At 33.6% G+C, this 72089-nt stretch overlaps 2 protein-coding genes across 4 annotated transcripts; one reads left to right on the top strand and one right to left on the bottom strand.

The window, feature by feature from the left end:
* Positions 1-19341: 19341 nt before the first annotated feature.
* LOC107931662 (UDP-glucose:glycoprotein glucosyltransferase) lies at positions 19342-49508 on the top strand. 3 transcript variants are annotated; one of them, XM_016863597.2, is made up of 37 exons: positions 19375-19767; positions 19979-20425; positions 20532-20682; positions 21204-21375; positions 21975-22048; positions 22277-22373; positions 22453-22565; positions 22687-22802; positions 23380-23437; positions 24174-24326; positions 24421-24519; positions 24627-24791; positions 24978-25046; positions 25811-25899; positions 26018-26180; positions 26598-26732; positions 26826-26931; positions 27017-27111; positions 27226-27338; positions 27450-27660; positions 27852-27920; positions 28099-28241; positions 34803-34904; positions 35655-35802; positions 36565-36621; positions 36691-36821; positions 36959-37047; positions 37168-37520; positions 37634-37729; positions 47183-47247; positions 47412-47514; positions 47649-47807; positions 47893-48033; positions 48120-48163; positions 48241-48355; positions 48592-48744; positions 48843-49508. In XM_016863597.2, the coding sequence occupies exons 1-37, from the start codon at positions 19607-19609 to the stop codon at positions 49008-49010; spliced, it is 4923 nt and encodes a 1640-aa protein (XP_016719086.2). In that variant the 5' UTR covers positions 19375-19606; the 3' UTR covers positions 49011-49508. The 3 variants fall into 3 exon arrangements, 2 of the variants coding, with proteins under 2 accessions (XP_016719086.2, XP_040938444.1); XM_041082510.1 differs by having other exon boundaries at positions 19376-19767; positions 37637-37729; XR_005906038.1 differs by lacking the exons at positions 48592-48744; positions 48843-49508 and having other exon boundaries at positions 19342-19767; positions 47649-47833; positions 47930-48033; positions 48241-48343.
* A 5264-nt stretch (positions 49509-54772) lies between these two features.
* Positions 54773-58446, bottom strand: LOC107931671 (serine/threonine-protein kinase SRK2B). The gene is made up of 9 exons (XM_016863609.2): positions 57819-58446; positions 57516-57590; positions 57336-57437; positions 56976-57029; positions 56793-56885; positions 56607-56699; positions 56077-56181; positions 55886-55984; positions 54773-55517 (listed from the first exon to the last, which is right to left on the bottom strand). Exons 1-9 carry the CDS (start codon positions 57936-57938, stop codon positions 55188-55190), a joined length of 1071 nt encoding a protein of 356 aa, XP_016719098.1. The 5' UTR covers positions 57939-58446; the 3' UTR covers positions 54773-55187.
* Between the last annotated feature and the right edge of the window lie 13643 nt (positions 58447-72089).

The raw sequence follows: 72089 nt of genomic DNA, 5'->3' as shown, positions 1-72089 counted from the left end.
TTGAGCGTTTTCTTTCATGGCATCCCTGATTTTTTCAACGTGCACGTGTCTTGCCTTTAATTATTTTGCTTGTTTCAACCCTATTTTTGGCATTAAAGTTGCTAGTATGTAAAATATAGCTGAAAAAACCACTGAAATTGGCAAGTGACGCATATGCCTCAAGACGGAGTTAATGGCCTCAACAAGGTTAGTTGTCATATGACCATAGCGGTACCCCTCGTCAAAACATTGATCCCATTGTTACGGCTCTATGTTACCCAACCATTTTTTGAGAGAAGGTTTGGACCCTGCCATATCAGCTCTAACCTCGCAAACTTATGTTTGAATCGATGTGCTTCCAGCTCGTATCCTACGTATGTATTCCAATAAAATGCGTTACCATCCCAATTAGGAAATGGACTTGAAATATTTACAAATATGAATTTAAATAAGATATTTTTACCCATGTTCACAATTCTTTTGTGCCAGTCTTTGTTCTTGTACTCATTGTGAAAGTTGATAGTGTAATACCCCAAAATTTTAATTTCAGTTTTTGATGAATTTGACATAAAATATGTATCTGCTTCAATGGTTAAGTGTTCTGAGTGTGTATGGGAGGTCCCAAGTTCAAGCCATGCCTTTGGTAAATTTTGAAATTTTTCTGAATAAAGCCCTAACCCTGTTCAGTAGGCTTAAGTTTAATTGCTGGCAAAAATATATCAAAATGGGCTTGCTGGACTGGTGGTTAAGTAGAGTGTTAGTATGTTGGTAGTCTTGAGTTTGAATCCCAGTGCATGCAATGGAGTTATTTTTGCTATTGGTGCCGTGTAAGAGTTTGAACTGAACTAAAATGCCGAGTAGTGGATGTGTAGTGGAAAGTGTAGGGAGCGGATTAAGAGATTTTAGTGGGTTATCAAATTATCTTGATATTATTTGTTTTTCTTCCAAATTTTGGTTTCTCCTTCTTACAAAAAAATTAGCGTTTGCTTTTCTTTTCCCCTATTGCCGAATTTTTGCTCTTTCTTCACCTTCTCTTCTCGTTTCCTTTCATTTTTTTTGTTTACTAATTGTTCTTTTTTTCAAACGTCTATTTTGTGTAACATTAGGTACATGTTCGGTAAGTTTTCGTCTCTGTTAAATCTTAACATTTCTAGCTAAGTGGTTAAAGAGGGGTTTTACGCTTAGTGTTTATGAGTTAATTAAGGGGTTTCTGGTTGTCCATTGACGTCTTAAGCATGCAGAGCTCTTGTTCTTGATCGAGGGTAAGATTTCTTACTACTAAAGGTTATATAACTCGTGGTAATTTCATTTTAGTTTCGTTAGTATCACTAAATCGGGCTTTGGTATGGCGACATTTAGGTCTTGGAACACTAGGAGGTGTTTTTACAGTAAATCAATAATAAGTGTGTACCCGAAAAGCAGAAAACGAGATTTGACGAAAAACCAAAATTTTTTGCTATCAATAAATAAGAGAAATAAGAGAAAATGATGTGAAAAATTGTAGAGAAAGGAAATATGGGTGTTATAAACTTGGAAATCAACATTTTGCATTAAAATAGTTTTAGACAGCAGCAGTAGTCTAACTTTTAAAAATCATCAAAAATAATGGAAATTGAGTTAGAGGTTGAATAAAATATGAAATTAAATTTTATTGAGTCTATTTTTTCATAGAAGAAACAGTGTAAGCAATGGAATTATAAATTATGAGATATAATAAATTTTGTGAGACAAGGTCAAAATGATTTTGGGTTCCCCTGTTCTGACTTTGGAAAATCATTAAAAATAAAAAAATAATTAGGGGCTTAAATTTATATTTTTAAATACTTAATGAGTCTATTTTAAGAGAAACAAACAGAAACATCATTCAAATTCCGTGATATGAGATAAATAATTTTTAGTAAGGAAAGGTTGAAGCTGTCAAACAGCAGAATAGGGATAAATTTGAAGATTTTACTGTACTTATTTGATAAACTATAAATTCTAATAATTTTATGGTAGAAATTTATTTGAGTCTAGTTTCAAAAATATGAAGCATATCTTAATTTAGAATTCTGTAGCTCAAGATATAAATAATTGAGTGATAATGACTCAAGTAGACAGCTTTAAATGAACATATAAGTAAATAGTGAAAATATATTTTTATTAAGAATGTGGAATGGAGAGGAGGAGGAGGAAAAACATATATGAATATTTAGCTAGCATTGGTTACATTAAAAATGGATCACACGGCCAAGGCCAAATTGGGCCATGTGAGCCATACGGGTATGTAGGCCCACACGGGCAGGCCACATGGGCGTGTGAGCCCATTTTACTGAAATGTGTTTTAAGGTTGAAAGGATCGCCCAAGACAACTGTGAACCTACTATAAGCACTACTTAGAACCCTAAATGTGTGAACTGAATGTATAATTTATACTTGTTTACTAATATATTTATGTATGATTATTGTTAGTTACATATAAGCATGTTATTTACTGTATGTTGCATTGCGTCGAGTTGGGATATGGATATTTGGAGGAAGTGTACTGAAAGGCTTGTAAGCCTAATATCTGGCAGCTCAGCTGCAAACTACTACTTATGTGCTGCATTTGGTGCTATTTGGAGTGTAGGGATGGGTGGGTGTTTTGAACCCCACATTGAGTGTAGGGATGGACAGAGATGGTGTGTAGAGGCTGGTTGGGTAGGACTTTGATTTTGTATACTATATATTTGTTACTGATACTGTGATGGGCTAAGGCCCTTGTACATTACTGATACTAATACTGAATTGGGCTAAGGCCAAATTGCTACTAATACTGAAAGGGGCTTAGGCCCAGACTGCTTTTAACTGTGCACTGTGTTTACTATTGTTTGTTTTATATGGGATTACACACTGAATTTACGTAAACTCACCCCCTCTGCCTAATGTGCACAGATAATCCCCGGATCTAGACTGATCAAAGCGGCGGAAGACTCGACAGTGACCACGGTTTTAGACTTCTATGGTTTTAATCTATGAGTATTGGTTTTATTTTTTTATTTTATTTGGTTAAGTTTTTTGTTGTAATTTGGACTTACGAACTTTTGGATTTGTTTTGGTTTTTATTTTCTTTACTTCATGGATTAGTAACTGCTAGTGGTAGGAAATCTCGGTTTTTAAAAGAACAAATAGTTTCTCTAAAACGCACGATTACTTAAATTGTTTTTCTTTAAAAGTTTCTAAAACGAGTTATGTTCTGAATCAACTGATTAAATAAGTAAAAGTTTTTGGAACTAATAAGAGGTAAAGAATAGTAAACAAATGGAAATGGTTTTATCGCAACAACATAATTTTTCAAACACCCTATCATGTGGCATCGCCAGATTCGGCCATAATATCTAGGCAGGGTTTGGGGTATTACAGATAGCGATGTGACGAATACAATAGACAGACGTCTATAGAACCTTGGATTGCCAAATTGCAGCAACAAGACCCTTCGACCTGTCAGAGATAATGCAAATGTTGTCTTGCCTGACAACATGTCTACGTAATTTCTTGAATGAAATATGCCAGCGATTCGGAGTTCTCCGACCCCACGATGACAAAAGCGATCGGTAGTACATTTTCATTACCGTCTTGTGCAACCACAATCAGAATTATCTGCATGTATTTTCCATAAAGTCATGTTCCATCAACTTGCACTAACGGTTTGCAGTAGGAGAAGGCCTTAACACATGGATCGAAAGTCTAGAATAGTCGACGGAAAACTATTCTCCCCAGTTTCAATTATCCATTAGGGTCTCTATAAGGCAACGTTTGCAAGTCCACAACAGTTCCTGGGATGTACTCCACCATTGTTGAAATTCAACTCTGAAGTTCATTGTATGACTTATCCCAGTCACTGTACAATTGTTGCATGGCCATTTGTTTCGCCCACCATGCTTTCCTGTACAACACTCTGTACTGAAATCGAGCTTGCATGTCTGCAATCAAAGTTGACACAGAAATGATTGGGCTATCTTTCACTAGTGGCATGATGCAGTTGCAAATACTTTTAGCATCCAATTTCCAGTGGTCTTGAGACATACGTGCGACAGTATATGTATGACGCCTTTCTAGTTTTCGTATTTGCCACTGTTGAGTCTTCTGTATAAATGCAGCTCAAACTCACCAACCACACCCATCACCGGCTCTCCAACATTCCCCAACATATAATGTCGGTGTAGATTTGGAAACCTTGTAATCAATCGACAACTTCATGCTGTATTGTTTGATGGCAAACACACAGTCCGCCTTGTTCTTAAACTGTTGCCCAATGAACAACTCCTTGAACTGTGAATTTGACGCTAGTCTATGAGCAAGTACTATATTGGCATACTTAGGGAACTCGAATACATGCGTTGCATCTGGATCGATATTCAACATGTCGCCCCAGGTTCATTTCGTAAAATAATACCACGAGTCAGGTTACTAAATAAAGAGTTGTGAACATCTTCAACCTATTCCGGGCCTTCATCATCAATATCATCCGGAACCTCATCAACATTGGGGTCACTAAAATCTTCAACGTCTTGATCAAAATTTTCGCCATTATTGGTCATTTCTCTGAAATTTGCCTCTGTGCTTATTATCACCTCCGGATGTATTTGTAGACAGGGACCGGGGGTAGCGTTGTTATACAAACTCCCACCATAATTAGGATTTTTGGGTATCTGTGATGTCCCTTCGCATTCTAATTGATCTATCCATCCAACATTAAGATCAAAGTCAAATTCGCGATGTTGACTTATATGACTAACATTTTCAACAGGTCTAAGTCTGCTAACTCAGCAAATAACTCAACTAGTTGGGGGTTCTCACTCCAGTCAACCATCATATTTCCATCATAGTTCTGAAGTAATCATCATCTAACAGCTACATCTCACAAAATTTGAACGGATCTATAGAGATTGGAAACCTGTAAAATGATTTGGATTTCACAACGGATAGTTATTTTAACATTGATCTTCCTTTTCATTTCTGCTAGCTTCACAATCTTTTTGAATCGCAAACCTACTATTTGCCGACCTTGAAATATAGAACCATCATCACATTCTACAATTTCACCATAAAAAAGAGCATACACCAAAAACACCTCATTATTCATCTTCAATAGATTTTTTGAACTCTCCTACTAAACACAACAATTTCACCATTCTATATATGCAAGAGAACTAAGAGGTGGAGCCATAAAGAATGACTTTACCAAAATAAAATATGAAATATTAAAATTTTATATTAATAAAACATAAAAAAGTAAACTATAAAGTGATAAAGCCATTCTATATATTAATTTTTAAAACTTTAAATTTAATTTTAAAAAATATTTGAATATCTTTAAAATTAATTTAAAAATTAATAATTTATAAAAATTATTTTTAAAAATTTTAAAATATTTAAAATATTTAAAATATACATTTAAAATATTATAAAACAAATAATAAATTTGAAAGGTCATATCTTTAAAAATAATACATTTTAAAAAAAATTAAAAAAATTATAAAACAAATTAAAAATATTTAAAATTTAAAATATACACTTAAAATATTATAAAAATAATAATAAATTTGAAAGGTTATATCTTTAAAATATTTAAATATTTTATATTATTAAAAAATATATTTAAATTTTTAAAAAATAATTTCAAAAATATATATTTAAAATTTTTAAAAAATATTATAAAATATTTCAAATATATATTTCAAGTTTTTTTAAAATAAATAATAAACAAATAAATAAAATAAATAAGGAGAAATAAAAAACTTTAAAAAAATTAAATAAATATAAACTTAAAAAGAAAGAAAAAAGTAATAAGACAATTCAAAGAATCTGATGTGAAAGGGAAAAAAATAAAAAAAAATTGGCCTTAAACTGTTTGAATAGGGAAATAGGGTGTCAGGAGCTAATTTTTTGAAGTCTGGTGGCGCCAATTTATTTGGCTACACCAGAAAAAGGTAAAATTACTAAAGTCCCCCTTATACTTTTAAAAACCACAATATTTCCCTAGTATTTATGCAAGTGTCGCCATTCTACATAGCTCCATAAAAAAATAATTTTTTTAATATAGATTGCTGACGTGACATGTTGATGGCGCCAAGCACTTTGGCTCCACCAACTTTTACTGTAGATTTTGGATTAGTTTCGTATTTTATCCGAAAATAGGTTATTTAAGTAATTAATTAATTTTTTAAGGTTAATTTTATAAAAAACCGACTTAACCTAATTATTTTTAAGCGCCTTTGATGGAGCCATGATCCAACTCTTTAAAACTCGGCATATGGATGCTTTACTCCGACCTTTTTTGGGTCGCCTATTTCCTCCTATCCCAACCTTTTTAAAAGGTCAGACTTAATTAGGTCTTTGTCATCCCTTCAAAAAAAATCGTTAAGAATAAACGTGAAAAAGTGGTAGAAATTAAATAATACATTAAAAAATTGTCAAATTGTACTTCTTTATCTCATTATCGAAAATTCTAATTTTTTTCAATCTTAAAATTTTAAATTTCAAAACATCAAAATTAACTTGTTGAAAATTTTTTATCCTTTCATAGTGTCAGCCGATTTGTTACTATAATATTGAAATTAATTAATTTAATCTCCTAAAATTTAAACTTTTATTTTATGTTTCCAGATTGTCTTTAATAAAATCAACTTGAATAACTTATATTTAATAATGGCCTACAAAGCTTAAATTTCTTTTGGTTATATAGTCTTGAATCTTTCATGCTAAGTTAAAAGTAAAGAAAAAAATGTTGGAACCATTTTGGTTCTTGAGTCATTCCCACTTTTGTCGCCCTCAACCCCTACATTTTGCTGCTCAATACTTTGTTGTGTAGTAGTGGATGTATGTGGATAGTGGGATGGTAGTTTTTGATGGGGAACCACCACAATAAATACTCCAAGCTTAAGGTCCCTAAGCATCGAAATATATTTTCTAAAAACAATTCTATTAGTGAGGTTTTCGAGTGCTTAGAAGATTTTGGCATTTTTGTGTTTTCCAATTTTCGTGTTTTCATATAGCTAAATACTACGTCCTCATTGGCTCTTTGACGTGCTTGACAAGTGTTGTTACAACATCTGAATTTTGACATTTAGTTCGGACTATGGCTAAAGGTATTTCTGTTTGATTTTTCCACTCTTTAAATTTTGTTTAAACTGTGATTTGTGCTTACATTTGGTATCTGAGCCAATTTAATCTCTGTCTTGTCCAGTTTTAAAAGTTTGTTAATTTCTCAAAATAACGATTCCATGTTTCTTGAATTATTTTCAAACATTTTTTTGAGAATTTTTATTACAAACTTTTGTGCAAAATCGTTGTATTTTATTAAAGTGAAATTTCTAAAATTAATTTTGTTATAAATATTTTAGTGAAAAATTTTAGAGATTTGTTATTTGAATATTTTTTATGTGCCTTAAGTAAATAATTGTATGTGAATTATCTGATTATTAGTTACATACATTTTAGGTGCATAAAATTTTTATACTTATTGCATAAGGTATTTAGCAATAAAACTACAAAATATATGTTTAGGGATCCAAATAATTTTATTTAATTAGAGAATCGGGCACAACAACTTTAATTAAATGAAATTATTTATTGTAGTAAGGATCTTATAAGGTTTATAGACATTAGATGTTGCATAATGACTTAGCAACAATTTTAAATAAAATTGAAGGATTAATATCTAGCTTAGTGATTTTCATAATTTTATTTAGTTAAAGACTATTCACAACATCTTTAGTTAAGTAAAATTATTAAAGTTAAAAATCACATACGGAAAACATAGTATTAAATCTCATTACATAATTTATTAAGATAAAATTATTAAATTATTTTTCATAGTTACCCACAAGAATTATGAAAATGAATTTAATAATTTTTACCAAAAGGATGGTAAATAATTCTATCATAAAATGAATCTAATTAAATTAAAATTTTAGCCCATAGGCAATTTTTATGTTTAAATAAATCAAATAATTCTATCATTATTTACATAATTTGCATTGGTAGATTATGATTTATGTTTGCCTCAAGTTTCTGTTAATGATGAATGTTCATTTATTTTGCAATTTTACAACTTGTGATTATGTTTGATAATAAAGTAGATATCCCTAAATTAACTAGCGAGAACTTTAAGTTTTGGAAGAAGAGTATTCTTCTCCAATTAGGGTTCTTGGATTTTGACTATGCCATAAGGAAATTTGAGCCACATATTATTGAAACCAACACTCAGGTTGATCCTGCTCTGTATGAAAAATGGGAGCCATCTAATCGTTTAAGTACTATGTTCATAAAGAGTAAGGTTCTTGTTGATGTTTGTGACTCAATTGAGCATTATGAGAATGTCCAAGAATTATTAACGGCTATTGAGAAACAGTTCAAAACTTCTCAAAAGTCATTAGCCAACATCTTAATCATGAAGTTCACATCAATGAATCTCACTATCATGAAAGGTGTACCTGATCACATTAACAAGATAAGAAATTTAGCAGTTCGATTAAGAGCACTTGAGGTTGAAATGTCTGAAGCTTTCTTGGTGCACTTTATATTGAACACTCTTTCACTTCAATATGGGCCATTTAAGATCTCCTATAACACACATAAGGATAAGTGGTTTATCGATGAGATTTTGACCATGTGTGATCAAGAGGAGGCTAGATTCATATTGGAGATGGGAGAGAGTGCACTGACGATTACTCAAGGAAAGAAGGCGATCCAAGCCAAGCAAAATGAGAAGGTTAAAATATAACCCCAAGTTGACATAAAGAAAGAGTCCAAATGTTTCTTTTGTAAAAAGAAAGGACAATTAAAGAAGGAATGTGTCAAGTTTAAAAGTTGGCTTGAAAAGAAAGGTAAATCAATCTCACTTGTTTGCTTTGAGTCCAATATGGTTGATGTTAGTTATAACACATGGTGGATTGATTTTGGTTCTACAATCCATATCTCAAATCCCTTATAAGGATTAAGAAACTTGAGGGAACCGGTGGGAGGTAAGGGACACATCTATTCAGGAAATAAGATGAAGTCGCATGTGGAAGCAATTGGAACATATGAATAAGTGCTTAGGAGTGACTTTGATTTAATTTTAGAAAAGACTTTTTATATTCCTAGTTTTTCTAGAAATTTAGTTTCGATTTCAAGACTTGCACCTCTTGGGTATTGTTTTAGTTTTTCAAACACTAGTTTCAGTTTATTTTATAAATCAGAACTTGTTGGAAATGGTGTTTTACCTGATGGTCTTTATTCTCTTAATTTGCAAAATAATGTCACTCAGAATGTTATGCACGTTCAAAATGGTATCAAATGTTGTGTTATAAATGAAGATTCCTCTCTTTTATGGCACTGGAGATTAGGATACATCTTCATTGAAAGGACTAAGAGATTAGTAAATGATAGCGTACTTAGTACTTTAGATTTTACTGATTTCAATACTTGTATAGACTGCATTAAATGCAAGCAGACTAACAAGTCAAAGAAAGGTGCCAAGAGGAGTTCGACCATATTGGAAATTATCCATTCTGATATATGTTGCCCAGATATGGATATGCAAGGTCAGAAATATTTCATCACTTTCATAGAGGATTACTCACGATACATGTATCTCAACATGTTTCATCATAATAGCGAAGAATTAGAAGACTTTAAAGTTTTCAAAGCTGAAGTAGAGAACAGATTAGAGTGGTGAGAACAGAAAGAGGTGGTGAATATTATAGTAGATACATTAAGGATGGACAAGCATCTGGTCCATTTGTGAAGTTTCTTTGCGATAATGGTATAGTTGGCCAATACACCATGCCAGTCTCACTTGATTAGAGTGGTGTTGCCGAAATGTAACACCCCCAACCTGTATCTCTTACCGGAATCAGGTTACAGAGCATTACCGGAGTTTACAGATCAAACAGACAAAAATTTCATCATTTCATATAACATAACATTCATGTCAGAAACCAATCAAACTCATACATACTATCCCTTATTTGAGCCCTCGAGGCCCAAAATACGCATTAGAAATAAGTCGAATCTAATTCAGAAACTCAGGAAATTTTTCGGAATACATTAAAAAAATTTCAAAGCTGCAAGGGTCACATGGCCGAACCACACGCCCGTGTGCTAGGTCGTGTAAACATACTAGCTTGCAAACCTTTACAAGCCACAGAGGACACACGGTCGTGTCACCTGACCGTGTGTCACACACGACTAAGACACACGGCCGTGTCACCTGACCATGCATCACACACGACTAAGACACACGCCCGTGTCTCTGACCATGTGGACGAAAATAGACTATTTTATAAGTCATTTTTCTCACCCAATTTGGTGTCAACCTACAATTAACATTGTGTATATAAACAAGTCATACTATAGCTTCTAAAAATCAACCTCTAAACATGTAGTATATTCACATAAAATCAATATGCCCTTAGGCATCTTAAATGACCAATACAATTATGTTTAACCATATATACTATGTAACCAAGTAATCAACTAACTTTTATGTCTAATCGCATTAATACACAACATGTAAATCATTTATAAAACTTACCATTTAGTACCAGTTGTACCACTTATTCAATAGCATAAAATACATATACACTTACTATAACATAATACCAAATCACACCAAGTTATAAAACATACCTCATATGCATTTTCAACTACTATTTTGTGTTTCATTATTCCACACATTAACATTATAAGGCAAATTAAGCACATATTAAAATACCAACCACAAGCCAAATATATGACTAATCTCAACAAAACACATATAGACCAACATTTAACCAAAATAATCTATACATGCCATTATAACCAACATCAAAACATTCAAAAGTATCAACAGAACCGATGGATAGTGTGATATAACTCTGACAAGCTTCCAACCCTATCGAGCTTCCGATAATCTGTGAAATAAAGGATAAACAACTACGTAAGTAATGAATGCTTAGTAAGCTCGTACAAACTTTAAACATAATATTCCAATTCAATAATAAACTTTATATATTAAATATAAAGCTATACCAATGCCTCAAGATTTATCAACTACATAACCACCAGCTCATAAATGAGTAAGTCTATCAACATCACATATATATATTCATTTCTAACTTAATAGGATTTTATAAATATTATACACCATCATTAACCTTTTCATAAAACTACGAATAACTTCCTTTACTTATTTTCCATTCTATTTATTAAACATAAACTTAAATAACAATATCAATTAACTAATTAATATATTTATTCATAACATAGGTAAGTCCAACCATAACATACGTAATTTTTCATATATAAGTACATTAATCAACTCATCAATCCCTTTTTCATCGTATCACATTTCAATTATGAACTTACTATTTCATTTGTATAATACTAGACATAAGTATATATATAAATCATAATCTCAAGCTTGACATAAGCCTAATCACCATCATAAATACACAAGTTAGTACATTTATGTAGATAACTCATTTTCATGTTTCAATTCACTATCCCATTTTCAATTCTCATACAATATCATCCAATATCAATCATAGTACCATTTTATTTAATTACCCCTATTAACACAACTCAGACTCGGACGAATACACGGATCCAACTAAACACACCAGTTTGGCACCCAGTGCCTCATCGAATAATTTGAAGTAATAATTTGACACTCAATGTCTCATCGGCTAAACCAAAGTAAATTGGCACCCAGTGCCTCATCGAATTAATCCAAAATAGTAAATTGACACCCAGTGTCTTATCGACTCGAAATCGAAGAAATCCCTGAACTCTTCCAATCCTATGGCATGCCATCTATATCTGACTCAACCCGATACAGTTAATAGGGTTCCAATTCACTTTTCAAATACAGCCAATATTTTCTTCAATTCAAATAATCAATATTTTCAATATATATATCAATTTCAATCCATTCAATCAACTTAAAATCAATTCAATGACAAAGTGTCAATTACTCAAATTGCATATGCTAACATCTTTTATTTGATTAACAATTTCCCAATTCACACAATTGCTATATAAATAGCTATTCACATATCAAACCACCATTTTTTATACGTTGGCATTAGCCATTCAATACTCAATTCATGAGTACATAACTCATGTATCTCATTTAGTCACAACATATCTCATTTTCATTTATGTTCGGGTCAATATTCAATAATTAACAAATCTTTCAAATTCATTAAACAATTTACCTTATCGAGATTTTCCATACGAAGAACGACTTACAGATAAGAGTACATCATCAACAGAAGCTCATAAAAGCTAAACAGAAGCTCATGAGAGCTGATCCACCCAAATCACTCCAAACAGAAAATAAAACACGAGAGTTCGCAACAGATGCTGAACCCCCGTTTACTTGGGTAATATTCTGATGTCTCCCTCCAATACCACCATACACCAATTTATGAATGTACTCAAATTCCGTGTTTAATCCAAACTGAGTACTAAATTCGATAATACATTTCCAATAATAATTCAATTCCAACAATAGAACAGACACATATATATATAATACCCATCTCCAAATAACATTCACTTTAATCAAAATTATACAGAATATAGTTCATATGAACTTAATTGGCTAAATTGCAGAAATACCAAGATTCAGGGGCATTTTGGTAAATTTCTATTTTCCTTGATTTTCCACCCGATCTTAATATAAATTAATAATTTCATTCAATATATTAATTTAGACAATAAAACAATTCATTTTATCCAATTTTCTCATTTTTTACATTTTTATAAAATTTCCCTAAAGTTTTACTTTTATTCAATTTAGTCCTTGAGCCCAAAACATGCAAATTAACCATTTTTAATACAAATTCAAGCTAGAAAAATATTCATGGCATTCAATACAGCCCAATTTTTTAATAAATTCACAACAAAATCTTGTATTTTTACCATTTCAACAATTTAGTCCCTAATCAAGAAATTCATCAAAAATCACTTAATAAAATACTTTTAATTAACAAATTATATCTCAAATTAATAATTTAACATCAAGAATCATATATATTCATCTATGGCAACATCCAAAATCTTTAATCAAATAAAGAACAAAGGTAAGGTTTAGTTGGACTTAATTGTAACAATCTCAAGACTATAAAAATTAATGAAAATAGGGCTAAATTGAACTCACCTACAGCCAAAAATATGAAAACCGACTTGAGCTCTCCCCCTTCTCTGTTTTTCAACCGAAATTTGGAGAAGAAAAGCCTAGAATGCTTTTTAAATTTCAATTTGTCTTATTTGATTTCATTATAATTACAATTTTGCCATTGTTTCTTTTTATTTTATCATTTTTTTATTCATATGTTGCCTCATCCATTAATTTAGGCATATTTATCACTTAAGTCCCTCCTTATTTATTAATCAAGCCATTTAGTCACTTTATTATTATAATTAGAAAGTTTTGCACCTTTTTCAATTTAGTCCTTTATAATTAATTGACTACCAAAACGATAAAATTTTTCAAAGAAACTTTAATACTATCTTTTTGACACTCCGTAAATATTTATAAAGATATTTACAACTCAGTTTATAAAAATGAGGTCTCGATACCTCATTTTCTAAAACCACTTAATCGAATAAATCATTATAAAATACAAATTACTAATTCAGAAACCTTTCTAAAACTATATTTAACTCGTAAATATTAAATAATAATATTTACAAACTTACTTATCGAATTTGGTGGCCTTGAACCACTATTTTCGATACCACTGAAAATTAGGCTCTTACAGGAAAGAAGAAACCGAACTTTAATAGACATGGTACGAAGTATGCTTAGTAGCTCTAAGTTGCCTAAGTCTTTATAGGTTAAAGCTCCCAAGACGGTTGTGTATATATTAAATCGAGTTCCAACCAATGTTGTCCCAAATACACTTTTGAGTTGTCAAAGGTTAGAAACTGAGTTTGTGACATATACACGTATAGGGATGCCCATCTAAAGTAAGAGTTTATAACCCACAAGAAAAAAAACTGAACCCAAGGACCATTAGTGGGTATTTTACTGGATATGCCGAAAGATTCAAAGGATACAGATTCTGTTGTCTATCTCATAGCACTAGAATTGTGGAATCGAGAAATGCAAAGTTTTTTAAGAATGACTCAATCAGTGGGAGCGATCTACCTCGGGGTACAATTCCAGTAAGTGAATCTTTCACCTTAGGTAAGAGTTTGGTTATTATACAAAAAAACCCCCAAGCTCAACCGGTGTTGAACAACTAATCAATGAAACTCCATAAGCCACTGAAAACACTTTAGTAGATTAAGTTGTTCAAGAAAATTTGGAAGTTATTGAACAACCAGTTGAACAACATAATCCACAAAAAATTCTTAGTTCAACATTGAAGAGATCTACTAGAGAAAGGAAATCAACAATTTCTAGTGACTATATTGTGTATTTGCAAGAGTCTGACTATAATATTGGAGCTGAAAATGATCTTGAGTCATTTTCACAAGCCATGAGTTACAAAGAGTCAGAATTGTGGTACAATGCTATGAAAAAATAGATGAATTCCATGAAAAGTAACGAGGTTTGGGATCTTATGTCGTTGCCTAAAGGAGTAAAAGCCATTGGATGTAAATAGGTCTACAAAACAAAAAGAGACTCAATGGGTAATATAGAAAGATATAAAGTTAGACTAGTTGCAAAAGGATTCATCCAGTGAGAAATAATCTATTATACTGAGACTTTCAGTCCTATATCTAAGAAAAATCCTTGCCCGTTGTGTTAGCATTAGTAGTTCATTTTAACCTTGAGTTGCAACAACTGGATGTGAAAATCACCTTTCTCAATGGTGACCTAGAGGAAGTGGTATACATGAAACAACCTGAAGGATTCTCCTCTAGTGATGGTAAACACTTGGTATGCAAGCTAAAGAAGTCTATATATGGATTGAAATAAGCCTCCCGACAGTGGTATTTAAAGTTCCATGAAGTTGTCTCTTCGTTTGGTATTGTCGAGAATGTCATGGATCAATGCATATACCAAAAGGTCAATGGGAGTAAAATTTGTTTCCTTATGTTATATGTGGATGGCATTTTATTTGCAACAAATGACAGAGGTATGCTATATGAAGTGAAACAATTTCTTTCTAAAAATTTTGATATGAAAGATATGGGTGATGCGTCTTATGTCATTGGCATTAAGATTCAACGTGATAGACATCGCAGTATCTTAGGTCATCTCAAGAAACCTATATCAACAAAATTTTAGAAAGATTTTGGATGAAAATTTGTTCACCGAGTGTTGCTCTTATCGTGAAGGGTGATAAGTTTAATTTAAACCAGTGTCCAAAAAACAAATTTGAGAGGGAGCAAATGAAAAACATTCTATATGCTTCTGTTGTTGGAAGCTTAATGTATGCTCAAGTCTGCACAAGACCTAACATTGCATTAGTAGTTCGAATGTTGAGAATATATCAAAGTAATACAGGTATTGATCATTGGAGAGCTATAAAGAAAGTTTTGAGATATCTTATAGGGATAAAGGACTACATGTTTATGTACAAACGATCAGACAATTTGGAGGTGATTGGTTACTCCGATTCATATAAATCAATATCAAGTTATATATTTATGTTTGTTGGCGAAGCTATATTTTGGAATGCGTGAAACAGACTTTAATTGCTATTTCCACTATGGAGGCTAAGTTCGTTTCATGTTTTGAAGTTACCTCATATGGAGTATGGTTGAAGAGTTTTACTTCTAGGCTTAGACTTTTGGATTCAATTTCTAAGCCGTTGATGATATATTGTGACAATTCAACTATTGTCTTTATGGCTAAAAACAACAAAAATAGCAGGCGAAACAAACATATTGATATTAAGTATTTAGCTATAAAAAATGTGTTAAAGAAAAGAAACTGATCATTGAACACATTAACACTGACCAAATGTTAGTTGATCTTTTGACTAAAGGCATGCCACCACACAAATTTAAGGATCATGTTGTCACTATGGGACTTGTTCCCACCTTGTAAATTTTCGTTATAAGAACGATTATAATGAAACTCTGTTAAGTTTGATGTTTCTCATATTTTGTGCGCACATTAATTGGATTGTTTCGAGAAATGTCACTAAAGTTTAGACCTAGAATAAACATTGGGTTTATTCATTAAGAAATTTGGGCTAAAATGTTGAGGCATGATGTATTGTGATACTTGGAAGATACTACTCAAATTCTAAGAGAAAATATCGCCATAATTCATGCATTATGTTCCGACTTTAAGTATTCATGGGCAATACGAACCAAGTGGGAGAATATTGGAACCGTTTTGGTTCGTGGGTTATTCCCACTTTTGCTGCCCTCAACCCCCATATTTTGTTGCCCACTACTTTGTTGTGTGGTAGTGGATGTATGTGGATAGTGGGATGGTGGTTTTTGATGGGAAACCACCACTATAAATACCCCAAGCTTAAAGCCCTAAGTATCGAAAATACATTTTCTGAAAACAATTCCATTAGTGAGGTTTTTAAGTGCTTAGAAGACTTTGGCTTTTTTTAGATTTTCCAATTTTCGTGTTTTTGTATAGCTAAATACAATGTCGTCATCGAGTCTTTGACGTGCTCGACAAGTGGTGTTACAATATCTGGATTTTGACATTTGGTTTGGACAATGGCCGAAGGTATTTTTGTTTGATTTTTCCGCTGCTTAAATTTTGTTTAAACCGTGATTTGTACTTACAAAAAGTTCTTGCAATTAATTAAATTAATTGATTATTTTTTGTTTTGGTAAAGAAGTGATGTAAAAAATTATGGGTTTTGTTTGACATGAAAGGTAAAATTAATTAATTTCAAGGATTTTTTTTATTTGCTTCTAGCTTAGCAAGAGAGATTCAAGATCATATAATCAAAAGAAATCGGAGTCCCATAAACAATTATTAAAAATGAATTATTTGATTTGGTTAAGAATAACTTGAAAACATATAATGAAATTTTAAATTTTATAAGGAGATTAAATTAATTAATTTCAATATTATAGTAATCGGTTGACATTACAAAGGGATAACATTTTTAAACAATTTATTTAATTGATTTCAAATTTTGAAAGTTTAATTTTCAAATTTTAAAAAGAAATTTAGAACTTTCAGCAATAGTGTAAACAAGTACAAATTGCAATCTTTTTAATGTATAATTTTAGTTTCTACCGCTTTTTCACTTTAATCCTTAATTTTTTTTACCCAGATTAGTACTTTAAAATTTGATATTTTTTGATTGACTAAAATGAAAGTAACCTAAAAGTTAGGTGACTAAAATGCATAATTTTAGTTTCTATAGTTGTTAGAGACTTAACGTTTGAGTGATTAAGGGTGTGTTTAGTTGGGTGAAAAAATATGGATAGAATGAGGGAGAGAAAAAGTAGAAAGAAAATAAATTTTGAGTATGTTTGGTAGGGAAGAAAAATGAGAAGAAAGAAAATAGAGAGGCAATCATTTTCCTTTCTCATGCATAAAATCAATTTTCCAAATTGGAATGATGAGAAAAAAGAAAATGAGACTGTAAGTAAGTGTATGTTAGTTCAAAATTCTACATTTTTTAAATTTTTTATTTTCTTTTATTTCAATTTTCAATTCTTCCAAGCAATGAAGAGAAAGAAAATTACTTTTCTTTTCAATTTTTCATCATTCCTACCAAGCACACCTATGAAATAAATTATATATAAATTTTTTTATCTTTTTATTTTTTTACCTCTTTAATTTTTCATATTTTTAATTTTCTTTTCACTTTAGCAAACAAAGCCTAAAGTTGTTTTTGGATGAGCGACGAGATTGCCTCCGATTAGGCTAAACATGACGGTGGTGGTGAAATTAACTATTGAAACAGGGAGATAGAATAATGTACCAATGAGATAAATTAGTGATGAAATATATCTTTGAATTCAAATGCAGCTATAAGAATAGAAAATAACCATAAAATATATTAGACTAAAAATTGTTTATGACTTAAGTTTTACATTATTTAATATTTAGGACATTATTAAATCTATGTTTAATTACAATTTTATTGATAAAATAATTATATTCATCATAATGTTATTGCCTTTGTTTTTATTATTGATAAAATAATTCTTTTTATTAATTAAAGTGTATTGATAATTATTTTTAAATATTTTCAATGATATCAGCATATTATTAAAAAATATAAAAATCAAGTTAGAGAAAGGAAGGAGTTGAAAATTCAGCTTCATCTTCATCTTCATCTTGGTGAACAACCACCAAGCTACAGGTCATATCCCTCTCCACTTGAAAATAGAGTGCTTCACCTTTCCCTCTTCTGTAACTTCGGTAAATGCTTCCTATTTTCGCCCTTGGAATTGCAGGGATTCCCGATATCCTTTTCACTATACATTCAGAGATTTTTTTCAGCTCATCTTATTAGAAGAAATGACAAACAAACAAAATGAATGAACAGCTCAGCTCGTCCAGCTCACCAGGTGTAACAATTTCACTGTCCTTTGTCATTGTCCTTTATTCTCATCATTTATAAATCTGTTATATATTTTGTATATAAAGCAACATGTAGCACCTAGTTTTTTATGTATGAGTGAAAGTTCTATTTCCCTTTTCATCATATTCTTATTATGGTATCAGAGCGATTTTTTTTTGGTCATGGATTCTGGTTCTGCAGACTCTGTGAGTGCGATTGCAACGTTCCTTAATCCTGTTGGGTCTGTTTCTCAAAAGGTTGCCACCCTTATCGATGACAGTAACTTCCTTGCTTGGAAGCAACATGTGCTTCTTGTAATCAAGATCCATCGCCTTCATTCTTACATTGATGGCTCGATTACAATCCCTCCTCGGATGTTGACCAATGATGATGGTGCTTCGGTGGAGAAGCCAGCGTTCATTCAATATGAGCAACAACACAGCTTCTTTTTCACTTTTCTATTTCCTGCAGCAGGCAGGGTCATCTCTTTCGTTTCCTTCTCCAATTTTCAGTTTTCATTTACCTCCTTCTCCCACTTTCCACCGTCTACTGCCAAATAACGCCATCCACACCAACATTGGGTAAATGATGGTTGGGGCTTTAGTTCTATGTTCTAACATGGAGATGCTTACGGTTGCATCATCTACAAACACGACATTTCATATCCACAATACAATCAAAATATAAACATTGAATTCGTATTTGCGAGGCCAACGCCCTTTGTTTAAACGTCATCATCGGACACGTTAATGCATGCAGACATTATAACCTTCAAAAAGTAGTTTCAGAGTGAATGATTTGATGTCCAAGTTCAGAACTTAAGATATACATTACATGCATCTTTGCTCCCCGTTTATGTAATTCCCTGAAAAATGAAACAAGTGACACACGTCATGTGATGGCATATTCGTCACGGTCCATAAACCCCTACACCTACATTTCCCAAATTATGCTTTTTTTGGTCATTCAATGACTCACAAAACCGTTAAATACACTGCCTTTTTTTTCTACCTTCTTATAACAAGTTTTCTCTTCTCTTCTGCCATGGATGGTTGTCTCCCTCTCTCTGTATCTTCACTTAACTACTAATTTGGAAATTTATCACTTCCCGATATCTCTTCACTAATCGTTCCTTGGATTTATTTGAACCCCAATTTCTATAGAAATCAATTCGAAAATCTCAAATGGAGAACCGTTTTAGAGCTCGCTTTTGTGTTTTGATCCTTCTTGCTTGTTCAATATATTCCGGGCTCACATTGGTTGGAGCTCAAAATCGAAGACCAAAGAACGTTCAAGTTGCAGTTCGGGTTAAGTGGACGGGTACTCCATTGCTTTTGGAAGCCGGGTCTGTTCCTACTTCTCATTCCATTTTAATTTGGCCTTCTTGGGTTTATCATTTGTTCGATTATTTTTTGTAATTTGTTGATGTTTGTCTGTTTTCAACTTATTCATGTGGTGCTATCATCGGCATTATTAATTTCTTTCGACCTGTATATTGATTGTTTTCAGAACCTATCTAAATTCTTCCAACATTTTTCTTTTATTATTTGTTACAGTGAATTACTTTCAAAAGAGTCGAAAAATCTTTTCTGGGAGTTCATTGATGACTGGTTACTACATGTTGCAAAAACTGATGGCGATTCTCATTCAGCTAAAGACTGTGTTAAGAAAATTGTGAAACATGGTAGCTTTCTTTTAAGTGAACCATTGGCACCATTATTTGAATACTCCTTAAGTTTAAGATCAGCATCCCCGAGATTGGTGCTTTACCGTCAATTAGCAGAGGAGTCTCTTTCTTCTTTCCCACTGCCTGATGACAGTTACTCAAACAATGAGAGAGGGTTAGATGCTAATGAAACCGCAGATATTAAGAAGTTTGATCCCTTGCTTGTTGGAGTAAATCCAAAAAGCCCAGATGGGAAATGTTGTTGGGTGGATACTGGTGGAGCACTGTTCTTTGATGTTGCAGATTTGCTGTTGTGGCTTCAAAGACCTAATGAACTGTAATGTTGCTCTTTATCGTTTCTTTAATCATATTTTTAGGTTTGAAACTGATAATTGTTGTTTATGGTTGAATTATTGTTTCTTACATTTGTTGGTTGCCAGCAGTGGAGATGCCTCTCAGCAGCCTGAAACTTATGATTTTGATCATATCCATTTTGATTCAAATATTATGAGCCCAGTTGCTATTCTATATGGTGCTCTGGGAACAGATTGTTTTAGGGGGTTCCATGTTACCCTAACTCAAGCTGCCAAAGAGGTCTGTTATTGTGCTCTTGAAGTTTGTTGCCTTTTCATTCTTTACATGGATTTTCTTTTACTTAAAAATTTTGATTTTTCATTTTTCTTACATCGATCTTTTCTTTTTTATTTTATTACTTTATGAATAGTCTAAATCACATATTACCTGACAAACATCATTTGAAATAAAGCACCTATTGCAATCACAATATACTAGAATTCTTGTTTGAAGTAGTAGCTTATTAGAAAAAGGAACTTATATAGATCATGATCATTGTTTTTACCTATGCAAGATTCATCTGTTGCTAGTGGGAACATTCCTCACTGGTTTAAAGCTCTGACTCAATATTATTATTTGATCTGCTAATGATCTCCCGAATTTATTCACTTATATGCTTAATCGAATTATTGAATGTTATAGGTCAGACAGGATGCTATCTGAGTACGGTTTTCCCTTTATTTGGTTTCCCTTCATCTCTTGTATAAGAATTCTTATATCACACTTTTTGGTGCAATTGCTATGGCTACCTTTATTTCCAGGGAAAAGTTAATTATGTTGTCAGACCAGTATTACCTTCTGGTTGTGAAGCAGAAGTTGGCCTATGTGGAGCTGTTGGTGCAAGGGATTCCTTAAACTTGGGTGGCTATGGTGTAGAGCTTGCTTTGAAGAATATGGAATATAAAGCCATGGACGACAGTGCCATAAAGAAAGGTTAGAACTTTTGATGTAGCAGTTGCAAATTCAGAAGCCTGAACTAGTGCATGACCTAAGTATGCTAATAGGTATATTTTTCCGATGTATTATTTTTGTATGTTTCTGATACTTTTTGGGTAGTTTGTGTTTATCGTCTAATGCTTGCGGTTGGTTGCCCTTACTGATCTTTTCACTTGAATTCCGTTGTGATATTTCCTTGGTAGATATAGCAGTTTCTAGCGCTTGATGTTTTTGGCTTATTTGTGGCTCCTCTTGATTAATATTGTGATCCCTGATACGGACAATTGTGCCATGCACCTGCTCTAACTTGGTTGTTCTCTGGCTTTTGGATGCTTTTTCAATCTTTAATAGTCTTATATATATATTCTGAGGTATTGTGTTGTAAGAATTCATCTCCTTCTTTGTAGTCCTCAGTTGTAATATGACAGCATAATAAGGCCCGTGTGCTGTTCTATTACAGATTCAAATATCTTGAAAATATTTGCTACATTTCTGGGTTTTTTGTTTATGTTAGTATGCTTTCTTGTTTGTTTAATAATCACTTGCTTTATTGCTTTGATTTCTAGGTATCTAAGGGCTTGATGTATGAGTTTCAGGTGTAACTCTAGAAGATCCTCGGACCGAAGATCTTAATCAAGAAGTTAGAGGGTTTATATTTTCAAAAATTCTGGTATGTTATCCATATGATTCACCTATACTTCTGTTCCTATTTTCTTCCAATACAAGTTACAGCTGTTTCAAGGAACATAAATTACATGGACATTTATCTAAATGAATAAACTAAAATTGAAAGTCTTTCTCTTTGGAAAGGAGTCAACTATGTTCATAACGATTTGCAACCATAAAAGCTTCACCATTTTGTCCTTAATGTTAACATTTTCTGTTATTCGTTTTGCAGGAACGCAAATCTGACCTTACTTCTGGGATAATGGCTTTCAGGGATTACCTGTTGTCATCAACAATATCAGACACACTTGATGTTTGGGAACTGAAAGGTCCTTTGCTAAAGGGTCGTTTTCTTCTTGTTACAACATTTTTAATCTTCTGATTATAAAAACTTTCTCCCTTGAACAGATTTAGGGCATCAAACTGCAGAGAGAATAGTACAAGCCTCTGATCCTTTGCAGTCAATGCAGGAAATCAACCAAAATTTTCCTAGTGTAGTTTCCTCTTTATCTCGGATGAAGGTAATTTCTTGGTGTCACTTTCAATGTTGGACAGCTGTAAATATTTTTAATATTGGCTCCAAATATCGGGAATCCAATTGGGGTTTTCTAATCAATGTCTAAAAAGTTGTACATTCTGCAGCTCAACGATTCAATCAAAGATGAAATAATTGCAAACCAGAAAATGATCCCACCTGGCAAGTCCTTAATGGCTCTGAATGGTGCTTTAATCAATATCGAAGATATTGACCTCTATTTGTAATGCTCTTTCCTCCTATTTCTTTTTGTGTTTACTGAAGATATTGTTTTGAGATCATGACAGGTTGGATATTTATCTTTGGTCCATCTATAGCTGAAGTTTTTGGCTGTAGTCACCGAACAATTTTGATTGAATTATTCTTAAAATTTTAAAATGAAAAATCATTTGTATACAATCTGTAGCTGCTGTGGTTTTTAGTGCTTAATTTTAAATTCTAACAAATCCTATCACGAAATTTCAGACTAAATTAAACTTTTATAGCATTAAAAACAATTTGTTTGTTGGACTAGGCCTTTGTCCATGGAAAGTTTGATGTTTGATATGATATGTATTTTTCTCGAGAGCTTTAGTGTTGAATGTTTTGTCTTAATCTAGCGATATCACTTTTGAACCAGGGTCATTATAGTTGAATTTCTGGAAGCAAATGGTGCTCTATTTCTGTTTCTGTTTTGATGCTTTCTCTCTCTCCCAAGCTTGTCATTATGTCCTTATTTGGTTTCACTTTAACGTCTTTGATGTAACTTGATTGTTGTATAAATACTTCTTATTCATGTTTTACCATTATTTTCTTCATAGGTTGATTGACTTGGTCCATCAAGAGCTATCATTGGCTGATCAGTTTTCAAAATTAAAGGTGAATAATTCTAAGTTCAATTTTGTTTTGGCTGATAATCGAAAGCTATTATTTTGCTTCATACATACAACCTTATTAGTGGAATATAAATAGAACACTGTGTTCCCTTTTATTGCTCCCCTTCCAGCTGTAGTTGAAGAAACATGTACACTTTCTACCCTGTTCGAATAAGTTTGAAAATGCACCTTCTAAAACCAGAATGTAGTAGTATAATTATTGAAGTAGAATGCCTAAATGTGTGTGTGTGTGTGCAAGCATGTACAAGTGCATGGGATATACAAAAAGGAAAAAAAAAAACTAGATTGGTGTTCATAATTGGTAGCTAAAATATCATATAGTTGATCATATTAGCATAAATGCAACTGCTACTGCGATCCTTGGTTGCCTAGAAAAGGCATAACACACCTAGTACCTGGTCCAAAAATCTCAGTGCCTGTAACTGACTTCAATGAACTGAATATTGGTTGGATTCAATAAAATAAACTATATATCGGGTATTGCTTGAGAGGAATGCACATTATATATCAGAGCCATCTGTTGTACTAATCTACCTGTTATGCCTCTTGTCTCCATGACTGTTTAATTTCTTATCAACTGTGAAAAACAAATTGATTCTCTCTCAAAAGTAATGGTTCCTGTAACTGAGACTCTTTTCTTTCAATGAACTGATTGTTGTGTGGCTTCAAAACAGTAATCTATTTATGCCTCTTGTATATTTGATTCTAATACTTTTCAGATCCCTCATAGCACTGTAAGGAAGCTTCTATTAACTGTGACTCCTCCTGAGTTGAATACGTTCCGAGTTGATTTTCGTTCTGCCCATGTCCATTATCTCAATAACTTGGAGGAGGATGCTATGTATAGGCGATGGAGGAATAATATAAATGAAGTATGTTAATTTATCATAATATTTCTGATGATTCTGCATAAGTTAGCTTCTTCTACAATTGCTTAAAAGTGTCTTTTGATGACATTTTATGCAGATTTTAGTGCCTGTCTTTCCAGGCCAGCCACATTACATCCGTAAGAATCTGTATCATGCTGTTTATGTCCTTGATCCGGCAACAGTTTGTGGTCTTCAGGCATGTTTTCTACTGTATTCTGGGTGATTTGATCTCTCTCTCTCTCCCTCTCATTTTCTTGCTCGCTTAAATTTTTCTCACTGTAATTTCCCACTGGAACTTTGCAGTCCATTGATATGATTACATCTTTCTACGAGAATACTTTTCCAATGAGATTCGGGGTGATACTATATTCTGCACAGTTCATCAAGAAGATTGAAATGAGTGGTGGTGAACTTCATTCATCTGCTTTGGAGCATGACAGCGAAATTGAGAATGATAAATCTAGTTTGGTAGTTGATTAATTTTAGTTTTACTTTATTCTTTTTGAACCTTTTGTTAAATTTTGTACCATCTGTGCTGAACCTTGGTTTCTCTTCAGTTATTTCATGACTTCTTTCTGCTTTCAAGTACCGTTGAAGTCTCTCTTTTGCATTAAATGGTGCTAATAAACATTTTCATTGTAATTTATTTTGCAGATTATACAACTTTTTATCTATATTAAGGAAAATCATGGGCCTCAAACAGCTTTTCAATTTTTAAGCAATGTATGTTTTGATATCTACATTACCTATTCCAACTGTAAAATTTATGCTTTCTCTGTAGCTTTGCTATTGACTTTATTCTAGTTTTTCTGTTGTTTATTTTCAATATTTTCTTTAATATTAATTGCTTGGGGAGAAAAAGAAGTTTGAGTTTCAATATATGTCCTTGACTAATTTAAACTTGTTAACCTACTTTTTTTTTACCCTTTTCTTCTCTATAATTATCATCTTTATGTTTTTCAGTTTTTGCTAAACCCTTCCTGAAATTTGTATATAGAACTACCAGCACGTACTTTGCCAATGAGATAAGAGGCTATATATGATAACAATTTAATATATCAATGATCTATATACATGAAAAATTCACGATAATGGTTTGTTTTTATTTCGTTCGTTTATACTGCTGTTCTCGTTATCATTTTTTACTGCAAAAGGTCATGTCTTGGCATTGGAAATTACTTGTTTCTATAATTTGGAGGCATAAAGCCATCCTGTAAGTGTGGAAGTCTTTCACTAAAGGAGGAGGTTGGGAGAGCCTTAATTAGGCTGAGAATCTTTTAGTTATTAGGCTAGTGCCTAGAATTGCTATTTTCTCCTAAGAGGGGAATTTTCAAAATTACAGATGATTTTCTGAACTACAGCAGGTCTATAAAGCTCCTTGCATGATTTTTTTTTTTTTAAAATTCCCATGGTTGAATCTGTCTATCACTTTTGTTTATTTGATGCAATTTGGCGGTGTTAACCATAGAGCTACATGCTTGTGATAGGTAAATCGACTACGAATAGAATCTGCTGAGTCCACAGACGAGGCTGTTGAAATGCACCATATTGAAGGGGCATTTGTGGAAACAGATTTGTAAGTTTTGATAAGCTTCAGATAACCTATGCTTTTATATTTCTTTATGTGATGCTCCACTAGTTTTAGAAGATCTAGATTTGCTTCATTAAAACCAATCTGACTGTTCTTTATGTAGATCGAAAGCAAAATCTTCACCCCAGCAAATACTGTTAAAGTTGAAAAAGGAACAGACTTTTAAGGAAATGTCTCAAGAGAGTTCTTTGTCTGTTTTTAAGCTGGGTGTGGGCACACTGCAGTGCTGCCTCCTGATGAATGGTCTTGTCTTTGATTCTAGTGAGGTATCTAATTCATTCGTGTATGTAATGAAAACACAGCATATCTTTTCTAACTTGATGGTCTTGTGTTTTTTTTTTTACTATTTGGTATCCTTGTATGTGTTTTGGCTGATTGTTTTATTAAAATATTAATAGGCTCATGAATCCATCATAATGGGTAGTACAATCTTTTTTATCCTGTTACAAAATGTCGTTTTACCTGTAGAGAATCATTATAGCATGCTGGTTTCTTTTATATTTATATTTGTAAGACTACTTCAACATGAGTTCTAGCCTTGATTCCTCATATATAGTACTTTACAAGTCTTTTTTTTTTTTCCTTTTCAGATACCGACTTCTGTCATGATGATTTACTAGCTCTTTATTGAAAAGTTTTCAATTCAAACTTAGATGACCTTTTTTTGTTTTTTCTCTGGGCAGGAAGCTCTTATAAATGCCATGAGTGACGAGCTTCCCAGAATACAAGAACAAGTTTACTATGGGCACATAAATTCTCGCACTGATGTGCTGGACAAATTCCTATCAGAAAATGGTATCAGCCGCTATAATCCCCAGGTAAAGGCTGCTTAGAATCCTTTTGGGAATATCACTTTTATAAAGATATCATTATTGTGATGTCTGTTGTAACGTTATGTTGGTTGGGTGCAGATTCTTGCTGATGGCAAGGTCAAACGAAGGTTTGTGTCTCTGGCTTCGTCTATTCTTGGAGGGGACTCTGTGCTGAATGAAATTAATTACTTACATTCTCCTGAAAGTAAGTACTTTTTGTTAGTTTTAATTTCATACTGTTTTCTTTAGTTGCTTGGTTCTGAATTATTTAATGGGTTTTAAAATTCCAGCTGTGGATGATGTCAAGGCTGTAACTCATCTTCTTGCTGTTGATGTGACATCAAAAAAAGGGATAAAGTTACTTCGTGAAGGAATTCATTATCTGGTTATTCCTTTGTGCTATGACTTTTGGTTCATGTTTAAATATGTTTATCCCACGGTGTTATTTCTATTGCCACCATAATTGTTGATGTTCTAGCATGCTTGTGCTGTTTACCAGATTGGAGGCACCCAAGGTGCTCGTGTTGGTGTGCTATTTAGTGCTAGTCAGACTGCTGACTTGCCAAGTCTTCTACTTACGAAGACCTTTGAGATTACTGCAGCCTCATATAGGTTTCTTAAGTCCAATACTTTTGCAGGCTTTTATTTCATTAACTGAATTTTGTAAATATGCTTTGCACAACTCTAATCTTAGTATTTACTTGCATTTCTGCTGTGTTGCAGTCATAAGAAGAAAGTATTAGATTTTTTAGACCAACTATGCTCATTTTATGAGCATAAATACATTCTTAGATCTACCACTGCAGCTGAAAGTAATCAAGAATTCGTTGATAAGGTCTATGAACTTGCTGAGGCAAATGAACTGTTTTCTAAGGCATATAAATTTCTTCTACCAGAAGCTTCAGATCTGAAGTTGAGAGAACATTTGAATAAGGTAGCATTAGCTGATTTTTGGCTTTTATAAGCTGTGGTAGCTCTCACACAATTCTAATTATTTTTCTAGTTTGACAATCTTTTTCTATTCCAATTTGATTTTCTCTTGTAATGGTTGATAGTAGCAAGTCCCTGGATTGTTATTCTAATTCTCATAAGGATGCTAATATGTCAAATTGCAATTCTATGCAGGTGTCACAATTTCTATATAGACAATTAGGGATACCATCTGGTGTAAATGCAATCATTACCAATGGAAGGGTTCGTTTTATTCTCTCTTAAATAATCATAAATCTTGATATTCAGGAAAAAAAAAAGAGGAAAAGAAAAATAAATCATAAACCTTTAGCATTAGTGTTGAATTGACTCCTTGTTTTCAGTTTGCACTGACAATGGCTTGCTCTTTTATTTTCTGTTGAAGTAATCTATGTTTTGATAGGTTACTCCTCTTGGAGCTAGCGTATTTCTGAGTGATGATCTGCATCTTTTGGAGTCCGTCGAGTTCAAGCATAGAATAAATCATATTGTAGAGATCATTGAGGAAGTTAATTGGCAGGATGTAGATCCTGACATGCTAACAAGGTTAGTTTCTGTTGAAATTAGATATTTGAAAGACGAATTTTATAGGGATTTGAATAATTTTTCAGTCATACTAAAAAATGATTACATAGGTATTTATACAAAGAGCAAAAAGCTATTTAAGGCTGTCAGCACTCTCCCTCAAGTTGGTGCATAGATACTACACATGCCCAACTTGCAAATCAGACTTATGAAAGGTTCTATTACTTAATCCTTTAATGGACACATCAGCTAACTGCTTGTCTGACGTCACATGAACTAAGTCTAAGAGACCGGAGTTCAATTTTTCTTTGATGAAGTGTCGATCTATCTCAATATGTTTTGTTCAATCATGTTGGACTGGGTTTTGAGCTATGCTTATTGAAGCCTTATTATCATTGTACAAGAATAATTTTCCTTTCCTTGACAGTTTCAACTCCTCCAATACCTTCTGTAGCCAAATAAGCTCACCAACACCTTCAGCCATATCCTAGTATTCTGCCTCGGCATTTTATCGAGCAACTATGCTTTACTTCTTTCTTCTCCAAGTGACTAAATTTCCTCCCATGAGTGTGCAATAACCAATTGTAGACCTTTGATCATCTAAAGATCCAGCCCAATTTGTATCTGTAAAAGCCTCTATCTAGAGGTGACCATTTTTAGAAAAGAGAAGTCTCTTTCCTGGAGTAGACTTTATGTAGCGTAGTATGCGAAAGACAGCTTACATATGATGTTCTCGAGGATCATGTATAAACTGACTCACCACACTAATCGAGTATGTTGTGTCTAGTCTAGTGTGTGAGAGATAAATTAGTTTCCCCACTAATCTTTGATACCTCTCTTTATCCACTGATTCTCCCATCCTAGCTTGCAACTTATAATTGTTCTCCATAGGTGATTCTACAAGTTTGCAACGCAGCATACATGTTTCTGTCAAGAGATCAAAGATATAATTTCTTTGGGAAATGAAGATTCATTTATTTGATCAGGCAACTTCAATTCCTAAGAAGTACTATGATTTCCCCAGGTCTTTGGTTTCAAATTCCTGAGCCAATCATTGCTTCAGTTGAACCATTTCTTCCTCGTCGTCTTTTGTCACCACTATGTTATTGTTAGAATCTTGACTCTCAATGAAGATGAGAATCTTAACACCCTCCTCATTATACCTCCTGATCCTACCACCATTACCAAGCCTACAAATCAGGGTGTTATTGTAATTCCAGATTTAGACAGTGGTTTCCCTGTGCAGCAAGAAATAGAAATAGGGCGCCACCTGATCCAGAGAGGCAGCAAGAACAGGCTCCAGAACTATGGGTTTATTCTCGACGACAACGTCCTCCTGAAGCCGAGACAGCAGTGCCAATTACATCCTCAACCGAGGACTGTTCCGAACCAGAAGTCTCACCTCTATCGCCATCCATCTACCTTCCAATTGCTGTTCGAAAGGGCACAAAAAGCTACACTCAACACCCTATTTCCCGGTTTGTGTCCTATGGAAACTTATCTAAGTCTTATAGAGCTTTTGTATCTAATGTTGATTCTGTAGAAACACCAAAAATATAGAAGAGGCTCTTGAATCTGCTAAGTGGAGGAAAGCTGTGATGTAAGAAATGAGGGCTCTCAAGGCAAATGAAACTTGGGAAGTCTCGGATCTACCTAGTGGGTAGAAGACTGTAGGATGCAAATGGATCTTCACCACAAAGTTTAAACCTGATGGCAGCATTGATCGACACAAAGCTCGGCTCATTGCTAAGGGTTTCACCCAAACCTATGGCCTAGACTTCGACGAGACGTTCGCACCGGTTACCAAACTAAACACCATTCGAGTTCTTCTATCCCTAGCTGTCAACATGGACTGGTCCTTGACTCAATTGGATGTAAAAAATGCATTCCTCAATGGAGAGTTAAATGAGGAAGTGTACATGGATTTCCCACCCGAGTTTGAAGAAAGCAAGGGCCAAGTATGCAAGCTGAAGAAATCCTTATATGGGCTGAAACAGTCTCCAAGGGCGTGGTTCAGCTAATTTGCCAAGACTATGATCAGTAGGAGCTACACCCAAGGGCAAGCAGATCATACCATGTTTTACAAGCATTCGAAAGGTGGGAAATGCTGCATCCTTATTATTTATGTGGATGATATAATATTAACTGGGGATGATTCAAGCGAAATTGAAAGTCTAAAAGAATTTCTTAGTGCTGAATTCGAACTTAAGGACTTAGGGAACCTTAAGTACTTCCTCGGAATGGAAGTAGCAAGGTCTAAAACAGGGATTTTCATCTCTCAAAGGAAATATATCCTTGATCTATTATTTGAGGTTAGGATGTTGGGGTGTAAACCAGCTAAAACTCCCATGGAATTCGGTTGGGATGTTGGGGTGTAAACCAGCTGAAACCCCCATGGAATTCAATCTTAAATTGGGAACTGATAAAGATGGAGAAGATGTCGATAGGGGGAGATATCAACGACTGGTAGGAAAACTCATCTACCTATCTCACATCCGTCCAGACATAGCCTTTGGTATGAGTGTTATCAGCCAATATATGCATGCTCCTAGAGAAGCACTTGGAAGCTACTTACAAAATTTTAAGATATCTAAAGGGGACCCCTGGTAAAGGCCTACACTTCAAGAAAACTGCCAGTCGAAGTGTGGAAATTTACACTGATGCAGAGTGGGCAGGATCTGTCAATGACAGACGTTCTACAAGTGGTTATTGTAGCTATGTGTGGGGCAATCTTGTGACATGGAGAAGCAAAAAACAGCCTGTAGTAGCACGCAGTAGCGCAGAGGCAGAATATCGAGCACTATCCCATGGCATATGCGAAGGAATCTGGATACAACGACTAATGGGAGAACTAAAAGTGCTCTACACTAGACCTATAAAGATGTATTGTGACAACCAAGCAACTGTCAGCATAGCTCATAACCCTGTTTACCACGATCGCACCAAACATGTAGAGATAGATCGCCACTTCATCAGGGAAAAAATTGACTCAGGAGAAGTGTGCATCACCTACTTACCTACCAGGCAACAAGTTGCAGACATGCTAACTAAAAGCTTGAACAGGAACATGTTCAAGGAGCTCATTAGCAAGCTGGGTTTGATAAATATTTACACTCCAGCTTGAGGGGGAGTGTTAGAATCCCTAAGATTAAGGACAGAATACTTGCCTTAGTCCTATAAATTACCTTGTATAGTAGGATCTAATTTTAATCTCTAATTCTTAGGAAATTACTGATTTCTAGGGATTGATTCCTTATTTGTACTTAGTTCTACCTATAAAATTCTGTGACCTAATTAAAATAAAATAACAATCTTCTCTCTAAAGTTTGTTCAGTTATCAATATAAATAGTAAGAATGGTGATCTTACACTTGTGATGTCTTATAAAAAAGGTATGGTCTGCATCACTCTACCGATAGCCAAAAGAGACCATAGCTTTACTGAATTTGTCAAACCATGCTCTAGGAGACTGTTATAGCCCATATAGGGCTTTTTTTAGCTTACACACCTTCCCTTGTGTTTTCTCTTCATCAAATCTAAGAGTTGTCTTCATATACACCTCATCTTCTAGGTATTGAACTGCTATAGGTTCCAATCGAGGTTGGCTGCACAAGATAACAGTATTCTGATGGTGTTCATTTTGGCTTGCAAATGTCTTTTAATAGTCTACTACGTAAGTTTGAGTGAAACCTTGAGCAACTAATCTGGCTTTGAATCATTCAATCGAGCCATCAGACTTGTGTTTTACAGTAAACACCCATTTGCAACCAACTAGTTTCTTGCTCATTTGTTAATATACTAGCTCCCAAGTTTCATTCTTGGTCAATGCCTTCGTTTCTTCAATCATGGTAGCTTTCCACTTGGAATCTCCAAATGCTTCTCTCCAATCCTTTGGAAGAAACACAAAAGACAAAGACAAGGTAAAGGTAAAGGTTCCATAGGAAAGAGACTAAGAGTTATAGGAAATAAAGTTAGAAAAATGATATCTAAGGTATCTAGTATAGGATCTAACTCCTTTTCTTAGGGCAATTGGTTAATATAAATAATCAGGTAAATTGGGACTTAAGGGTAACTCACCAGAAGAAGATTCTTGGTGCGTAGTAGGTTGCATGATGATCTTTTTTGTTCTATGCTTCCTTGAATACATCTTCAAATCCAGTCTATCCAATTGCCCAACAATCTCCCCCTCAACATTAGTCTCCCTTTCTTCTACAATAGCTTCTTCTTGACCTTGTGGAGTTTGATCCTCCATTCTTTCTCTTGGGATAAGTTTTTCTAGGGCTAATGAGTTAGGAATCACCTCTTAAAAAGGTGATTTGTGAAGATCATGGTAGGGCTTGGTTTCTCTGAAAGTGGGTGATAGGACTTGTATCCTTTTTGTATTGGAGAATCCCCAATGAACACGCATATAAGTGCTTGTGGGTCTAACTTTCCAGCTTTCTAGTTGTGAACATAATAAATAGATCCAAACACTCTTGGAGGAATAGTATATTCATTTTTACCTTTAAGGATTTTGCAAGGGACTTCTAAAATCAAGGACCCTTAGAGGCATTCTATTGATAAGGTAAGCAACTACGAGTATTGCATCACCCCAATATGGTTTCGACAGATTCATAGTGAACATGAGAGATTTGGCTACCTTAAGTAAAAGTCGATTCTTCCTTTCAACTACTCCATTTAGAGCACTAATTCCTGGACAACTAGTTGATAGATTATCCCAAAAGACTCCAAATAGTCAACAAAGTTGTACTTTGCATCATTATCAGTTCTAAGAAATTGTATTTTAGCATCAAATCGAGTACACACCATTTTATGAAAAAATTGAAAGCATGCAAACACATCACTTTTCGACTTCAATAAATACACCTAAGTCATCCTTGTACAACAATCAATTAAGGTAACAAACCACCAATTACCAGATAATTAAGTATGCCAAGCTGGTCCCTAAACATCAGAGTAAAATAGTCATAAAAGGAATGGTACTTTTGTTATTTCTCAAAGGATAAGAGTTCTTAGTAAATTTAGCATACTCACAAGCTTCACAAAAAAATGAATCAAACTAAGTCTTTGAAAAAAATTTTGGATATAATTTTTGTAGAACCGAAAAAGATGGATGACCTAACCAGTTGTGCTATTGCATTATTTCTTGGTTAATAACCTTATTTCTTCCAAAGAAAGCTTGAGATAAAACAAAACCATTACTTCCCTCTAACGGATATAGGTCATCATGCAATCTACCACTGTCAATCTTCCTCCCTGTTTGAAGATCCTGAAAAACACAATGATTGGGGGGGAAATTCAACTTTGCAGTTTAAGGTTTTTGTGACGGCTCTAACAAATAAAAGGCTAATGAGAAACTGAGGAACATGTAAATTGAAGATAGTTTAATCTCTAGTGTACACACAATAGAACTGGATCTAGACATAGTAGTAAAGGACCCATCAGCTAGTCTAACACTTTCCTTTGTTTGACATGGAAAGTAGTTTAGGAAGTTTTTTGTGGAACCTGCCATGTATCTATTTGCACCAAAATCAATTATCCAAAGAGTTAGTGTGACTATAAGCATTTAGGCATTACCTGACTTCACAAAGTTAGTCGTATAGGAAAGGTGTTTAATTTCATCATTTGTTGTTGACATTTTTTTAAGGAAAAAAATAAAGAAAAGTTCCAACAAAAATCCAAGAATCAAAAAATGTCCCAAAAATTTCAACCTCACCAAATCAAGAACTTTTCAAAGGGGATGGTCAGAATACAGCTCTGAGGTCGTCGCGATGGCGAAACAAGTAGACTCCATTAGAGTGAATGTCACAGTCCAATGCATGGGAGAAATAGTAGCAGCTAACAGAGGCATGTGAGGCTCATTCGCAACTCTTCTGGACACTGGTTTTCGGGGTTTTGCCGGCAATGGTCTTCCGATCCTCCTGGTACGGGCAGTGAGAACAAAAAATAAGCCAAAAGTGGAAACCCCCAATTTTCGAGATCCTAGAGTTTATGCTATTTTCGGGAAAAAGAAAAAATAAAAAATTGGCCCCTAAATCAGGATAATAGCTCTGATACCATATTGAAATTAGATATTTGAGAGATGAATTTTATAGCAATTTGAATAATTTCACTTATACTAAAAAATGATAACATAGGTATTTATACAAAAAGAAAAAAACTAAGGCAAGAAATAATATATAATCCCAAATATCAAGTATATCTAATCCCTAATTTACAGTGACAGAAAGAATCTCTTGGCTGTCAACAGTTTCTGCTCTATCTGGCTGGTTATCTTCTTCATTTATCCATCATTGCAGCATATGCAGTGTAGGCTTATATAGGCATTTGGGGAATAATTTTCTTGAGCTTACTACATATTTATCTCTTGGATCTACGGCTCTATTTGATCAATAACTTGCACATGCTACTAGTTATGCTGGTTTATGATTTTCGTTCACAATTGCCAAATGCCAATGGACTTTTGAACTTTGGTCGGGAACCTGATTTTTTATATCAACTGCAGATAGACATCTGTACTTTTCATCATTTATCTTTCAGGTTGGACATGCTGTATCTGTACTGATTTTATTCCTGCTTTCAGTAAATATATTAGTGATGTTATTATGTTCGTGTCATCTTCAATGGCTACAAGGGATCGAAGTACTGAAAGTGCACGCTTTGAGATTTTGAATGCGGAATATAGGTAAGGTTTCTAAAGCACTTCAATGCTTATGAGGTTTTATTAATTTCTATTCTTTTTAAAAACCATGCTGCATTTCATGTCTTTTTATTTCCTCTTTGGATTCCTTTTGATAAATCTCCATATATTCATCCTATATGACTGAGGGAAATTTATAGAATATCATGGTAGGCGCAGCCTTTCTTTAAACTTTTCAAATATAGATCCATATTCAATTCCTTGATTATTTCTATTGTTTCTATTATTTCTCTAGCTCAACAAACTCCTAGAGTTACTAGACATGTCTATTTCTATGCTTAATCATTATTTGTCAACTGAGTGGGATTGTAACGACCCAAGTGATTTTGAGGAAAGACAAAAGCAGGACCAAAACTTTGCAAAAGGAAAATGCAATGCATTACCTTCTCACCTTGAACTGCAATACTTTTTCAACAATAATATTCTTTCTTTTAATCAATTTTCATAAAGCTGCCTTCCTATCCAATTTGAACCAATTTGGGGCTTCTCGAGGACAAAATGTTCATATTTTCACTATGCTTCAACAAAATGGTCATCTTACTTAACAATAAAATAAGATTTAATTTTGAACCTCTTCTTGAAATCGTCAACTTGTATATTAATTGTTATATGTTCCAAATTTCATTGATTGCCTGTGTTTTCTGTTGGTTTTGTAGTGTATGTTTCATTTGTTTGTGCTTATAATCCTCTCTTTGACTAACACTTGCCGTCTTTTTTCCTGGAAATGTTCCCTAGTGCTGTTGTTGTAAATAATGAGAATTCTAGTATTCATATTGATGCGGTTGTTGATCCTTTAAGTCCATCTGGTCAGAAACTATCATCACTTCTTCGTGTTCTGGCTAAGTATGCCCACCCAAGCATGCGCATTGTACTAAATCCCTTGGTGAGTTAAATTTTATAATTTTGGTTATCTTTGCTATGTTGTGATTATGACTAGAAAAAATTATTATGGAATGCATGAGAACATACTAAAGCATGCTTATTGTAATAGAATTGTATTAAATCTCTTGGTTGGTGGTTAATATTTCCAGTATTGGTTATCTCTAGCATGTCGTGGTTGTCAATAGAAAGTGTAATTGAGAGATAAGGAGAGACATGTCCTCATGCCAAGGGGAAAAATAGCCTAGGAGTACAGGATTTTGGATTTGATCCATGTACTGGATGGGGGAGGATCATTACATGAAGCAAACAAACATTGGAAAATAGAAAAACAGAAGCAAAGAATACTTACTTGCATGTCCGTTGTGGTGAGGATCTAGGGTTCCCACAATGTTGAAATTGTAGTAAGTATCACACAGTTTGGAATTTTTGGCCTTGAAATATTTAGTCTTTCTTATGATGTCACTGCAGTTTTCTGTGATGTTTTTTTAGAGGAAACATTCTGTATGTTCACATTCATGCTTTTATTTCGTTCCATTGTGGTGAGGATTTAGGTCTCCCACAATGTTGAAAATATAGTAAGCATCACACTGTTTGGGGTTATGGGCCTTGAAATATTCAGCCTTTCTGATGATGTTACTGCAGTTTGCTATGATGGTCGTTTTAAATGGAAACATTCTGTATGGTCACTTTATGCTTTTATTTTGTTCCTTGCTTGAAGTCTTACTTTTTAATTATGAAATTCTATGCTTTAACTTTGTGGCAGAGTTCCCTTGGTGATCTTCCACTGAAGAACTATTACAGATATGTTGTCCCAACCATGGTATGCTTCTCACTTTAGAAACCATTTTTAGCCCTCAAGAATGGTGTCTCAGCTGTTAAGATCTTGCAGGATGATTTTAGCAGTACTGATTACACTGTAAATGGACCCAAAGCATTCTTTGCTAATATGCCATTATCAAAAACACTCACCATGAACCTAGATGTTCCTGAGCCGTGGCTTGTTGAGCCTGTCATTGCTATGTATGTTCTTTATCCACCAACATTTTGATTTCTTTCTCAGTATATTGTCCTTTCCCTTTATGCTTTGATGAGTTGCAACATCATATACCTTACTGATTTAACTAATCTCAAACTCTCTTTGGATCGAAATACTTCAGTCATGACCTGGACAATATTTTTCTTGAGAACTTGGGAGACACAAGGACATTGCAAGCAGTTTTTGAACTTGAAGCCCTAGTTCTGACTGGTGAGTTTGTTTTTGTTTAGAAATCATGTGAAATTTCCAATCCTAACTGGAGTGAATGAGTACTGTACACATTTTCTGTTAAGATTTTTTTTTTTTTTTTTAAATTCGACTATGATTTAGGTCATTGTGCTGAGAAGGATCATGGCCCTCCCAGAGGTCTTCAGCTAATTCTTGGAACAAAGAATACACCTCATTTGGTTGATACTATTGTTATGGCCAACTTGGGCTATTGGCAGATGAAAGTTCATCCTGGAGTTTGGTACCTGCAACTTGCTCCAGGCAGAAGTTCCGAGTTGTATTTTTTCAGAGATGGCGTTGATGATGGAAGTCAAGAGAAATCTTTGTCAAAGCGGATCGCTATAAATGATTTGCGGGGTAATGTAGTTCATCTAGAAGTAGTGAAGAAGAAGGGAAAAGAGCATGAAAAATTGCTTATTTCATCTGATGTTGACAACCAATCAAAAGATAAGAGAGTGAGTTCTTGAGAGCTGTTTGAAATATTTTGTGCAATCTTCATTTTAGCACTCATAGATGACAAAGGAATCTCTATGGATTTATAGCTTACCAAATTCCTTTTGCCTCCTAGCAGGGACATAGTAGTTGGAATTCGAAAATTTTCGAATGGGCTTCCAGTTTTATTGGTGGTAGAGACCATTCAAAAAAGAGTGATGACTGTTTGAAGGTGAGCTTTTTACTTATCATTCATAAATCTCTTTTGCTTGTGTATTTGGTTTGTTTATGCTGTAATATATTTCACTTAGTTTAGGGTTAACTGTTCCAAGAAATCGATATAAATATGAACCTAGGAGAAGAGATCAGGATAAGAATAAAGATGTGTAAGTAAAGGGAAAGACAATTGTTGACCCTTGAATGAGGGTCAAATAAGTACACAAAAAATTCTTGAGATAGGGAGCCTGTAAAGTTGCTTAATTTTGTTTCCTGTTGAAATTATTTTCCACAGCTTTAGTACGGACTTTATGATTCTTGACCTTGGCTCTAGCAACACCAAAAATACACACTAATACCACATTTGGTTGTTTATTGCAATAACATGACAAGTTTATTTAATACATAAGTACTACAATAGTCTAATGTTTGGTACACAAACAAGTAAAACTAAAGGTATTACTCTATGAAATGTCACTTTTGTCCTTAATGAAAGAATAAATCTAATAATCATTTTTCTTTTCATGACTAAATATGGTCAAAATTTGTTTTAAATGGTATATTTACCATTTTTTTATAAAATTACATGCTAAAATTTCATAATTTTCTTATGTTAATGATATAAAATTAATTCAAAAAGTATTTTTTAAATGAAACTATTTTATAAAATAAAACCAAAAAGGTCCAATTTTATAGGAATAGTATATTTGAAAAAAATATTAAAAGTTAGTTTTTTTTTTCAGAAAAAAATTATTTTATAAAAGTTTCTAGATTATATGATTCTTAAAAAATGTAAAAGAAATAAAATATGTTAGTTGGAAATAATGCTAGATGAAGTGAAGAGAACAAAAACCATAGTTGTAATTTGATTTTTTTGAGCAATGATACTTTTGGAAACTTAAAAAATAGAGGAAGGAAAAACTCTTATATTAGAGTCTTCCATCTCAACAAGAGTAAAAATTTCCCCCAAGGAAAACAAGTTTTCATGACCTGTTAAGTGGTCTAACAAGTATTGGGTTGGTTTTTGCAACCAAACAAGTGGGTAGTGTTAACTAACATACTAAGAGGCATATTACAATGTTAATACTCCTATCAAATGAGGTGTAAGAATTTATGACATGTAACAAAACTACATACTTAGAATGACTTCGATTATAATACCTAAAAAAAATCGGATGGAATCTCATTTTGCTCTTGCTGTTGTTATTCACATTTATGTTTATGGGTGTGGCATCATGGTTTACTGGTTGAATTATGTTCTCTACATATATATTTATATACTTTTTCCTTTTTCTTGAGTCTTATGCTAAAGAGAAGTTAACTTTGTGTCATTAAGTTTACTCTTCCTCTTTAGATTAGTCACGCAACGTTCTTTTCTTTTGGATTACAAGTCTATCTTCTGATTCTTTGTTAATGCTATGCTTTCTCTTCATTCATTTCTTTTGCATACTCTTTGTTCCGCTTCTTCTGGTTAGTGTTTCTTTTTAAGTATTGGATACAAGAAATTCTAATTGTTGTTAACTTTAAATTGGTTGTTTATTTGCACTTTTTGAAGAGATTCCTATGCTCACATGACACTGCTCTCTTTTTCTTGTATCTATTTATGGTTTTAGAACAGAAAATTGATGATAAAACTATGGTTTAGGAGAGAAAACTGACAGTGTTTAGAACAGAAGCTGTATTTTCTCTGCTAGCTTCATTCTGTATTTTTTCTGCTAGCTTCATTCTGAAAAAATTCAACATAATTTACAGGGAAAGCATACTATTGAATATGGTATCAAATTCCCTTAATTGATAGAGATTCTTGATTCTGGGGATCTCTTATTAAATCTTCACATAACAAAAAAAATCTAATAATATTTTATTCCATATTTCTACATCCCCCAAGTTGGTGAATACATATCCACCATGCCCAACTTGCTAATGATAAACTCAACGTTTGATTTGAAATAATCACTATGTAAGAACATTTGCCACTTGCTGGATGTTGGGACAAAACAAATTGTTCCAACCTCAATTTTTTTTTTCTTTTTATGATCTGCCGTATTAGTTTCAACATGTTTTGTTCTATCATGTTGGACTAGATTGTGGGCAATATTTGAAAGTTTTCAAAAGAGTATTCAATAAAATTGTTCTAATTTTATTAAGTAAAGAACTGAATATAAATAGAAAAAAGACTCAAAACATAATTGGAAAAGTAATTCACTTATTCTAGTAAACTACTAAAAAATAATAAAAATGTTCCTAAAAAATCTCAACTGATTATTCTAGGATTTATCTACATAACTAACTTTAAAAAATATCCCAAAATATATGGGGCTTCAACACGTATTTCAACACCCTCCCTCAAGTTGGTGCATATATATCAATCATGCCCAACTTACTTATAAGAAAATCAAAGCATGTCTTAGAGAGTCCTTTGGTGAGTACATCAACAATCTATTGTTTTGAAAGAACAAACGGCATGTACACTTGGCCTTCTTCAATATTCTCATTGATAAAGTGTCTATCAAACTCAACATGTTTAGTTCTATCATGTTGAACTAGGTTGTGAGCAATGTTAATGGCAGCTTTGCTATCACAGTACAACTTCATTAATGAAGTTATTGGTTTTCTTAGCTCTTCCATAATTCTTTTTAACCACATCATTTCACAAATTCCTTGAGCCATTAATCTAAACTCAACTTCTACACTACTTTTTGCTATAACACTTTGTTTTTTGCTTCTCCAATTCACCAAGGATTTCCCAAACAAATGTACAGTACCCTAATGAAGATCTATTTGTTACTAAGTTTGCCCAGTTTGCATCTGTAAAAGCTTCAATTCCTTTTTATTCGGATTTCTTGAAAAATAAGCCCTTGCTAGGTGAACTTTTCAAGTATCTTAGAATCCGAAACACTGTTTCTTTATGTTCCTCCACTGGGGAGTGCATAAATTGACTCAATAAGCTTACTACAAAAGCTATGTCTAGCCTTGTATGTGATAAAGTAGATTAATTTACCAACTAATCTTTGGCGCTACCCTTTTTCAACTGATCTTCCTTTATTTATGAATTTTATATTTGAATCAATTGGTGTGTCAGTTGGGCGGCAACCACTCATCCTAGTCTCTTTTAAAAGATCAATCACTTTTTTTTTTCTGAGAGACCACAAGATCCGTTTTTGATCGAGTAATTTCAATTTCAAGGAAGTATTTTAAAGGACCCAAGTCTTTAATCTCAAAATTCAATGCAGATGCTCTTTGAGACACCTTATTTCATCCAGATCATCTCTTGTAAAAATAATATTATCGACATAAACTATAATAATTGTTATTCTACCCTTTAGTGAGTGTCGATAAAACATTGTGTGATCAGCTTGCCCTTGTGAGTAACTTTGTTTTTTAACAACCTGAGTGAATCATTTGAGCCAAGCTCGAGGAGACTGCTTTAGACCATATAAAGATTTCCTGAGCTTCCATACTTGAGTTCCAAATTTTTCTTCAAAACCTAGAAGAGAATCCATGTGAACTTCTTCTTCAAATTTCCCATTTAGAAAAGTATTCTTCACATCTAGCTACTGTAAAGACTAATCAAGATTAACAGTAATGAATAAAAGAACTCTAACAGTATTTGACTTAGCTACTAGAGCAAATGTCTCAAGATAGTTTATCCTGGATATTTGAGTGTACCCTTTAGCCACCAATCGAGTTTTGTATCTGTCTAAAGATCCATGCGGTTTGATTTTGGTTGTGAACGTCCATTTACAACTCACTTTTTTCCCTATAGTAAATTTTAATGTTTCCCATGTACCTATTTTTTCGAGAGCACGCATCTCCTCTGAAACAGCCTCTTTCCATTCAAAAACCTATAAAGCATCTTTCACATTTTTGGGTATTTCCACAACATCAAGAAACTAAGAATGTCAAAGACAAGGCTTGATAGGATACAAATTTAGACATAGGATATTTAACAACATTTCTAACACATTTTCTTTTAGCAATTGGAATATCTAGATCAGAAAATTCATTGGTCAAATAACGAGTTTTACCTGGATATTTAATAATATCTTGCGGGTCGAATTCTTGGTGATGAATCTGGTGGATTCCACTTTCTTGATTTCGGTTTCTTATTGAGTAACCCAACAACTCCTTTGTTTATTCTCTGTTCTCATAGTTAGACTCTACACGTTCATACTCTTTTTTATTAATAACATTAGATCATTCAAGTCATTTTTATTAACAACATTAACATCATTAATTTTTGTGTTGATAATAATTCGCCTTCCCCATTATTAGAATCTTTATGTTGTATATTCCTAATATTTTCTTGATCAATTATTAAATCTTCCTTACTATAATTCTCTCTCTGAAGATTAGAATCAAAGTAAGAACAAATGTAGCATTCATAGTAATAATATTCTTCCTATCAATCAAATTATAACATTTGTAACCTTTTTTATTAGAAGCATACCCAACAAGGACATTTTTTTTTTGCTTTAGGATTTAAGTTATCCTAGTTGTTAAGATGAACAAAAACACTACATCCAAAAACTCAAAGGGGTAAATCTGTGACCAATTTAGAGTTAAGAAAGCTATCTTTAAAAAGACTAAAACGAGTTCTATAATTTAGAGTTTTACTGGGCATTCTATTAATAAAATATGTAGTCATTAACAAGACCTCTCCCCAAAGATAACATGGTACCTGATTAGTGAACATCAAGGTTTGAGTTACTTCCAAAAGATGACGATTTTTTCTTTTCGCAATCCCATTCTATTGTGGTGTATTCGTACAAGAGCTTTGGCGAACTATTCCATATTTTGTTAAAAAAAATGCCTAATTGGTCACTAAAAAACTTCGCACCATTGTCACTCCGAAATATTTTATTTTCACACCAAATTGTTTTCACCATAGCATAAAAAGACTGAAACACATTTTTAACTTTAAACTAGCCAAACATCTATTAATTAACGAAAAAGGTTTGGAAACTTTACATTTTTTAGGTGGAAAAAATTACCGATTATGTTTAACCAATTCACAAAATTCACAATGATATAAAGGACTTTTATTCTTAAACAGATTAAGTAATAAATGTCTTAAATAGTAAAAATTAGGATGTCCAAGTCTATAATTCAAATCATAATCGTATCTAAACTAAAAACAGAGTTCAAACATAAAGTAGTTGTTTGTCGACTTATATGGTCGACATCAAAAAAGTAAACTTCATATTCTTTAGCACTGTCAATCATCCTCCCCAAGACCATATCCTGAAATTTACATATAAAGGAATCAAATATAACACGATAATCCGAGAACTAGGATAATTTACTGATAGATATGAGACTACAAGCTAGATTTGACACATGTAAAACCAAGGAAGGTAAAATTTTAATAGTGCATTTGCTGACTATTGCCGAGAACAATCCATTTGCTACTTTAATCTTTTTTTTCTTGCACAAAGTGTGTAAGTTGAGAAAAAGAAATGACTACTAGTCATGTGATCACTAGCGCCAGAATCAACGATCCACATGTTTGTTTTATAAGGTTTGACACTGAAAAAAACAAAAGAATCAGTACTTGATTGGGCAAAGGAGCAAGAAGGACTATTAGATGAGTTAGGAATAGAAGAATTCATCTGAAACTGTGGTGATTGAAAAAGCTTGTGTATATGCTCTAGTTGTTCTTTAGTGAACGAAGACCCTTCCAAAGAACTTTGCTGCTCATGATTTTCATTAGTCGTTTAGAAAGCTCTGCTATCCCCAGATTCTAAACCACGACCATTGCCATTCTTTTTTCTCCCATTCGTTGATTTTCCATAGATTTCTCAAGTGTGCTAATATTTTTTACAGTGTTCATACCAAGGTTTCGTCCTTTTTTTCACTATCATCATCATTTTTAACAGTCAAAAGAGCAGAATTATCATCATTAGCTTCAAATCCTGACCTTAACATTACTTTTCTTCTAGTCTTCTCTCTTCTAACCTTAGAAAAAATCTCATGGAGTGTTGGAAGCGTTTTTTCCCCCAGGACTTGAGATCTCACTTCATCAAATTCTCTATTTAAACTAGCCATAAATAAATAAGCTCGCTCATTCTCTTCTTTTCTCATAGCTTTTACACTATCTCCAGGACATTTTCATTCATCATTATAACATTGATCTAGTTCTTGCCAAAGAGACATCATTTCGTTATAATAAAAAGTAACCTCATTTTCCCCTTGCTTAGCCTTCTAGAGTTTTATTTTTAACTCAAAGATCTATGAAGCGTTTTCTAAATCTGAATAAGTGTCTTTCATAGCATCTCAAACATTTTTAACAGTTGAGTGAAAATAAAAGGTTTACCTATGGATGTTTCCATGAAATTAATAAGTCTCAATTATCATAGAATTTTTTTTACCTCCACATGCTCATCCTTGGATTGCTCGTCTGTGGTTACTTGACTTCTCCAATTAAATGGCCTAGCTTGTCGGCCCCCATCAATTGTTAACTCACGGATTGCGATCATTCGAGGTAATTCTTGTCATTCAGCTTTTGAGATGTCAGCTGAAAAGAGAGGTGAGACGCCTTTGTCCCTTGAGCGGTAGTTGTTCCGACTACAGAACTTTCTATCTCCGTTTTGGTTCATGTATCTCTTATCTCCAGTGAAGGTTGGTTCAACTATAGTGTTAATGGAAATTTAACCTAGCTCAGATGCCATGTAAGTTTTCAAGAGAGTATTCAATAAAACTGTTTTTATTTTATTAAGAAAAGAATTGAATATAAATAGAAAAGACTCACAACATAACTGAGAAAGTAATTCTTATTCTAGGATTTATCTACCTAAATAACTTTAAAAAATATTGCAAAATATATGAGGCTTGAACACATATTTCAACAATATTGATGGCTGCTTTGTTGTCACATTACAACTTCACATCCGTAATCATAGGTATTCTTAGTTCTTCCATAATATGTTTAAGTCACGCCATCTTGCAAATCCTATGAACCATTGATCTATATTCTGCTTCAGCACTTCTAAAATCCTTACTAGGTTCCCTCACACAAACATACAGTAACCTAATGATGATTTTCTATCTGTAATGGATCTTGCCCGATCCTCATATGTGTATGCTTCAAAGCTTCATTTATGTTCTTTCAAAAAAATAATCATTTCCCTATGGAGTTTCAAGATGCAGCTGATTGCTTCAAGATGCTCTTCACTAGAGGAATGCATGAATTGGCTTACCAAGCTCACGGAAAATACAACGTATGGTCATGTATGTGATAAATAAATCAAATTCCCAACTAATTTCTGATATCGAGATGTATTCACTAGGGCTCCCTTGTTGTCTCCAAGTTTCTGATTTGTGTCAAATGAGGTCTCAACAGTACAACCACTCCTACCAATTTCTTTAAGGAGTAGATCCATCAAATATTTTCTTTTTAACTCTATGATCCCTTTCCTTGATCTAGCTACCTCCATACCAAGAAGATATCTTAGTGATCCCGAGTCTTTGATTTCGAACTCAGGAGTTAGGCACTTTTCAGTCTCTCCATTTCAGCTGTATCATCTCTGTGGAATGATATCATCAGCATACACTATCAAAGCAACTATCTTCCCATTGATTGAATGCTTTGTGAACATGGTGTGTAAGTATACCAAACTAAGCCTTGTATGATTATCAATAAAAGTAACAAACATTTTTTTACCAGACATTGTTAAAATCCTAGACAATCCTCAAACATCACTATTGAAGGTTTGAGCAGAAGAGATTTTTTTTTTTTAATTTTATATTTAGCTGTATATTACATTACAGTGTTATAGGAGAAGATTGTTCATAAAAACAAAATCTAATTCCTAAACCTAAGCGGTCAGTCTCCTAAATTAACTAGATCCTAATATCAATTACCTAAGGTCAAAGATTACAACATATTTCTTCTAATCTCGACACTCCCCCCAAGTTGGTGCACAAGTATCTATCATGCCCAACTTGCTAATTGGAGATTAAAAAATTGGCTTTATGAATTTTCTGACATCCATAAATGTAGTTTAGGATCTACTGCTTCAGTTCCTTTAACATCTCCAGTCAAGTGCCCGATCTTGCCTCAGCCATCAATTGCTGAGGTAGTTTTTCTCATCATGTTTGTAAGAGGTAAGATTGAAGGAATGATGAGAGAGATCACCTCTATGAGACATGGTGGTTCTGAATGTTCCACCAAGATTGTTCTTTCTGACTCAAAAGTTCTTTTCTCAACAGTCGCTGTTTCAGTCATAAAGAAAAGATTAAGCTAGCTGTAGTTCCATGTGATTTAGAACAGAAAATTGAGGATAAAACTATGGTTTCTCTGCTTGCTTCAGTCTGAAAAAAGAATCAACATAATTTATGGGGAAAGTATACCATCGAATATGGTATGAAATTCCCTTAATTGATAGAGATCCTTGAAACTAGGGATCTCTTTATTCAAACCTTGCATAATAAAGAGTTTCCTAAACTATCTAAATCCCTTATCTACATGTATTATGGCTGTCCGAAAGGGTTATGAAATGACTCCATACTGAGCTTTTCTGATTGGACTAAATATCTCTAACTACAAAACGCTATTTTATATTTTTCCCTACCTTCTACCAGTGACAACTAATTTCAATTAATTTCTTCCTTTGTTTTAAAATGAAAAAAGAAAATACCAATAGAGGGACTGTAAGCTCTTTACTAGAGCATTAGAGCTTGCTTCCTTGCCATTCTGATCTAACTTCGGTTTATACATGTTAATTAGTATACTTAATGTGACACGGGAGAATGAAAGAAGAGAAAGAAATCATGAAAAGGAAGAAGGCATAAGTAATGGGGAGGGGGGGAAACAAAATCAAACCATCAATCAGGTCTAAGAAAACGTAACAAAATAAATGCAAAAATAGCAGTAGCATGTAACATGTTTAGCCCCTCCTTTATAGCTTGAGCATGAGCAGCTTTTAGGCTTTGCTTGGCAGAGTGGAAAGAAAATTGGAAGATGGAAAATTGAAGGGGTAGAAAACTAGAAGGATGAAAAACATATTTTTTCTTCCCATAGGTGTGCTTGGTAGGAGAGAGAGAAAAGTGGAAAGAAAATCACTTTTTTTTCCATCTATTGCTTGGTAGAGTTGAAAATTGGAAGGAAAGAAAATAAAACATTTGAAAAAATACATAATTTTAAACTAGCATAGGCATCTATCTTTTTTTTTCCTCTTATCATTCCAATTTGGAAGGATTCATTTTTATGCTATCTCTTCTATTTTCTTCTCTCACTTTTCTTCCCAACGAAGCTTTACTTTTTTTCCACTTTTCCAGTGCCTCCTCCCATCCCTCCACTTTTCCACCTAACTAAGCACACCCTTAATTTTAATTTCTCAGGTTTACCATCCTTCATTCTTCTTATGGTATCATTCACTTTATGGCATGGCTTTGTCTTATTGTTTGATATTTATATTTGATTTAATTCTCAAAGTAGTTGTATCATTGATGCCTTTTTCTCCCTCAGGGGCATAGCAAGGGTGGACGACATGGTAAAACCATTAACATATTTTCAATTGCATCAGGACATTTGTAAGTGTTAAAAGTCCTTTTTATTTAATCAGCATTAACATTTTTATATTTAGATGGATATGTCCATATGCTGGCATACATGCATTCTTGGATGCTGGTCTCAACTCTCCATTGCCCTTGATAACCTTCATATCCTTGTGTAAAAATCCTTTTCTTTTTGGCAGATATGAACGCTTTCTTAAAATTATGATTTTAAGTGTGTTAAAGAATACCCATCGTCCAGTAAAATTCTGGTTTATAAAGAATTACTTGTCTCCTCCATTCAAGGTTTGTATATATCTTTTTGGCTGACTTTCCATTTTCTTCTAGGACCATTTTTTTTCTCTCGACCCTTGTTAATCTATAATTTAAAAAGTATATGTCAATGCACTTAACATTCTGATTATTTACACAAATTTCAGGATGTGATTCCACATATGGCACGGGAATATGGCTTTGACTATGAACTAATTACCTACAGATGGCCTACGTGGTTGCACAAGCAGACAGAAAAGCAGCGAATTATCTGGGCATATAAGATTTTGTTCCTTGATGTTATATTTCCCCTTTCATTGGAAAAGGTATCATGTTTCTTGATACTTGCTAGGTAAGTGTACTCTTCTGTTGCTTTTCTTTCCAACTTCAACAGAAAAAATGCATGCGCAGGTTATATTTGTTGATGCTGATCAAGTTGTTAGGGCAGACATGGGAGAACTTTATGACATGGATATAAAAGGAAGACCTCTTGCATATACTCCTTTCTGTGACAACAATAAGGAGATGGACGGATATCGATTTTGGAGACAAGTAAAGTGATACCACACGTCCTTCTGTAAACGGGTAAAAATGTAATAGAAGTATGAGTTTAATGCTGCCCTCTTTGTTCTGTACAGGGATTCTGGAGAGATCATTTACAGGGTAAACCATACCATATAAGGTTTGTGATTACTTTTCAAATTGTCAGGTATTATTCCTTGAAGCAAAACAGGCTTAATGCATCATATAATTCTACAGTGCATTGTATGTGGTCGATTTGGTGAAGTTTCGTGAGACTGCGGCAGGAGATCATTTAAGAGTCTTTTATGAAACGCTTAGCAAGGATCCAAACAGTCTAGCCAATCTGGATCAGGCAAGTTAAATTCATTATATTACATTGTCTTTTTGTACTTTTAGTTTTTCACTTATCCCCTCTCCCCCCCCCCCCAAAGTTTTATTAAATAATTGAAGTAGTTGTTGTCAGGGACGTTGAAAGATAGAAAAGAATGACGAATGGGCCAAAAGAACTGTTTAACTGTTTTTCTCCAATTATGGGTTAACATAGAGTGATGGTATATAACATGGAAGGAAGCATGATTTCTATTTCAGGATCTTCCAAACTATGCACAGCACAGAGTACCCATCTTCTCATTACCACAAGAATGGCTATGGTGTGAATCATGGTGTGGTAATGCCACAAAATCAAGGGCTAAAACCATCGATCTTTGCAACAATCCCATGACAAAAGAACCCAAACTTCAGGTAATTGTATATATGTTTTCCATTATAAGGATATATTATATTTATGCAGCGGATGGTCATTATTATCTCCTTACAACTTTTCATCCTTGGATTCTCAGGGTGCTAGAAGAATAGTTCATGAGTGGACCGATCTCGACTTTGAAGCAAGAAAATTCACGGCAAAAATATTGGGTGATGAAATGGACAACCCCGAGGCACTAGCATCATCCAAGAAGTCGGTGAATGACAGTTCATCGGAAGATATGGAATCCAAGGCTGAGTTATGAAAATCTGGATTTCAAGTCCCTTGCAATTCAAAACCATGTTCTTGGCATCCAGTTCGTACTGAGTCTTTTACAGGTAACCATAACCCATGCTGCATGAATTTTTTTTTTTTGAACTGACATTTTTTGCCTTAAAATTTTGGTAAAATGCCATCATGAGGATGCAATGTTTTGGTAAAATAGTTCCTAAAAGTCGAAGCTTCCAGTTTTGGTAAGGTTTTTATATAAATCCCCATTTAACTACGAATTTTCTCAACCTTATTTTATTAGAAAGGTTACACGCATGGCATGAGATCTAATTTTTGTAATATTCTTTTTCTGTAAGTGTAATTCTGTCGGCCACATGCCATGATTGTGAAAGGAAGGTTCTTTTGATAGTACCTTAAATAAAGGTGTGGCCTTTTTATTATGGCTAGATTTAGTGTGATTTATTCATTACTATTTGAATAGTAAATTATTTATATTTTAAATTATTTTAATAAATTTTATAATTAATCTCTAGTGTCATATGTGATACATATAATTTTATGTATTTGTTTTATTAATTTATTATTTTTACATTAATATTGTGGAAAGTTTTTATATTATTATTACTATGCGTGAACGATAAAATTTATTTCTTAAAATACATTTAGGGATACCACGACATCTTCAACTATCGAGTTTTATATAAAATTTTACGCTGCTAATTCTCCATCGGTTCAATGAATTTTGAGTAATAATTGTGTAATAATTAAGATTTTTCGACACTCGAGTTCAGGGTTGATTTAGGGGCCTTTTTTCATGAAACTATAAGCACCAACCTTTATTCGGGGAATTACACTAAAATCGACATCTTTTGGTGTCGAGATTGCAAGTTAAACGTAACGGTGTTCAGTCGGTTAACTGACCGGTTAACCGATTCGAAATAACATTAACCGAATTAACCGACCCTTTAAAATTTTTAACCGTTAATCGAACTGAATTTTTTTCAAAAAAATTAATCGAATTAACCGAATTAATCGAATTAACCGAATTACCTGAATTAACTAAATTAACCGAATTATTTGTATAAAATTATATGTTTTTTATTTTTATTTTTAGTTTAAGATTTTTATTTTTATTTACTAAATTATTTGTAATTTTTATGATTGGGTTGGGTTGGGTACTTGAGTTAATATATATTAGATTGGGTATTTGGGTTTATGTTGGATTGAGTTTGAGTGAATAGTGGACTATTTATATATTATAATTTTATTTATTAATTTTTTCGGTTAAACCGAAAAAATTTAGTTAATCGATTGGTTTCGAACCGAATTAACCGTTAACCAAAAACTCAAAAAATTATTAATCGACCCCTGACCGAATTAATTCGGTTAACCGATCGATTAACCGAATTCAGTCAGTTAACTATTTTTTTTTACTCGAATTTTGCACACCCCTAGTTGAACGGTTATAAATAAATAGACGGTTATATGAATAAATTTATTGAAAACTGGTATGAAGAAAGTGGTGGTTGTGGTAACTAGATATATGTTATTGTTGGATAGTTACAAATAGGAGTGTAGAAACGGTTAATTAAATTGAATTAGTATTAATCGAATTTTTTAATCTTTTAATTATTAATCGAATTGAAATTCTTTTAAAAAAATTAATCGAACTAAAATATTTTGGTTAATTCAGTTAGTTAATCGAATTAATCGAGTTTTATATTTTTTTTGTTAAAATAAGTATAGAACATATCAAAAAAATAAATGATAATAATCATTTGACCAAATTAGTTGAATTAGTAATAGCTTAATACATATAATATTATTTATTAAGTTCGGTTAATTATCTGATTTTGAACCGAATTAACCATTAACCGAAATTTCAAAAAATCTTTAATCGGCCTCCGGTCGAACTAGATCGGTTAACCGGCTAATTAATTGAATTAGATCGGTTCGATCAGTTAATTCGGTTTTAACCAAAGCTTGAACATTCCTAGTTATAAAGGTCTTTGAAATTCTCGAATACTGGAATAAATGCGACAGAAGAAAATTGTTACTGTAATTAAGAATTTGTGTTAGAATGCATAATCCTTTTTTTCATGTATTAAATTGAATAAACATCAAATCTAATTAACTCTTTCATCAAATCTAATTAACTCTTTCATTCATTTGTACAAGCTTGATATCAAATGATATGTATATATATAAATACACATGTTAATTTTACGTTAGTATTTTGTTCACTGTTAGTGAAATTTTTAACCCCACAAACAGGATTTAGTACATGATATGAGATTATTAATTTATTTTTAATTTTTTTTAATATTTCCTCATAGCACATATAGCATTTCATCCTACTCTGGAATCTTTTAGCTCTACTTGTAGTGCATCAAATAACTTTTTATATATATAATGTCTAACATTGTCATTATGTGCAACAAATAAAAATATGCATTATGGAATGTTTTGAATGGTCCACTTCTGTTCGTTACCGAAATTTTTTAACTTAAATCGTTTAATAGCTGAATGACAATTGATTCCAAGCAAACAACAATTTCCACTGAATTCAATGACCTTGTGACTTTTCGATCCCATCTAGATATGGCAAAATCTATGTAAAAGCACAAATACATGTGGCATGTGACCCATTTGGCTAAGCCATTGAGTGTCATAATTCATTGAGAGAGGAATTTTTGTTAAAATACTCCTGCATTATATTCATAAAACCCTCAGAAATGGTTTTAGTAGATGAAAAGCATTTTCCCTTTTTCTTATCTCTTAATGAGAATCAATTGTGTCATTTCAAACTAATGAAAACCATAAATCTTTGTATATCAATCTTATATGATAACTTATTTTATGATTTCTGACCTATTGACCCCTGGTATATATTTATAGTGATGAAATTGTATAAGTCAACAACCATAAAAGGCAAAAGCAAATGTTGAGATAAATTATGACAAGGTGAGTGTTAAGAGTTATTTGGGAATATATGAGAGAGGTCAGATTACAAAGAATCTAAAGAAAAAATACTCAACTCAATAGTTGTTGTAGAGTTCAGTGGTAATTTTAGATTTAGGGTTTAAAGAGGTCAAGTTGACAAAAATCTCTAAAAAAAATAATGAAATCAACTCGAATTCATATTTCATTCACACACTTTGACACTTCTACACTAATTTATTTTGTTTGTGTTAACATAGCACTAATAGTTAATTAGATACAATTAGCCTCTAAGTACAATACTTGGAAAAAATAAATAAATAAACAAAAAATATGTATAATTTTTCACATCCTGAAATGAATCTCGATAAATTGTTGTCCAAATTCATCATAATTTTATATTTTTTATTTTTATAAAATATCAAGTTCTTATATTATTATTTCAAAATTAAAAATATTAAAAATCTAAAAATAATATTTAAAACATAATTTTTTAGAAATTATATATCTTATTTCAGATCGAAATGAACATGGAAAAATGGTTGTCTAGGTTAATTTGGCTCCATTTGTTTCATTGAAAATGACTTTCGGAAAATGTTTTATGTTTTTCCCTGTGCTTATTTCATGGAAAACAATTTGGTCATCGGAAAATGATTTACAGGTCAATAGAAAATAAGCCATTTTTTCTATAAAATAACTCGCCCTTTTGAAAAAAGTAAGTCATTTAAAAAAAAAAACTCTTTTATAGGTGATTTTATTTTTATATAAAAATTAACTTAAGTAAAGCTTAATATTATTATATTAATAATAAATTTTTATTTTTAAAAATATTTAAAATTAATAAAATATTAATATAAAATATTATTATTTTCAATATTATTTTTTAAAATAATTTTCAATATTATTAAACATACATATTTAATTATCTATATCTAATCATATATTAAATTATTAATATAATTTATTATTTTAATAAATTATTTAATATTTCAATTTTATTTTAATAATAAATTTTAAAAATTAATAATTTTAAATAATATTTTTTATATATTATTGAAAAATATTCAATATTAATAATTTAATAATAAATATTTATTACAATTATAAAAATATTAATAATAAATTTTTTGTAGTATAAATGTCAAAATATGTCATAAATCTATGTACTCTTCACAAATTTAAAATTTAGACCCTATACTTTTATTTTCAAGAATTTAGCCCCTCTACTTTTCATATTTGAAAATCGAGTCCAATTGTTAACATTGTTAATTTTTTTGTCAATTTTGTTGATATCATATTTTTAAATAAAAAATACTCGGTATTCATGTAAGTAAAAAATGACGTTATAATAAACATGAATTTAACAAATATTTTTAATAATGCTAACAACTGAACCTGAATTTTAATAACTAAAAAGTAAGATTAATTTAATTCAAAAACTAAAGTCCATGGACTAATTTTCAAATTTACGAAGAGTACAAAGACTTATGACATATTTTAGCCTAATATAAAAATATAAATTTTTTAATTTTATAAATATGACTATTAGTTTAAATAATGTTTAGCTTCATTTATCTCTTATAACTCAAATATGTTAATATGTACTCTCATATATATAATATATGTAATTTAAATTAAGTTTTAATTAAGGATTATTTGTTTTTAAGTTTATATCTGGCAATTGATTAGTACAAAATATTTTCTTATTAGAAAATAATTTTTTTATTATTAAAAGGAAATTGCACTATAATATTTTATAACAAATATATTTATGTCGTGTTTGTTTTACAAGCAACAATCTAAAATATAAATTTATAAATATAACATAAACTCAATTAAACAATGAAAAGGTAAAAAAAAATCTCAAATGTATGTTTGTTTCATTGAAAATGGCTTTTATAAAATATTTCAAGAAATCTATCGAACAATAGAAAATATTTTACAGAGGTTCATCCAAACACCAAAAATTGTTAATTTTTCCAAAAAGGTAAATAATTTTTCATAAATGATTCTCCAAAAGTCAATTTCAGTGAAACAAACAGAGCCAAATTGTTTAGATTCATTCCAAATATGTTTTTAAATAGTTATATATTATTGTATTTTCATAAAATGTCATATTTTTATAAATTTATATATTTTAATTTCAAAATGATAATATAAAATTATGGTATTTTATAAAAAAATATATATATAAAACTGTTAAAAGCATGTTTGAAATATAATCTGGATAAATGATTCTTCCAGATAATTTGAAGATAACAATTTGTCCAGCTACATTGCAGCATGAAATTATATTTATAAATTTATGTGTTTTTATATATTTTTAGATTTTATATATTTTTTATTTTGAGATAATATAAAAAAACTTGATATATTATAAGAAATATATAAAATTACTAAACAAAGGCATATTTTTGAAAATTCATAATTTATAAATTCATAAATTCATAATTTTTTTATTTTTAAAAATTTTGAACCTTTTTTTATTTTACCATCACTTGATTAGTTTGTCAATACTTCAACGTTAACTAACAATGTTAGTAAAGTATCAACGAAATACAAAGTTCTAAATCAAAAAAAATAAAATAGATGCCAATTAGTGGGTATAAATAGACCTATTAGTGAGGAAACACATATACTAACCTTTTCTTTTATGGTGATCATCATATTATAGATTTTTGGCTTATAATTGTGTTGTGTTCCAAGTTCTCAAATCTTATATTTCTTTTCAAGGAAAGATCAGGTCCATGTTTTCAACATCAAAGAATCAAACATAACCAAAACCTAGTTGAAGACACCATGAGAGATGCAGAAACAAGACCAAAGTAGTGGTGGTAGTAGTAGTAGTAGCAGTAATAATGAAAATGTTACTTAAAAATTATATTGGTAATTTCTTAAATTTTATGGAGTCGCAACTCTAGACATAACATACCACTTTATGATGGAAGAAATCAAACTTATAGGACTCATAGATGACAGATCTTCCATTTTACTCTAAAAAGTGTAGACCACTACATTTACCCAACTTACCAACTAGGCAGGCTTCAAATCCCTGTAGTTTCCACCTACCTAATCAGTACCAATACACCCTACAAAATCATATTAGAGACTGCACAAACTTCTGGTCCAAAACACACTAATTTACAGGTTGTTTATTCAACACCCAGGTCCTATAGCAAAAAACTGACATCATATTTATAAGAACATATGTAAGCACTAAAAGACACCAAAACTCCATCGTTTGGAAACCATATATTACTCTCTTTTTTCCTTAAGAGACGTGAATTTCTCCACTGGCATGTACCTCTTTTACCGTTTTCTCGTACTCATCTTCTTCGTCTTCTTCTTCTACTTCTTCTTCTGCATCTTCTTCCTTTGCATCCCCATCTTCTTCTCCACCCCAGCCAAAGCCTCCGATCGACCGTGATACTCGAGGGGCGACTTTGGCCTCTTCAACTATTTTCATGATTTCATCAACACTTTGGAGGGAGAACGTCGGGTTTTCTTTCCTGTAGTAAGCAGCTTGAGCTGCCTCTGTCAGTTCCCTGGGCAAGTTCTTCAAAAACCACGGATGGCTCTTGATATCTTTGATGCTGATCCTCTGTGAAAACACAAGTTGAAATTGAGTAATGGAGAGAGAGGAAATGGAAAAGCAGGCTCATTGATGCTGATGAAAAGATGAAATGTATAAAAACAGCCACCCCTAGAAAGGCAATTCCACTTCATATGCAGAGAAATAAAAATACCCTGCTTCATACTTTTTCCTCATTTAGCAAGAAAGTTTCTTTACGGATTATGACCAAACATAACTCCAAAGGAATAGACAGTTTACAAGATCGTGCTTCAGCACAAGATAAGAAAAAAGGAAAAAAGAAAAAAAAAAGCACAAAATAAAAACAAGAAAACAGACGTACAGAAATGCACATACCCTGGAAGGGCAAAATACCAATCAATAATAGTAGGACATACCCTGGAGGGGCTAGCAACAAATATGCGAGAAAGGAGGTGTTTGCAATCTTGGGATATGTGAACATAGTCTGGGATTTTGTATTGAACTGACATTATCCTCTGCAGCAGATTAAAATGAAAAAAAGGAACTTAAGAAATCATAATGATCAAGTGAAGTCAAAAAAAGGGATGGGCAGGATGATGTAACTTACACTAATAGTTTTCCTAAAGTTCTTAGGATCCTCTTGGTCCTCAAATGGGTATGCACCAACCAACATAACGTAAAGAGTCACCCCACAAGACCATACATCTGCCATCTGAAAAGAAATCCAATCCTAAATACAGTCAGAAACTGCAAGTGTGAAAACCTCTCTGCTTTGGAAAGACTTGATAAAACTCTGGCTGCAGTTTATCTTTACTGTGATAAAATATTCCACATGGTACTGCTTTCATGGTCACTATAATGAAAACATCACCATAAAGCAAAACTAGCTGTAACAATGCACTGTTGCGGATTTCCAACTAATTGTTAAAGATGATTGATCATTTACAAAGCATATAATCACTCATAACATGTGCCAAGAAACACCAGCTGATCTTTAGAACAGCATGTAAAGGCATCAATTACTCTAGCACACAAGATCATTTATCATAAGCACATAATCATAACTCAAATAACCCAAAGTAAATAAAGAAGCAGCCATCAACAACAATTGAACAAAGTAGATAAAGACTAAATTACCTTGCCATCATATTCTCTCCGAGAAAGAACTTCTGGTGCAATATATGCGGGAGTTCCAACAGTTGACTTGGGTCTTGAATGCAGTAGAGATGACTACAAAATGGGGGATAAGGGACAATCTTAAACAGAATAATTTTAAATGCATTTGCCCATGCTTACTGTAATAATGACCCCATTCATTTATACCTTTGAATAACCAAAATCACAGATTTTCAGACGAGGAGCAGGGCTCCCATCCAACAGGGTATTCTCTAACTTCAGATCTCGATGGCATATTTGCTGAAAGTCAAAAGATGTAAAATATAAGAAGATTACAAGAACATGCAGTTTTAACTTCATGCAATAGATAGGAATGTCAATCTTTGTTACCATGGCATGACAGTAGCTAACTCCTGAGATCAACTGCTGAAAAAAATACCTAGCCTGAAAACACAAAATAAGAAAGAACGTCATTAGGATAAAGTTCAATATCGGCTAGCAGCCAATCTCTCACTTAGAAATACAATGCAGGATTGTTCAATTGATAAGACTGAGGTATTTGATCTCATACTAGTTTCTGAATCAATTCAATTGAGAGGGGAAAAGGGTACATAATGCAGCCAACCATACCGTACGAAATTTAAAGAAAAATAAACATTACTAGCTTCCTGTAGCTAACCCCTGCGATAGACATCACTAGCAAAAGAGTATTCTATTTTGTAACCAAAAGTTTCATAATCAAAAGCGAACCTCATCCTCGCTGAATCGTCCAGCGTTGCAAATTCGCTCAAAGAGTTCACCACCAGCTGCATACTCCATCACAATTGCAAGATGTGTAGGAGTCAAAACCACCTGCAAAATTGAAAAAGAAAACAGTTAAGTAGAATAATATAAAGATAAAAGAAAATTAAGAGGATAAAAATTTGATACCTCTTTGAACCGAATTATATTCGGATGACGTAGTGATCTATGATTTATAATCTCCCTTGCCACATTCTCATCAATCTGTTCAAAGTTAAAATGCAACAAGTTTCCAAATTGCTTTCAATTATAATAGAACAACAAGAAATCTTTCACTCAGCTGCAGATTTCAATCTCTAAAAAACTAAGGACGATAATTTCGTTAAAAATGAAAACAAACAAACAATCCTTTATATAAGCATACATGCATACAATAATTCATAGAAAGAAATATACACAGATATATATATATACATATAAAGAGAAAGGAACCTTTTGTCCACGGTCGATATACTTCATGGCGACGAGTTCTTTGGTTTCTTTGTTACGCATCAACCTCGCTACGCCGAAGTTCCCAGATCCTATGTCTTTCACCAGCTCGTACTTGTCCATCTTTTATTTTCTTTTCCTTTTTCCCTTTTCCTTTACAAATAAATCAAGATAAATCGAAAACCCTAACTCAATTATTCACAAATCGTAACAGGTAACAATTAATACAAACACATTATAAATCGGAAATTCGCGGCGGTGGCCGAAGTGGCGGAAGTAGCGGTGGAGATTGGAGAGATTTGAAGGAAAGTAAAAGGAATATTGAAAAAAAATTCAAATCATGACAGAGCAAAATCAGTGCTTTTTGAAGAGAAAGAATCTTTTTTTACTGTTTATAAGCCTTTTTTTTAAATTATTTTTATTTTGGTTTTATTAGAGAAGAGAGGGGCAATTTTGGAATGTAGCTTTTGGTTTTTGCTTTGCAAGACAAAAGAGAAGCGAGTGAACATAATGATAATTCCAAGGAATATCCCCACTGCTACTTTCTTCTTCTAAAAGCGGTCTGATTCCCTGCGGAGACCCTTCCTGTGTTTATCGTGAGCTCTCGTCCATGATTCAATTTGATTAACATAAAGTTGATGACCGTCCGTGAGAAGATCATGATGAAATTTAGGGTTATTGATTATTGTAATTTGTAATTGCTCAATAAATTGGAAATTGTAGATTTCGTACCATAATTTACCCACGATAATATAATATTTTTCTTCCATATCTTTTATATCCATTTTATTGTCTGGTTATTTATTTTAATAATATTATTTTTAAAATTTGAATTATAATATAATTTATTATTACTCTTGACTCTTTTATTTAAAAATAATTCCGTAATATATTAAAGAAAATATATTGATGCGTTGGATAATTTTTTTTTGATAAAAGAAAGAGATTAAAGATGGAATTATTGACTTAAATTGAATGATTTTTTTAAATAACTAAATTTATGAAAGTTTGTTTAAAAAATGGAATTCAAGCACTAAACTTATTAGTTGAAATGAGTTTATTTATTTTTGATATTAAATTTTATCTACAAATTCATCTATGTGATAATGTAATACGTGCATGTATTGATGTGTGAATTTGAATTTATATCGTATAAAAAAATTATTTAAAAGATTTTATTAAATAAAAAAAACTAACTTTGACGGTCGTAAGGAGATTCTTTTTGAAATTGCATACATTATTATAGCATATTTTTATTTATTAAATTAATTAAATAGATTGATGAAAAAAATAAATTATTTCATTAGATTTTTTTAAATAATTAAATTTTAATTTAATTGGCATCATTATTAATACAATAATTAAAAGGGTTTTTATCAATGGTAGAACCAAGTAGGGGGCCATAGCCTCCCAAAGTTTAGTTTTCTTCAATTTAATCCTTTGTAAATATACTATGGCCCTCTCAATAATATAAGTAGGCCCCCTTAAGGTTTAAGATTTTAGCAATTTCCCCCTTTGTATATATATATTATAGCCCTCCTAAAAATATAAGTAAACCCCTCCAATATTTTTATAGTATTAAAAATAATATTAAAAAAGTTATTCTTAATAAAAACAAAGGGAAATTTTATTGAAGAAGCTAAATTATTCATGATGATTTTTTTTTAATATTTTTTTAAATAATAATTTAATATTTTACTTAAAATAATAATTTTTTACAAGTAATATAATAATATATATAAAAAGAAAAGACGAATAAACTTTTATCATCTTTCTTCTTCATATTGTTGCCTAGCAAGAAAAGAAGAAAAAAATTTCTTGGTCATTTTCCTCCAAATTTTAAGTATAAGGTATGCTTTTTCTTCAATTTTTTCATAGATTTTGAATCTTTGAAAGTTGTTTTACATATATGTACCAATAGTTTTTTATTTTATTTTATCAAGTATATTAAAATTTGTCATTAAATGATATTGATGGAAGCTTATAAAATTAAGTGAAATGTGTATATTTTTTTGTGGAAAATTATTAGAAGACGGTTTATAAATTATTAGAAGTGTAAAAACGAAACAAAAATAGTTAGATATAGTAAGTTTCGGCCAAAGTGAAGGGGAGGAAGAAAGCATTCGTCACTTTGTTTAAAATTATGCCAAATGATAGCTTGTGAAGCAATAAGTATTCTGATAAAAACGGAATAAAAAATGGTTAACCAAGTTGAAAGTTATATGAATTTTGAATCAGGAAACTTAAGTTGTCAACTTGATAAACCATGTATATTCAAGCTTGTCATTAGTAGTTGATTTACTATATCTAGCTATATTAATTTTATTTTTATGAAATTTGAATGATTTAATTAGTATTTAAAAGATTATGTTTCGAATTGAAAATTACCATTCTAATTATAAAATTAGTAAATTATGGATTTTAAGTTAAATTTGAATATTATGATTTTCGAATTGTTCAACAAGCACAAGCATGAATATGTTTGATTAAAAGTAAAAATTTTATATTATGTGATTTATGATTTGAATATGAAATGAAATTAAAATGAGAGTGATATGAAAATGGAAATGAATAAAATCGATTGTTATATTAGAATATTACTTTTTTTAACCGATTGTTTATATATTTAAATCGATTATTACGTAGCACGCCTAATTTTAACTTAGCCTCCTCAAGATTAACATCTTGACTCCGTCACTAATTTTTATCTAAATTTTTAAAGAATTATAAATAACCTTAATAAAAACAGGAATTAATTTCAATCATGATAAAAATTAATTTAAAAAATCGTGATCATGATCTCAATAATAATAATAATAATAATAATCCACGTCTATGAAAATTGATTTATTTTATTGCATTTCTTTAATGATACATTTACTCAATGAATCGTCATAGCAAGAACGATTGAAACGTGAGGTTGAAAGTCTTTATAACATAGTCGACAATCTGATTCATTTTCAACTAAAACTTTCACCATATTATTAAAATTAAAAAAAAAAAGTGACCCAATAAACCCATCAAAAGATGCTGAGCATGTACACCACATCATTATTAGTTTAATTGTGGCTTTAGTCTCCGAAATTTTAAATTTTATCCTTAATTTTAACTTAGTATAATTCATCATTTTATATATTTTTTGAAAAAAAATGATTTCTATAATTTTATAATGTTATTAATAAATTAATTTTGTTAAAATAATAATATGAATTTTTAAAAAAATTGTTTTATTATTATTGTACAGCCTAATTTATGCCCGGGCCCAACAAGCAGAGACCCAAGGACCAAATCTACCCAAACAGCCCCATTACAAGCCCAAAATCCAAACAAGCCCATTACAGCAAGGCCCAACAAAGGTCAGCATAGGGTTTCAGCTTTTCTGAAACCCTAGCTAAGGCGCCGCACGTCCCTGGGGGCTCCTAACGTCTACCGCCGTTCTAGTTTCTGCCACCGACGCCACCAGCTACTCCCATCAATTACCTGCAAGGACAGCACGCAAAGCAAAGGCAAAAACAGTGCAAAATAATAGAAATAGATAAAGATGTATTAAAATCGGCTATATAAGGAGACAAACAAAAATGTAAGGGAGGTCTTTTTTTTCCGGTGATTAAAAAAACAACTTAATAAAAAAGAAGAAAAACCGAGAAGGTAGATTGCCTTTCTTTTCTGTTCTAACGTTTCCTATCCTTTTTATTTTTTTTTTTTTGTGTTACACTACTCTTTAAAAAAACAAAAGAAAAGGGGGAAGAAATGGACCTATTCGTTTTCGAAGGCCGGCGTCGGAGCCCGTCTTCGTCATCGCCGGTGGAGGAGGAGACGAACGGTCTCTCCTCGTTTCCGGGTCTTGGGCTCGTCTTTCTCGACATTTCGCCATGGATCCGTGGTCTAGAGGCAGTCGGCTTCGAGGGGGACCAAAAAGATCCGATTTTGTGCCTCCGACCACCGTGTACGGTGGTCGACGGAGGGTGGCCCGATGATCGGAAGTGGCCGGATCTTGGCCGGCCTTGGAGGGCTTGAGAGAGAAGGCTCTCTGTTTTTTTTTAGAAAACAGATAAAATGATATTTTTGGGCATTTGTTTTGTATTTATACAAGTCATAAAACGGCGCCGTTTTGAGGCCCTCTCGACCCGCGCGGTGACCTGACCCGGGGGAAGGATCCGCGTGTTTCCTTTAAATGGCATAATTGCACGCGCAGTCCCTCAGACTTTGCAACGCGTTGCAATTTGACCCTTGTTTCGTTCTTTTCTGTTTTTTAATTTAACCACAAGCTTTTATTTCTGTTTCAATTCTAACCCTCTGCTGTACTGCGTTTTGGGGCTTCGGGGTATTTACCATTTTGGTCCCCCCCTTTTTCGCGCGTATTACATTTTGATCCTTTATTCTGTTTTATTTTTGATTTCAGCCCTGAGGTTTCGTTCCCATTTTGAATTAGTCCTATTATTATTATTATTACTATTATTATTATCTATTTATTTATATTGATTTCATTTAAACTTCCGGTACATATATTTATATATTTTACAACTTATGTACCTATATATATATCTATATACGTATTTTCATTTTCATAAATACATATATATTTATATATAATCTTTATGGTCTAAAATACACCCTTTTATATTTTTTAAATCCGCATATACATACACATTTTCAATATATTTTTAGTATGTATATAAATTAACGTGTTTATTTGTATACATATGTATATTTTCATTAGTTTTAAACTTTTGTTTGTACATATATACTTTTTCTTTTATTTTACAATATATATACACTTACTTTTTATATGTATTCCTTTATCTTCGTATTCCATAGTTTTATACACCTAGATGCACATATTTTTACATATACGCATATTTATTTATCTTATATAAAATATACTTTATGTATTTTGTTAATTCACGTATACACATATCTTAGTTCATGTCTATATATATCTTTTATACTTAATTGTATTTGCTATTTATTTATTTCATTTTTGTTATTATTTTGAATGAATGATTTAACTCTATTCGCTTTTATTTTGTTATTTTTGTGTGTTGTAAGTTTGATCGTTCATATTGATTGCTATAGCTTGCATCGTTTTTATATTTTCATGTTCATTATGATTTTGCCATGCATAAATAATGTAATTTGCTTTCGCTATAATTTTGCGCTTTATTTTTACTCGATATAACAAAATTTATTTTTTAAAATGGCATTTCGTGTTTGGATTCGAGAAAATCGTGCCCTAACTTACTGGGTTTCGATACTCTCGATAAATCTAAATGTACGGATCTTTTTAAACTCAAATTTTAGATGGCCTCGGGATAAAAAAAATCACGTCCTAACTTACTGGTCGCGATCTCATTTTTAAATCCGAGATGGCTAAAAATATCTTTCAAATAAGCATTTTTCATTCGCGTGCCGAGAATTTGAGATATTGTATGCTAACTTACTGGATATGATTCTCTTTCTCGATTAACGTGAAATACATTCCTTTTCCAAAAATTTTCATTTTAATACAAGGATCGTATTTTTAGTTCTTTCAAGTTCCCAATTTTCGACATCAAGACATTAGATAATCAACTAGGTACCAATTTCTGGGCGTTACGAGGGTGCCAATCCTTCCTCGTACGTAACCGACTCTCGGACCCATTTTCTAAATTTCGTAGACCAAAACCGTTGTTTTAATAAAATCTAATTATTTATTAAGAACAACCCTTTTCCCAGGTGACCCAATCACACCTCAAAAAGGATTGGTGGCGACTCCCTTTTTCATTTTCAAAACCCAAGTCGACCCCGTTTTCCATCAAAAAAATGGTGTCAACAGCTTGGCGACTCCACTGGGGAAAATGAGTGAGTCGAGCCACGAGTTGATTACTTTTTGTCTTTCTGTCGAAAATCAAAAACTTGGTTTAAATATACGATCCTTTCATCGCATTTCATTGCTTTTATTACAATTTTCATCGTTGTGGTTTATAATTGCTGTGTTAGTTTTTGTATCTTTCTGCACATTGCATTGCATGACCGTTGGTCACACCCTTTTAGGTGAGAGTGAGAAACTACGCCTTCGTGAGGTTTTCACCTCCGCATGGGATAGTGAATCGCTTTCGGGATACATCCGTACCTATGTCTTCGTGAGATTTTCATCTCCGCATGGCCATAGGGAAATGTATTCCCCTGAACCGAACTCGGTCTGTATGAGCCTATAATGGGTAAAAATCGAGGAATCTGCTGGTTCAGGTACCCTACTTTAGAACCAAACCACATGTAATGAGCCATAGGAACTGATCTAGGTAGAGCTACTCCAAATTTTTAGTGCTTACCTAAATGAATGTTGTATTTATTGTCGCTTATTTTAAATTTTATTCTGTGTTTAATGCTAATTTACTTCGTTTGTGATTGCATGGCATCTTCATTCTAAAAGATGTGTCGATTTACGTTCAGTTTCTTGGTAGAAAGCTTATCATGGAAAAGGAGTTTGTTGATAAAGTAGAGGATAATGCGGCTGTGCGAATATGGGCTAAAACGACACAACGGGAGAAAGGCGATAGTCTTACCGAAGGGTACGTGTCAGAATTGTGGGATTTTACCCGTATCAGTGTAATCCAGAATGACCTTCGAGAAATGAAAGAAGTCTGGGATCAATGGGATGTCGAGGCCAAGCAGCTGTTCTATTGTAACTACGGTGACCTACCTTATCTGCTTAGTGTCAAAGTGGACAAGTATTTATTCCGAGCCCTTGCTCAGTTTTGGAATCCTGCCTACAGTTGTTTCACTTTTGGGAAGGTAGATTTGACGCCTACTGTGGAGGAGTATACGACCTTGCTTCGGTGCCCAAAGATTCAAGTCGACAAGGCTTATTCCAGAGCTGCTTGTGTCCCTCCGTTGTTAAAGAAATTAATGAACATCACTGGGATGAGCGAGCAGTGGGTCGCTGCCCGGATCCAACAGAAGGGCGACAGTAAATGTGTTCCTTGGAAAAGTTTGCGAGACTTGGTGCTTGTAATCCTGACTTAAAGAAAAGGGTCGATGTCTTCGCTTTAGGTATCTATGGACTAGTAGTTTTCCCCAAAGCTTTAGGGCACATAGACGAGGCTGTATCTGATTTGTTCGATCGGCTTAGTAAAGGGGTTACACCGGTTCCGGCAATACTCGCTGAAACTTTTAGATCCTTGAGTGCGTGTCGAAAAGCAGGGGAGGGAAGGTTTATTGGATGCGCGCAGCTCTTATTGGCATGGTTCCATAGCCACTTCTGGAAAGTCGAAAAGGTCTCTTATCGGGTATTCTCTGATAACTACTCCCCTCTAGGAGAATTGGTGGCCACGCCAAGACGGGATGATATTTCAGAAGAAAAATGGATAGAGATACTCCAGAATCTCCAGGATGAAGATATTGAATGGAGGGCTCCTTGGTTAATTCCCGATGAGATATTGTACCGATGTGGAGATTTTGACTGGGTTCCACTGCTCGGGATATGGGGAGCTATCGGATATGCTCCTCTACTCGTATCAAGACAGTATAGATCACGACAATTCATACCAGCAACGCAGGGGTTGGCTTATAGTGATTTTTCCTATAGGAAGGACAATTACAAGAAGAAGGTTCGAGAAATATCTAGTGCCTGGAACCAAACTCGTCGAATGAAGATCTTAGCCGTGGGTCCGACAATTACCCCCGAGTATGGTCAGTGGCGTGATCAAAGGATCGACGACAATGTCCCGGTGTTAAATTCAGAAACTGCTCGATCTTTAGAGGAACGCTTACAAGTTTTGCCATCTGAGATGGAAATCATCAAACAAGAATTTGAAAAAAGGAGTTTAGAATTGGGGAAGAAGATAGAACAACTAGAGGAAGAAAAAATGCAGTTAGGACTAGATGTGGACATTCAAAGATTAGAGGCCGATAAATTGAGAAAAGGAAAGAACAAAGCAGAAGAAGATTTAGACAGCCTGAAGACAGATTACAAGAAGTTGCGCAGGTCGGTAAGAACTGCTGGCTTGGGTAAAACGCCAGAACAGTGGCGACAAGAAATTCAGGAGGAAAAGACGAGAGCTAATCAATGGGAAAAGAAATTTCAGGATACTCGGGCTCGAGAAGTCGTCTTGGGAAAGAGTCTACTAGTTTGCCAAGATGAGAAGACGGAGTTGAAGGTCCGGATAACTGAACTAGAAAGATCGCTTCACCAGTACTGTAATCGTAATGCTACGGTTGAATTAAGGGCGAGCTTAGACAAAATTGAAGACTTAAAAGGACAAATAGGAGAGCTAGAGAATGCATTGCAGAATAGTGAAATCCGGATAGAGCTTCTGGAAGAAAATAATGAGCAGTGGCAAAGACAATTCCGTCGGTCTCAAGAGCAGATTAGAGAAAGAGATTATATTATGGGAGAGGCGGTGGCTCAAGTGCGCGAAGTAGCTGATCATCTGCAGACTCTAGCGGTTCAGGCTGATCTATTAAGTTTGAAGTATGAGTCAGAGTCGGACAGGGGCCGAGAATTAGCTTGGCTTCTTAGAAAGGTTAAGGCTTTGAGTGTGAGGGCCAAGCCGTATATGTAGTCTATTTTATGTAAAGAAGCTCTTTATCTAGTAAAGTTTTCTAATGAAGTTGAATTAGAATCAGTGCCTCTTTTTCTTTGCATTCTTTTCATGCATTGCATCACATCATATGCATTAATGACCATTAAAAAACCTAATTGAATAAAATCATTTCAGTTAACCTGGAAAACCAACAAAGTTACGGCACCCGAGCTAAGGCAAAAATTATGGACCAAAGGTTGGAGAAGCTAAAGCGACTTCAAAAAGAAATGCAAGACCAGTTGCAGGCGCAAATGAAAGAGCAAATAGAAAAGATTATTGAAGATGGAGGAGTCCCAAAATGATCTGGTGGCTAAGATGACGCAATTATTGAAGGGAGTAGATAAGGGTAAAGGTCCTGTGATTGTTAGTGAAGAAGAAAACAATGGTGAACCACTTTATCCTCCAGGTTTCACGCCTCCGCATGCGCAAGTACAGACTGAGCTGCATTCGCGGAGACCCTCTGTGTCGGTTAGACCCCAGCAGTTCCAAGGCGATGCTTCAATCCCAATGAATTTTCAACCCGGAGCGGGCTTTAATCCCGGTGATAGCCCGAATAATATTGCGGTCCCAGATCTTGACGAGATGGTTGAAAAGGAAAGGCGAAGGAGGAATTTCCAAAACAATTTGAGGAGAAATGGAAATGGATAGAAGAGAAGTTTAGGGCAATAGAAAGCATCGAAAGCTATGGAACAGATGCAAAGGATCTGAGCTTGGTTCCGGACTTGGTGCTCCCTTACAAATTTAAGATGCCGGAATTCGAGAAATACAACGGGACTAGTTGCCCAGGATCCCATATTACTATGTTTTGTAGAAGAATGACGGGGCATATTAATAATGATCAATTATTAATACATTGCTTTCAGGAAAGTCTTACGGGAGCGGCGTCAAAGTGGTACAATCAGCTGAGCCGAGCTAAAATTGCTACTTGGAGGGATTTAGCACAGGCTTTCTTGAGACAATACAATCATGTCTCAGAAATGATGCCTGACAGGATAACTCTGCAAAATTTAAAGAAGAAATCGAACGAAAGCTTCAGACAATATGCGCAGAGGTGGCGAGAGGTGGCGGTTCAGGTGCAACCACCGCTTTTGGAAAAGGAGATGACGACGCTTTTTATTAATACTTTGAAAGCCCCGTTCATCACTCACATGTTAGGAAGCGCTTCAAGAAATTTCTCAGATATAATCATGAATGGTGAAATGATTGAGCATGCCATTAAAAGTGGAAAAATAGATAGAGGAGAAAATAATAGGAGGGCACCCCCGAGGAAAGAGAAAATGAAGTGAATAATGTGAATACTTATGGTAGGTCAATTACCGTGAATCAGCCAAAGAAAGTGGTTGCTAATCAACAGGGATCATCAAGACAAGAGTCGGGAGCTAGGCAAACTACTGAAAAGCCCCAATTCACGCTAATCCCGATGTCATACAAGGAGTTGTATCAGACTTTATTCGATGCACATGTTGTTGCTCCTCGTTACTTGAGTCCTCTACAACCCCCGTATCCAAAATGGTATGATACGAACGCGCAATGTGATTATCATGCGGGAATTTCTGGGCACTCGATAGAAAATTGTACGGCCTTCAAGAAGGTAGTAGAAGGACTTATCAATTTAGGTGTTGTCAAACTTGACGACTCACCTAACGCAAAGAATCCGTTACCTAATCACGCAGATAAGGGGGTGAATATAGTTAGTGAAGGTACGGGAGAAGAAGTCAAGACCGACATTGCTGAAGTAAAAACTCCATTGAAACGGGTCTGGAAAGAAATGGCGAAAAGAGGGTTGGTTATTTCAGATTCTGAAAAAGGGCATGAGATGGGAAATTATTGTGAATTTCACCATGAAACAGGGCATGAAATCCAAGAATGTGAAGGATTCAAGGCCTTGGTTCAAAGCATGATGGATAACAAGGAGATGAGGTTTTATGAAGATGTGAAAGAAATGAGGAGCATATGCGCGACAGAGTTGGGAACAAAGGCTCCAAAAATAAATCATCCTGTGGTCATTATCTCACGCCCTAAGGGTAATGAGGTTAGGGCTCAGGTAACACCGAAAATTGTAATCCAGAAACCATCAAATTTCTCTTATAAAGATAACAAAATGGTGCCGTGGAATTACGGGTATAATGTGACCATTTTGGGAAAAGAAGCAGAAAGAAATCAGGAAATAGGTTCTTACGCGCGCAATGGAAAAGGATATGACGCTCAAGCAGAGTCGCCCAGGGAAGAGGATTGGAAGAAAGAGCAGAGGAAAGGGAAAGCAGTAGAAGTTGAGCCATTGGTAAATGAACCAATAAAAGAAGAGGAGGCAAAGGAGTTTTTGAAGTTTTTGAAACACAGCGAATACAGTGTTGTGGAGCAACTGCACAAACAACCAGCCCGTATTTCGGTATTAGCTTTACTCTTAAACTCAGAAGTACATCGGAATGCACTCTTAAAGGTGCTAAACGAAACATATGTGGCTGACGATATTTCGGTAAACAAGTTGGATCGGTTGATCAACAATATTGGTGCTGACAATTTTATCTTCTTCAATGATGATGAAATACCATCCGGAGGAAGAGGTTCTACTAAAGCCCTGCACGTTACTGTCCGATGCAAAGGGTACACACTCCCGGGGGCCTTGGTTGATAATGGATCTGCACTAAATGTATTACCTTTGTCCACTCTTAGTCGATTACCGATAGACAGTTCGCACATGAAAGCATGCCAGAGCATAGTAAGGGCATTTGATGGAACGAAAAGGAAGTTATGGGGAGAATTGAGGTGCCATTAAGGATTGGCCCAGTCACTTATGAGGTGGATTTCTTGGTAATGGATATTAAACCCTCCTACAACTGTCTATTGGGGAGACCGTGGATACACTCAGCAGGGGCAGTACCTTCATCATTACATCAGAAGGTGAAGTTGGTATCGGAGGATCGTTTGGTAACAATAGATGCAGAGGAGGATATTATTGCAATGATGACTAGCGATGCACCTTATGTGGACATCAACGATGAGGCACTAGAATGTTCTTTTCGGTCGTTAGAATTCGTGAACGCGATGTTTATTGCGGAGGGAAATAGAATTCCAGTACCGAAAATATCCAGGACCACTGAGATGGGATTGCGATTGATGGTAGGAAGATGAGCCTTACCCGGGAAAGGATTGGGAAAATATCTTCAGGGAAGGATTGAGGCACCAATGCCGAAGGAAAGTTTGATAGATTTGGTTTAGGGTACAGGCCAGACGTGAAACAGAAGAAGAAAGAAGTAGAGAAGAGACAAGAGAGAAGAAGGGCGCGTTTGAATGGACATGAAGCTAAGTGTGAGCCTTTAACCTTTCCCCACATATCTACATCTTTTGTGTCGGGAGGATTTATTCATTCTGAATGTGGAGTGTCTGGTAGCGGCATGGGAGGAATGTTGGAAGATGTTTATACCAACGCCATAGAAGCAACGGAAAGGAGGGCTTTGTTGGAGATCTGCCCTTATGAGCCTGGAAGCGAGCTAAACAATTGGACTGCTGAAGAAATCCCTGTAGTCTTTAGGGCTTATTCAGAGTAATGCTCAAAACATTCCTGTTGTTTGTTGGCCTAGAAATGATATGAAATCTTTTGTGAAATAGGCATTGGGCCTAAATATCATTATTTTAATGAAATACGTGTCTACGTTCATCTCAATCAGTCATTTTTTTTCCTTTTATATTTTTCATTTGGTTGATTGTCTTACAAATAATTCTTTATTTGTAATTCTTTTGCACAAACATATTCGTAAATTTATATTCCTGGTATATTCTTTGACATGCCCTCATAGGTCTTCAGATATCAATGACATGAGTGACGCTGCCTCAAACGCGGAGCCTATTTTTGAGCAAGAAGTGTGTTTAGAGGAATCCTGCGACTTTGAAAATGACGAAGATTATGATGCATCTCCGGACTTGTTATGAATGGTGGAACAAGAGGATAAGCATATCCTACCCATAGGGAATCATTAGAAATAGTGAGCCTAGAGGATGGAAAGGAGGTGAAGATTGGAACTGAAATCACCGCAAAGACAAGGCAAGACCTCATTAATTTGCTCCGAGAATTCAAGGATGTTTTCGCGTGGTCGTACCAAGATATGCCTGGGCTAAGTACTAACATTGTGGTGCATCGTCTGCCCATAAAGGAGGATTGTAAACCCGTTCAACAGAAGCTCAGGAGAATGAGACCTGACATTGTGTTGAAAATAAGAGAAGAAGTCAAAAGACAATTCGACGCTGGTTTCTTACAAGAGGTCAAGTATTCGGATTGGGTAGCCAACATCGTCCCTGTTCCCAAAAAAGATGGAAAGGTACGAATGTGTGTGGATTATAGGGATTTGAACAAGGCTAGTCCAAAGGACAACTTTCCACTGCCTCACATTGATACTTTGGTAGATAACACGGCAGGCTATTCATTGTTTTCTTTCATGGATGGTTTCTCTGGATACAATCAAATAAAGATGCATCCTGGAGACATGAGAAAAACCACATTCATTACCTTATGGGGAACATTCTGTTACAAGGTAATGCCCTTCGGATTGAAGAATGCGGGAGCAACGTATCAAAGAGCTATGGTGACTTTGTTTCACGACATGATGCACAAGGAGATCGAAGTCTATGTTGACGATATGATCGCGAAGTCTAGAACGGAAGAAGAGCATGTTCAGGTCTTGAAAAGGTTATTTTTGAGATTAAAGAAATTCCAGCTCAAGCTTAACCCGGCCAAATGCACGTTTGGAGCCAGATCAGGAAAGTTATTAGGCTTCATAGTTAGCAAAAAGGGGATCGAGGTTGACCCAGACAAAGTAAAGGCAATACGAGATTTACCTCCCCCGCGCACTCAGAAGGAGGTTCGAGGTTTCCTAGGGAGGCTGAATTACATTGCTCGGTTCATCTCACAACTGACAGAGAAATGTGATCCAGTATTCCGGCTCTTAAAGAAACATAATCCGGGTGAATGGGATGAAGAGTGTCAGAAGGCTTTCGATAAGATAAAGCAGTACTTGGCTAATACCCCAGTCTTATCACCTCCAAGTCCAGATAGGCCATTGATATTGTATCTAACAGTGTTGGAGAATTCCATGGGATGCGTATTGGGCCAACATGATGAGACGGGAAAGAAAGAAAGGGCAATATACTACCTCAGTAAGAAATTTACCGATTGCGAAATGAGGTACTCATCAATTGAGAAGTTGTGTTGTGCTCTAATCTGGGCGACCCGAAGACTGAGGCAGTATATGTTGTATCACACGACTTGGCTGATTTCAAAGTTAGATCCTTTAAAGTATATGATGGAATCGACTGCTTTGAACGGAAGAATGGCTAGATGGCAGATCTTGCTCTCAGAATTTGATATAGTATATGTCAGTCAGAAGGCCATAAAGGGAAGTGCAATAGCCGATTTCCTAGCTAGTAGAGCCTTGGAGGACTATGAATCTTTGAACTTCGATTTTCCAAACGAGGACTTGATGTATGTGGCGAATACTGAAGCAGATCCTCAAATGGACCATGTATGGAAGCTAAATTTTGATGGAGCTTCAAATGCTACGGGTAACGGAGTTGGGGCAGTTTTGGTATCTCCAAGTGGAGATCATTATCCTGTTGCTAGCAAGCTGGACTTCGATTGTACAAATAACATGGCAGAATATGAAGCATGTATTATGGGCATTCGTGCAGCCATTGAACGGAACATCAAAGTACTGAG

This window comes from Gossypium hirsutum, chromosome A12, assembly GCF_007990345.1.
Source record: "Gossypium hirsutum isolate 1008001.06 chromosome A12, Gossypium_hirsutum_v2.1, whole genome shotgun sequence".
Lineage (NCBI taxonomy): Eukaryota > Viridiplantae > Streptophyta > Magnoliopsida > Malvales > Malvaceae > Gossypium > Gossypium hirsutum.
The sequence above is the reverse complement of the archived record's forward strand: the minus strand, read 5'-3'. Positions and strand labels throughout refer to the sequence as shown.

What these genes read in the sequence shown, in the direction of transcription:
- LOC107931662 (XM_016863597.2), top strand. Translation starts at nt 19,607, where the DNA reads ATGGAGAACCGTTTTAGAGCTCGCTTTTGTGTTTTGATCCTTCTTGCT. An exon ending in TGAAGCCCTAGTTCTGACTG is followed by an intron (nt 37,048 to 37,167) that starts GTGAGTTTGTTT and finishes ACTATGATTTAG; the next exon opens with GTCATTGTGCTGAGAAGGAT. An exon ending in GATATCGATTTTGGAGACAA is followed by an intron (nt 48,034 to 48,119) that starts GTAAAGTGATAC and finishes TGTTCTGTACAG; the next exon opens with GGATTCTGGAGAGATCATTT.
- LOC107931671 (XM_016863609.2), bottom strand. Translation starts at nt 57,938, where the DNA reads ATGGACAAGTACGAGCTGGTGAAAGACATAGGATCTGGGAACTTCGGC. An exon ending in ACTTTAGGAAAACTATTAGT is followed by an intron (nt 55,985 to 56,076) that starts GTAAGTTACATC and finishes AATCTGCTGCAG; the next exon opens with AGGATAATGTCAGTTCAATA. An exon ending in TTGTTGCTAGCCCCTCCAGG is followed by an intron (nt 55,518 to 55,885) that starts GTATGTCCTACT and finishes GTGTTTTCACAG; the next exon opens with AGGATCAGCATCAAAGATAT.